The 72,089-nt window shown below is 38.0% G+C and overlaps 2 protein-coding genes and 1 long non-coding RNA gene across 8 annotated transcripts; 2 read left to right on the top strand and 1 right to left on the bottom strand.

Annotated features, from left to right (window-relative positions):
* The first annotated feature begins 22,931 nt into the window (after window positions 1-22,931).
* Window positions 22,932-26,064, top strand: LOC140875808 (uncharacterized). 3 transcript variants are annotated; one of them, XM_073279603.1, is made up of 6 exons: window positions 22,932-23,155; window positions 24,141-24,229; window positions 25,110-25,167; window positions 25,267-25,366; window positions 25,557-25,656; window positions 25,838-26,064. In XM_073279603.1, exons 1-4 carry the CDS (start codon window positions 23,062-23,064, stop codon window positions 25,362-25,364), a joined length of 339 nt encoding a protein of 112 aa, XP_073135704.1. In that variant the 5' UTR covers window positions 22,932-23,061; the 3' UTR covers window positions 25,365-25,366; window positions 25,557-25,656; window positions 25,838-26,064. The 3 variants fall into 3 exon arrangements, 2 of the variants coding, with proteins under 2 accessions (XP_073135704.1, XP_073135705.1); XM_073279604.1 differs by having other exon boundaries at window positions 25,762-26,064; XR_012148597.1 differs by lacking the exon at window positions 25,110-25,167.
* Window positions 26,065-36,027: 9,963 nt separating this feature from the next.
* LOC140875136 (uncharacterized) lies at window positions 36,028-39,386 on the bottom strand. 4 transcript variants are annotated; one of them, XR_012148354.1, is made up of 6 exons: window positions 39,133-39,386; window positions 37,943-38,042; window positions 37,551-37,817; window positions 36,804-36,903; window positions 36,516-36,615; window positions 36,028-36,345 (listed from the first exon to the last, which is right to left on the bottom strand). It is a non-coding gene; the product is annotated as an uncharacterized lncRNA (long non-coding RNA). The 4 variants fall into 4 exon arrangements; XR_012148356.1 differs by having other exon boundaries at window positions 36,028-36,334; XR_012148355.1 differs by having other exon boundaries at window positions 36,028-36,615; window positions 39,086-39,386.
* An 18,411-nt stretch (window positions 39,387-57,797) lies between these two features.
* On the top strand, window positions 57,798-58,993 carry LOC140876348 (zinc finger protein HD1-like). The gene is made up of 3 exons (XM_073280301.1): window positions 57,798-58,130; window positions 58,315-58,479; window positions 58,612-58,993. Exons 1-3 carry the CDS (start codon window positions 57,825-57,827, stop codon window positions 58,765-58,767), a joined length of 627 nt encoding a protein of 208 aa, XP_073136402.1. The 5' UTR covers window positions 57,798-57,824; the 3' UTR covers window positions 58,768-58,993.
* Window positions 58,994-72,089: the final 13,096 nt, after the last annotated feature.

Raw genomic sequence — 72,089 nt, 5'->3', positions numbered from 1 at the left:
GAAGAGAATACACGAATTTGATTCGTTATTCCTTACTGCGATTCAAAATCACAGACCGGAATTTTCTCGGGCAGAGCAGGAAGGGGACGGCCGAAAATTCTTTGAGAGAGAAGGGTTTCGATTTTTTTTTCTGTCTCAAAAATTATGACCTGTTGTGTGTAATTTCTGTACTGAAATAACTTATTTATAATGCAGGCCACTAACACCTTAGGGCCCATTAGTCATAAGCTGGGGCCCGACAAGCAAAGCCCGCTCGTTCAGAAATTAATATAAAATTCATCGTGACTCCGATTGATGAAACGATTTCACCAATGTGCACAGAAACCATTTCTGCACGTTTTAAAGTCAAAATAAATTTTCCTGAATCCGAATTCAGTGGTTTCCAAAAATGTCCATCCCTATGTCATTTTAGGAAATCCTACTCCCTTACTCTTATTTAAGAAGTCCAACTCCTTAGTTCATTAAATTTAACTCTTTAAATTTAACTATCTCAACGGGGATTAAAACTCCATTACACTGTGTGACCCTCAATGGTTCAGGGATACAGCTAGCCGTGGGCTCACAACTCCTTGTGACTCGGAACAACACTTTCCGACTTGCCCAACGAATCATGGTAAAGCGCCTAGCAACATCGCCCCATGATTCCCTAGGTATCACTGATAGTGCCTACAAGAACCAGTAGATTTTTGGTTAACGTACAGTACGGTCCCTTCATCCATATATCCCGATCGAATCAACAACCATTGGTATATCGAGAGTCGCTCAAGATTCGATAACTATGCAATGCATCTTGAAGATCAAATTAGTGACATCGCATGTGCTACTAAGAAACCATTTCTTAAATCACATCAAGTACTCTGGCCAGAGATTTGTCACACTAATATCTCCTCAGATCGCATAGGATATCCACACTCGCAAGTATGTGGTGAATCCTTGACAACAATGCATTGACTCCTATATGTGTCGTAACTGTACCCAATCTCGACACCTGATGACCCCCTCAGAGTCGGTAAACGAGTCAAAGCACAGTACTAGCATATAGAGTCTCCATGATGTTTCAAGTCGTAAGGACTAATGGTGTACAACCAAAACCGCGGACTTTATCCACTCGATAAGTGATAACCACTTGGAAAGTCCGGATAGGGTAGTTCGACTATTCATCCTATGAATATCCATTTGCATGCTTCGAACATCTCCATGTTCCCTACCAATGAAACGTGGTACTCCGCATCGCAAATGCTAGTCTCAAACTCGAGCGATCCTTATCCTTATTATCGGACGGCTCAATCGACTAGGAACGGTTTTAGAATATACAGTGACTATAAGATGTATTTCATGATAGACATCTCCATGTTCTACCACATCTTACATACACTATAGTATATTCAAGGTCTTTATCAAAACAACAATAGTATATCACAATATAACAATATGAAGTAATATAAAGTCATTGCCATAAAAGTGTAAATAATATTAAACAAAAGATTGTTTATACAAAGAGTCAACAAAGCCCATAGCCACACAGTTGGCTCACTGGGCACCCACTCTTACAATAGGAGCTTGTTGCTGAGGCTGAGCTGTCTGTCTCGAAAAACTTCCACTCCGAGCTTGCTCAAGGACACGCTGAGGACACACTCTGGCAAAGTGCCTCGCCTGGTTACAGATATAGCAGCTTCCAAAAATACCTCTACACTGGTCACTGGAGTGACGACCTCCGCAGTTGGCACAAGACAGGCCTGATTGATCCGAACTCTGTCCCGATCCAAATTGTCTCGAGCCACTAGAGCTCGAAGAACTGGTTCCATGCTTCTTAAACTGCTTCCTTTTCGGATGATAGTATTCCTTCTTATTACCTCCACTGCTACCACCTTCAGAACTCGGTGGTTGGTTCTGAAATTGAAAGGACTGGTTCTGGTAATACGATGGTTGGATGATAGTCAAGGGAATCGTACAACTGATCAACGTCATCCAACCAACCCTCACAGTAAACTGGATTTTCAATACCCATCAACAACGGCGGATTAAACGACTGAAACCTCTTCAGCAATGTTTCCATCGGCGTCGCTGTAGCATCCATCTGAACAGTTTCAGTACTAGCTTGCTCATTTGGTGGAGTAACTGGCGGTGGGTTCCTGTTAATAACTCATCGAGGACCCATTTGATAATCAAAGATTAGGACACAGGATATCTCAATCGTTGCAATCAGTGTCCTTGCAACCTCTCAGAATTCCGGATACAGGTGAAATACAGTTCATATCTCAAATAATTTATGTTTTACATTTCAAATCACAAAATAATGTAATTCAATTAATTCTCAACAATGAAGCATGCTCGCATGATATTTAAATAAATCAATTTAGATAACTCAAACACATGCAAAAATTCAATTCATGCGGACCCGATCTACCCCGCTCACTTCTATATTCAGTCCAAGATCTTATTGCTCTGATACCACTTAATGTGAGACCTCGATTCTAATCGGCTAATAACGAATAATCAATAATTAAACATCATTAATCAAAATCCAAAAGAAAAGAAAATAAATTTTTTTTTTTCGGATGAATAGTGCCGCGCTCGATCGCACGAGTTCGTGCGATCGAGCGCACCACAAAAGTGCTAAGTTCTGGTGAATAGTGCTGCGCTCGATCACACGTACTCGTGGGATTGAGCGCACCAAGTTTTGCGAAGTTGCTGCCTCAACAATAAATGGGCCGCGCTCGATCCGACGAACTCGCGCGATTGAGCGCGCCCTCTGCCCAGAAAACCTCAAAAACAGGGCAGGCTTTCAACAATTCAAACACCTATCAAATCTTCAATCTAAAACATTCATCAGCATAACCAACATGCATAATACATTAAAAGATAGATCTAAAGTTATACATCCAATCCAAACTAATAGAACATGCTTTCAATCTAAGTTTACAATCCAAAATATAACTCGAGTTCGAATACAATCTAAGTTTGATTACATATTCGACTTCTACAACAACAAGGCCTCACTCTATCAACTCGACCACCTAGCCATGCGATCTTTGACTCGGTCCTGCCCCACCTGTTGCCAAGCACACATACAAAGACAAGACAACAGCCGGATAATCCGTTGAGAATAATATTCCCAGTAAAAGAGACAAACATGATATATCATATAAGAATCTCAAAACGAAATACATCAACTTCCAGATATTCAAATATCAATCATGCAAATCCAAGAAAATTCAAAATGAAATGCATGTCTTTAAAATTCTGGGATTATCAAGTCCGGATAATCAAGGTAATTAGCTCTTCTCTACCTCTATTGGGATCCCGAGGATGAACTATCACACAAAATTGCACCGACCCTCCACTCGGGGTGGATAGTGTATAATTCAATCCTCTAGACTCTAAAGCAACTATATAGAGTTAAGTCGGTCATTGCAGTAAATCGCCTGTCAATGCCCCCTACCATAGTTTTCAGAACGTCTAACTCAAAATGAAATAAATCCATTGGCTCAATATGAATGCAATTCAAATCATAACTCATTCAAGTAAATCAAATAACATGCAAGTATGTGATTTTTCCGAAACACTCGAATCAAGTCGGATTCGATTCACTCGTTACATTCCAGTCTAAGTCATCTTATACCTTTTCTCAAACGTCGATGCTCCAAATCTGGAAACAACAACAATACTCAATCAAGATTCAATCAAACTTCCTCAATCGATAATAAGAAATCGATACTATATCGGCTACAATCTTCAGACGGCACAAAGCTGCAATCTAGAAATTCCATTGGCTTCAAATCAATCAAACAAAAGAAGCCATCAAGATCAATATCGACATTCAATCTCTCAATCAAAACAACTCAACGACATCCAAACTTCAAACTGACGGCATAACGGCTAAATTCTGATAAACCGGAAACGCAGACAGCATCGTAACAATGATATCAACTCAATACAATGCCCAAACAAACAACAAAAGCTCAAACTCAACAAATCTAAAATCCTCATTTTCGAAATAGGCTTCCAAAAATCATAACAAATCCAAACGACGCTCTATATCAAAACCGACAGAGAATAAACAATCAGAACTCTGCCAAGAACAACATACTAGCAACTCAATCGATTCTAACGACATCCCAAAACTAGAATGTATCTGATCGTAGAAAAACTTACGATAGAACGAAGCTCTCGCAGCCGTGATCGCTAATCTGCTTTCAGAAATGATTTCCAACGGACGGATCGAGCTCGGGAGGAAATCTAAAAGCTTGGAAAGTGTTTTGGGATTTCAACAATGGAGGGAGGCGTGAGGAGGAAGAAGATAACAAGGAAGAAAATTCAATCTCATGCTTAAATATCTAACAAATCCAATATTTGCATTTTAGTCCCTAAAAAATCCTAAATTTGCAAAAAGGACCCTGATCAAAATCAAGTCGGCTTCTTGAACTCTGGAATCTCCGATTATCTCAAATAAAGTCGATTAAGATAAAATCGGGGCGTTACACTTATGCTCGAAGTAACTTGTCACACAAATTACCTCTGATTGTCGCTCAGTGCTAAAACGCAATATCTTTGACAAACAGTCTGCATGGATGTGACTCACTGACTCGAAAGAACAAATTCGATCTGTCACGATCTTGCGAAATTTTCGATCCCAAAGGCAAACCTCGTTGGCTACTAAGTCGATCCTTGACTATCTCAATCACTTCAGAGATATCGCACATCACCCGCTGAAATATTAGTGACACAACCTGCTGGATCTCGAGAACTAGATCTCAGCTAATGTCACACCTCACGATCAGACAACTGATGTCCATACGAGTACAAAATCCTCGTTGGATCTCAAACCCAACAGTTTACTAAGACATCATCACAAGAACACTATCCAGTGAGCTACCAATTCCTTCGTTTGTCTCCACCGTCAAGTTATCACCTAACTTGTCCATACAAGTCCAATTGCAATCGTTCCCGATTACAGCCATCCCAAATTATTCATCTCCAGCAATTCTAGAGACTCTAAATCATCCATTTTTTTCCGAATGCTCTGAGATTGTACCAAGTACTCATATCCTAAGCACTAATAGAAAAATACTACCCCAAGTATTTCTTAATTGATACACCTCAATCATAGTTGATTGGCTCAACCAATCAAACTCGTCGATCTACTGATGCTCGCACACGTCTGATCAAACAACCACTGATCATTTAAACCTACGTGGCTCAATTAATAACCATGACTCAGCTGCCATGAAGAACTATTTCCAAACACTTGGAATACCCAGTTCGCTCTGGTTTCAACACACTCATACTTGATAACAAGAAAATAGCTATTAGTAGCCTATCGACACAATCTCGTGTCTTACTACTGACAGTTGCCTCGTACACTGAACTTAATCAACTTAACTCTGGCAGAGTTAGCCAATAGCCACTAGTAGTCATTAGCACAAATCCTGTGCCACCTTAGCACTACCAATCGTTGTTTTATTCACCCAAGGCAAACATCAAGACGAACTAAGCCCAAGATTTGCATCGCGATCTATCAACCTAGACCATTTCCATCCCATGGAAAAATCCTACGCTCAACATCTGAAAATATCAGACAGTACTTAGCGCTAACATTGGACTCACTGTCCTTGCCTCATTCATTCAAGATGAACATCACGATTCGTCAATTCCAAGAAGAATAACTAACGAATCCCAAAGATTTTCACAATCTTTGGACACTCTCCTGATCATATCCCTTGCTAAGATTATGCAACAATTCAAGACTAAGGTAGCTTACCATGATAACCCAACTGGACAACCACCAAGGTTTCACGGTCAAAGGCCATGCTTCCCTCTCATCTCAAATAGTCATGTACAATACTTAACATCTGATATAATCCATCACAGATGAAGCCAATCATCAAGGAGTAGTCCTCGTATTCGATTCTAAGTCTTAAAATAGCATCCCATCCAAGTTCTTGGATGACTCCTATCGCAGGAAAACCCTCAACACAACTCTGATGACAACCCCTTAGCCATCACTGGTAGAAATCCATCCACCTACTAGATCCACACGTCTAGCAGTAACTTAAAGGTTAAAACTTATCTGCTCAAAATACACACTCGACAAGGAAATCCCTCCCAGACTGGTTCCCATAGCAGAACACTCAAACTATAGCTCTGGCACACCAGACGATATCGAACCATCGATATCAAACCTGATATATAATCCAAGGTCATACCCTGTTGTGACTGTTACCAAATCCATAGACTGAGTAGCCTTCCCACCGCCAATCCTGAAGCACGAAGGCTCCCAGGTAACCTCTGAAGTACAAGGACTCCCAGAGTAACACTGGCATAGGGTCGCGCCCCATAACGTCTAGTCATGGTCATAGTCCACAACTCTCGGCATATACTAGACCTCGCATCTCGATGAAAACCCATCATCACAAGTCTCAACTTAACGAAGGTCAGACAGCCTACTGTTCTAAGGAAACAAACTAGAACAAAGCCCAATGTTCTAAACCGAACAATAATCTTATGCCACTAGATGAGTCCACTCATCGCTGACACTATCTTAGTCTTCTGACTAACTAGGTCAATCCTAGGAAAACACCTAGACTAACCACAAGTCAAACAGTCACAGTTGGCCCACTCAAATCCCATGAGCTACAATAGTTGAACACTAATCAACTATAACAAAGCCAACCTTTCGCACAATCATGCAATCATCCACTAATTGCTGGATAAATAAAACATGTATCATTGCTTCAAGTTATGTACAAGTCTCTTTATTACAATTCTATGTAATACAATTACAGTATTCAAAATACAATGAAATGTACAATCGAACTTGAAATGATACAACCAAAGTATGATGATTCATTATAACTGAAATACTGTTTACAACTACAACAATACAGTATTTAAATCATCGTACAAGTCTTCGTTTCTTGAGCATGAAGCTTCTAATCGACACACGCATCGATACAAGCATACTCCCGACCAATCCTCTCGGTATCTCGTCCTGCCAAGACTTTCGGAGAAATAACTTGAGCTCGCTAACCAGCTATGCTTTGCATCAGTGCCTGTCAGTCGACCTCTTCTGCTCACGATCTATCGTCAGCTTTCTTCTTGTAATCGTATCATGCTTTTGAACATGAATTTTCCCGTTTTCCTACCGAACGCATCGATACAAGCATACCGGCAAAACTATGTTCTGCATGAGTTTAATGGCCTTACGCTCGAAACCTGTCATGCCTTAGACACTCGAGGCATTCCCTGGTAAATGTCTATCTGACAAACTCTCCAACTACGACTAGAGAATCTTCAGAGTAGTGTCATCATGGTACGGACTGTACAGATGCAAAAATCAAGTGCGTCCCAACCAATCCTCTTCCACTGCCTCTGGCATCCGGTACTCGATCCAAAGCTAGGATCCACATGAGTAGGAAGTCTTGAAAACTCGGACACGATCTCTCGCTTCTGTCCGCAATTGCTGGAATCCCATAAGTCAAATCTTCAGAATTCCTGCCGATGATGATAGTCTTCGGGCAACCTAATCGCCGCATCATCACCTCTTCCAAGGTCTCATCAATCCTATAAGGATAACCCAAAGTTTTAATACTATATCCCAAGTCTCTTGCATGCATGCTCTGATACTAATAAATGTAGCGACCCTACCCGGATCCACTACCTAATCAGAGTTAAGAGCATAATTAAGCATGAATTAAATAAATCGATGCGGAAGGATTAAATAAAAATAGACCGGCAGAATACAACCGGTTAAACAAATTCGATTTATATAACCCAATAAATAAGCCTAAAGGGCAAAAACCTACAGCTAATCCTGTTGTCTTCACTGATCACTAGCTACTACAAGCTCCTGGTGCTCAATCCTGCACCTACACCTGCCCCGTCAAATGGGGTGTCCAGATACACAGAAAAGACTGAACGTGAGCTCTAAGCTCAATACGAAAGCACGGGTAAAACATACAAATATGATGCATGCAAATGACAGGGTATCCATATCTGGGATAACTGTATACAACTTCTCAGTAATGGCGCCTAGGACATGAGTGGTACAACCCGGGGAGAAAACCCTGCGTACACTTCTCATTCCTACTGGACGTAGACCGTGTCTTACAGATGCCAGTGCCGGCTAACCCGTCGATCACGGGGCGCTCGACATCAACCGTCCGAACAGGGCTGAGCGGCCCTACATGGCTCATCTCAAAAGATGGACAGACACAATATGATATGCACATGCACATGCTGAAATATAATATGACACACAATTGCAACATATAAGCATGCAAAACCCGCTGGCTATTTCAGTCAGTACTTACATACCTTTCTACAGGCAGTCCTAGCAGTTGTTGGAAAACGCGGCGATCAGATCAATTAGGATTGATACCCGGTGCAGCGGAAGTTTAAAATTTTTGTATGGAACGATTCCATAATAGGTATCAACCTTACGATTAAATTTTGTGTGTGTAAAAATTAAATAACTATTATAAAATTTTTACCTCAATCTCGAATCGAGATTTTGGACACCAACAGATTGCTCTACTCTTGTTGTATATCCCTGGAACTGATGGACGAACTGTTCTTCAATCAGGTCCACGAACGGATATTTAATCCCTCTGATAGATTGCACTAGAAAATCTATCAGAAGTTTCTACGAAGAGATTAACGAATTTGATCCGTTAAACCAGACTGTAATTCAAAATTCACAGGCTGGATTTTTTCGAGCAGAGGGAGGGAGGGGGCGGCCACTTATTAAAAATGCAGCTAGGGTTTTAAAAATATTTTGTGACCTGTTGTGTGTAATTTATGTACTGCAATAACTTATTTATAATGTAGGCCACTAACAGCTTAGGGCCCATTAGTCATAAGTTCAAGCCCGACAAGCAAAGCCCGCATGTTCAGAAATTAATATAAAATTCATCGTGACTCCGATCGATAAACCGATTTCACCAATGTGCACAGAAACCATTTCTGCACCTTTTAAAGTCAAGATAAATTTTTCTGAATCCGAATTCAGTGATTTCCAAAAATGGCCATCCCTATGTCATTTTAGGAAATCTTACTCCTCTACTCTTAAATAAGAAGTCCAACTTCTTCGTTCATTAAATTTAACTCTTTAAATTTAACTATCTCAACGGGGATTAAAAATCCATTACACTGTGTGACCCTCAATGGTTCAGGGATACAGCTAGCCGTGGGCTCACAACTCCTTGTGACTCGGAACAACAATTTCCGACTTGCCCATCGAATCATGGTAAGAGCGCCTAGCAACATCGCCCCATGATTCCCTAGGTATCACTGATAGTGCCTACAAGAACCAATAGATTTTGGTTAGCGTACAGTACGGTCCCTTCATCCATATATCCCGATCGAATCAACAACCATTGGTATATCGAGAGTCGTTCGAGATTCGATAACTATGCAATACATCTTGAAGATCAAATAGTGACATCGCATGTGCTACTAAGAAACCATTTCTTAAACCACATCATGTACTCTGGCCAGAGATTCGTCACACTAATATCTCCTCAGATCGCATAGGATATCCACACTCGCAAGTATGTGGTGAATCCTTGACAACAAAGCATCGACTCCTATATGTGTTGTAACTGTACCCAATCCCGACACCTGATGACTCCAATAGAGTCGGTAAACGAGTTAAAGCACAGTACTAGCATATAGAGTCTCAATGATGTTTCAAGTAGTAAGGACTAATGGTGTACAACCAAAATCGCGGACTATATCCACTCGATAAGTGATAACCACTTGGAAAGTCCGGATAGGGTAGTTCGATCATTCATCATATGAATATCCATTTGCATGCTTCGAACATCTCTATGTTCCTTACCAATGAAACGTGGTACTCCGCATCGCAAATGCTAGTCTCAAACTCGAGCGATCCTTATCCTTATTATCGGACGGCTCAATCGACTAGGAACAGTTTAGAATATACAGTGACTATAAGATGTGTTTCATGATAGACATCTCCATGTTCTACCACATCTTACATACACTATAGCATATTCAAGGTCTTTATCAAAACAACAATAGTATATCACAATATAACAATATGAAGAAAGATAAAGTCATTGCCATTAATAAAAGTGTAAATAATATTAAACAAAAGATTGTTTATACAAAGAGTCATCAAAGCCCTTAGCCACAAGTTGGCTCACCGGGCACCCACTCTTTCAATCTCCCACTTGCCCTATAGCCAACTAGTCATACTACGTAGACCCATTGTTTCGCGATGTTTGTCAAATAATGGTCCTGGCAAGGGCTTAGTAAGTGGATCAGCGATATTGTCTGCAGAGGCCACTCTTTCGACAGTGATGTCTCCTCTTTCCACAATCTCCCGGATGATGTGGTATTTCCTCAGTACGTGTTTGGATCTTTGATGAGACCTTGGTTCCTTTGCCTGAGCAACGGCACCCGTGTTGTCACAGTACACCGGGACTGGACCAACAACTTCAGGAATGACGCCCAACTCTTGGACGAAATTCCTCATCCAAACGGCCTCTTTAGCAGCAGCTGATGCTGCAATGTATTCTGCTTCAGTGGTGGAATCCGCTGTGGTGTCCTGCTTGGAACTCTTCCAAGAGACAGCACCGCCATTGAGCATGAACACAAATCCAGAGGTTGACTTCGAGTCATCCACGTCACTTTGGAAGCTAGAGTCGGTATAGCCTTCCAATTTTAGTTCTCTTCCTCCATATACCATGAACATATTCTTAGTCCTTCGTAAGTACTTAAGAATGTCCTTCACGGCTTTCCAATGCATTTGACCGGGATTAGCTTGATATCTGCTTGTGACACTCAGAGCAAATGCTACATCCGGTCTGGTAGATATCATCCCATACATGATACTACCTATGGCTGACGCATATGGTACATGTGTCATTTTCTCAATCTCTTCATATGTCTTGGGACACATAGACTTGGATAGAGAAACTCCATGACACATGGGTAGATGTCCTCTCTTGGACCCATCCATTGAAAACCGTTTCAATATGGTGTCGATGTAGGTTGACTGAGTGAGTCCTATCATTCTCTTAGATCTATCTCTATAGATCTGTATCCCTAGAATATAGGATGCCTTACCCAAATCCTTCATCGAGAATCTACCTGATAACCATATCTTGGTTGACTGCAACATCCCTACATCATTCCCAATGAGTAGGATGTCATCAACATAAAGTACTAAGAATGTCACAGCATCCTTAACTACTTTCTTGTACACGCATGGTTCCTCCGGATTCTTGATGAAACCAAAATCTTTTATTGTTTCATCAAATTTCTGGTTCCAACTTCTTGATGCTTGTTTTAGACCATAAATTGATCTCTGAAGCTTGCATACCTTATGCTCGCTTCCCATGGATGTGTACCCCTCAGGCTGCTTCATATAGATTTCTTCCTTAATGTCTCCATTAAGAAAAGCAGTCTTCACATCCATTTGCCATATCTCATAGTCATACCATGCAGCTATGGCAATAAGGATTCTTATGGACTTGAACATTGCAACTGGTGAAAAGGTTTCATCATAGTCAACTCCTTGTCTTTGAGTATAAACTTTTGCCACCAATCGCGCCTTGTAGGTCAATACCTTACCATCAGGCCCAAGCTTTCTCTTGTAGATCCATTTACACCCTATTGGAACAATTCCATCGGGAGGATCTACTAAAGACCAAACTTGGTTTGTATGCATCGAATCTATTTCCGACTGCATAGCTTCAAGCCATAAATTTGAATCCGCATCAGAAATTGCTTCCTTGAAGTTTCTTGGATCACATCCAACATCGGGTTCATCTTGATCCCCTTCAAGAAGAAGACCATATCGAATAGGAGGTCTAGAAGTCCTCTCGGATCTTCTAGGTACAGGCGTGTCTATCAATGGTTCCTGAGGTGTAGGATCGTTATTTTGTATTTCGGGTTCTTCTCGAATTTCTTCGAGTTCCATCATCTCGCCTTTCTTATCCAATAAGAACTCCTTCTCCAAGAAGGTGGCATTCCTTGAAACAAACACCTTTGTTTCAGCAGGATAATAGAAATAATATCCGATTGAATTCTTCGGATACCCTACCAAATAACATAAGCTGGATCGACTATCCAACTTATCTCCCACTGTCCGCTTCACGTAAGCAGGACATCCCCAAATCCTCAAGTACGAATACTTAGGAGCTTTGCCATTCCATAACTCGTATGGTGTTTTGTCCACTGCTTTAGTGTGGACGTTGTTCAACAACAATACCGCCGTTTCAAGCGCATAGCCCCAAAACGAAGGTGGAAGCTCAGTGAAGCTCATCATGGACCGAACCATGTCCAACAAAGTTCGATTACGACGCTTCGATACACCATTAAGCTGTGGTGTCATAGGAGGAGTCCACTGAGAGAGAATCCCATTCTCTTTCAGATAGTCCAAAAACTCGTTACTTAAGTATTCTCCACCTCGATCCGATCGAAGTGCTTTAATACTTTTACCTAGCTTGTTTTCTACTTCAGCCTTGAATTCTTTGAACTTTTCAAATGCTTCAGACTTATATTTCATTAAATATAAATACCCATACCTCGAATAATCATCAGTAAAGGTAATGAAGTAGGTGTGGCCATATTGAGTACCAATTCTAAATGGACCACAAACATCTGTATGGATCAAATCCAACAGATTTTGACTACGCTCAGGTTTCCCCTTAAAAGGAGATTTAGTCATTTTTCCTTTCAGGCAGGATTCACAAGTAGGTAGAGAGTTAATATCAGACATATCAAACATGTCCTCTCCCACTAGCTTGTTCATCCTCCTTGAGGAAATATGACCTAGCCTAGCGTGCCAAAGGTTTGCCGGGTTTTGGCTATCGATTTTCCTTTTGTTTGTTGTTGCCGGTTTATCAACATAATTTATTGGAACGTCTTTTAGTTTTAAGTTGTATAGATCGTTTTCAAGTTGTCCATTTCCAATTAAACATTCATTCTTGTAAATATTGCAAATCCCATTCACAAAATTGCAAGAATAACCATCTCTATCAAGCATAGAAACAGAAATAATGTTTTTAATCAAATCCGGAACAAATAAAACATCTCTTAAAAGTAACTTAAAACTGTTCTGCAAAATTAAATAAACATCTCCCACGGCTTTAGCTTCAACTCTGGAACCATTTCCGAGCCTCAGCTGGGTCTCACCCATTCTAAGCCTGCGACTTCTTGTCATCATCTGCAAATCATTGCAAATGTGAGATCCACATCCGGTATCCAATACCCAAGAAGTAGTATTAAGTGAAACATTTATTTCAATATAGAACATACCCTTCGCAGTTCGCAACTGCTCTAGATATTCCTTGCAGTTACGCTTCCAATGACCGGGCTTCTTGCAGTAATGGCAAACATCCTTGGATTTTTCCATGTTTGAAGCCTTTGTCTTGTACTTCTTCTCGGGTTCGATTTTCTTGGGTGGGGCAGAACGTTTCTTGCCATTTGTACTTGGCCCCTTCTTAGCAGAAGAAGAGGAGCCCACCAAGAAAGCCGATTTATCCTTCTTTAATGTGGATTCATATGTCACAAGCATATTGAGCATCTCTTCAAGGGAGGCCTCTATCTTGTTCATATTGAAATTCACCACAAATCCGTCAAACGAAGAAGGAAGAGACAGAAGTAGTAAGTCCACATTGAGTTCATGCTCCAACACCAAATCAAGGGTTACCAACTTCTGTATGAGCCAAATCACTCGTACCCCATGATCACGGACCGAAGTTCCTTCACGCATGCGACACGTCATTAGCTCCTTTACAGTAGCGAACCTTTCAGCCCTCGATTGAGCCCCAAAAAGTTCCTTGAGTTGAACGTGAATGTCAGCAGCATTCACGGTGTCCTCAAATCGCCTCTGGAGTTCATCAGACATCGAGGCTTGCATATAGCATTTGGTCTTGATATCATGGTCCCACCATGTATCAAGTTTGGCTAACTCTTCCGGACTTACGTCAGCTGGTGCTTCCTTCGGAGGAGATTTTTCTAACACGTAGAGCATCTTCTCCGAAGTCAAAACAATCTTCAACTTACGGAACCATTCCGTATAGTTTGCGCCAGTCAACTTATTTTGTTCGAGGATCGAGAAAAGTGGATTACGCGAATTCATCTTATGAAATACTGAAAAGAAACAGACAAATATCAGTGATTGTTTAAGCAATTTACTAAGACATAAAATAGGCGATATTTATTTTATGAATCTCACTCCCACTATTTTAACGATTTCACTACCCTCTAGTGAAAACGGGAAACTGTTTTCCTTAGTGAGAACATGGAGTCCAATTGACAATCTATGGTCCCGAATAATATCAGCCAACCATAATTTCAAAAGGTAGAGCCCAATTGCTTCCAAAGCAACCTCCATGTTTTTTACCTCATGTCCAATAAGGGCCCAATAATATGACGCCGTTTATTGTGACATGTCAAGATGGCCCATCAATATTAAGTTGTGATGGACGGTCGCCATGTGGATCCCCCAATAATATGAGCCGATCCCATGGGAGTTCCACCCAACTTACAACATGTGTCGATCCAATGTACAGCTTTCCGACGAACGGGCCCCCCCCAATAATATGAGCCGGACCGTATCCGCGGGTAGCATCTCATACATTAATCGTTGATGGAAGGTAGGAACATTTAAACAAATTTAAATTTTCTTTATTTATCTTGATATCAATTTTAAATCATATTTAAAATGAGGGATTTTTAATTATGAAAATTTGTCTCATCATTTTTAAAGTTTTGTATACTTGTCGGATTCACACAATTTTGTCTAAAACATGCATACAACTATAATATCACATATTATATAGGATGATCGATTCCATTTCTAATCGACCCGTGGTTGCCAATCACGAGTCTTAGTCCAATCCTAGGTAATATACAGTATGCAATGTAATCCTATTACATTGAGCTTCCAATTTACATTTCTTCTGTCTTTATTGTCTGCTGGGCCCACCTCCATCTTCAAATCTTGATCTCCCACTAAATCTAATGTATTTACAATAAATAACAATGATAAGTAGGGGATACATTTTTAAGGGGTGGGAACGGGCCATAAACCAAGCCCACTTTTATTACATATGACATTCATATTGGGCCATAAACCAGGCCCATTAATAAATCCAACAACAATAAAAATAAATGTAAATTTCTAACATACACCTACAAAATTGGTCATGGCAATCGATCATCCTTATCCAATAACATTTAATTCAAAATTAATTTATTGGATAACATGCAATGGCAATTTAAATTTAAAAGGATAAAATCATATTTCATACATAAAATCTTATTTTATATACAAAATCATATTTTATCTTTTTATCAAATAAAATCATATTTTATCTATAAAATCCAATTTTATACATAAAATCATATTTTACTCAATATATCTATAAGATCATATCTTATCATCAATTGTACCAAAAATAATTAATTTCAAAATTCAATTTAACGGATAAAATATTTAAATTTTCCAAAAATTCAAATTTATCCAAAAATCAATTTTAAAATTTTCGGACTCGAACAATTCGATCCGATGCCTCGTGGACCAATCAAAACAATTTTCGATCGGACCAAAAATAGAATTTTAACATAATAAAATTTAATTTAAAAATTAAAAATAATTTTTCCCTCGGGCCGCCCGGGACATTCCCGGGCTGCCCGCGCCCTAATGGGGTCGGGCCGGGCAGCCCGGCTGCCCCTAGGGCAGCGCCGAGCGCTGCCCAGCGCTGCGATGGGCAGCGCCGTGCGCCGCCCTGTGCAGCGCCCAGCGCTGCGCAGGGCAGCGATCCAATCGCTGCCCGGGTTTTTGCCCGAAAAAAAATAAATTTTATTTTTAAATATTTATTTTGTTTCAAAAAACCGAGGCTTAAAAAATTTTTGTACAATCGATTAATTTAATCGCTTGATCTGAGCAACCTGGCTTTGATACCACTGTTGGAAAACGCGGCGATCAGATCAATTAGGATTGATACCCGGTGCAGCGGAAGTTTAAAATTTTTGTATGGAACGATTCCATAATAGGTATCAACCTTACGATTAAATTTTGTGTGTGTAAAAATTAAATAACTATTATAAAATTTTTACCTCAATCTCGAATCGAGATTTTGGACACCAACAGATTGCTCTACTCTTGTTGTATATCCCTGGAACTGATGGACGAACTGTTCTTCAATCAGGTCCACGAACGGATATTTAATCCCTTTGATAGATTGCACTAGAAAATCTATCAGAAGTTTCTACGAAGAGATTAACGAATTTGATCCGTTAAACCAGACTGTAATTCAAAATTCACAGGCTGGATTTTTTCGAGCAGAGGGAGGGAGGGGGCGGCCACTTATTAAAAATGCAGCTAGGGTTTTAAAAATATTTTGTGACCTGTTGTGTGTAATTTCTGTACTGCAATGACTTATTTATAATGTAGGCCACTAACAGCTTAGGGCCCATTAGTCATAAGTTCAAGCCCGACAAGCAAAGCCCGCATGTTCAGAAATTAATATAAAATTCATCGTGACTCCGATCGATAAACCGATTTCACCAATGTGCACAGAAACCATTTATGCACCTTTTAAAGTCAAGATAAATTTTTCTGAATCCGAATTCAGTGATTTCCAAAAATGGTCATCCCTATGTCATTTTAGGAAATCTTACTCTTCTACTCTTAAATAAGAAGTCCAACTTCTTCGTTCATTAAATTTAACTCTTTAAATTTAACTATCTCAACGGGGATTAAAAATCCATTACACTGTGTGACCCTCAATGGTTCAGGGATACAGCTAGCCGTGGGCTCACAACTCCTTGTGACTCGGAACAACAATTTCCGACTTGCCCATCGAATCATGGTAAGAGCGCCTAGCAACATCGCCCCATGATTCCCTAGGTATCACTGATAGTGCCTACAAGAACCAATAGATTTTGGTTAGCGTACAGTACGGTCCCTTCATCCATATATCCCGATCGAATCAACAACCATTGGTATATCGAGAGTCGTTCAAGATTCGATAACTATGCAATACATTTTGAAGATCAAATAGTGACATCGCATGTTCTACTAAGAAACCATTTCTTAAACCACATCATGTACTCTGGCCAGAGATTCGTCACACTAATATCTCCTCAGATCGCATAGGATATCCACACTCGCAAGTATGTGGTGAATCCTTGACAACAAAGCATCGACTCCTATATGTGTTGTAACTGTACCCAATCCTGACACCTGATGACCCCAATAGAGTCGGTAAACGAGTCAAAGCACAGTACTAGCATATAGAGTCTCAATGATGTTTCAAGTAGTAAGGACTAATGGTGTACAACCAAAACCACGGACTATATCCACTCGATAAGTGATAACCACTTGGAAAGTCCGGATAGGGTAGTTCGATCATTCATCATATGAATATCCATTTGCATGCTTCGAACATCTCTATGTTCCTTACCAATGAAACGTAGTACTCCGCATCGCAAATGCTAGTCTCAAACTCGAGCGATCCTTATCCTTATTATTGGACGGCTCAATCGACTAGGAACAGTTTAGAATATACAGTGACTATAAGATGTGTTTCATGATAGACATCTCCATGTTCTACCACATCTTACATACACTATAGCATATTCAAGGTCTTTATCAAAACAACAATAGTATATCACAATATAACAATATGAAGAAAGATAAAGTCATTGCCATTAATAAAAGTGTAAATAATATTAAACAAAAGATTGTTTATACAAAGAGTCATCAAAGCCCTTAGCCACAAGTTGGCTCACCGGGCACCCACTCTTTCAGCAGTCTCACTCTAGGTTCCAAGCCTACATCAGCTCTACAATGAAAATACTCATGCATCATTAATTAAGCTCTAAAATTCTTAACTAAGCTATTGAATACTCCTAAATAATTTAAGGAGACCATAGCTATACATGCGTCCGTTGTCAGCCCACTGATGACAATTGCCTCAAACTAGGCCACAGCTCCGCTACGATGCTTGGATCGCTATGCCACTTCCGGATTCCCCATAGGATGCCTAGATCTCCCTAGATCTGAGTTAGAAGGCTAAGGAATCGAGAGAGAATAGAGGAAAGAGGTGTGAGAAATGAATTCTCGGACCCTCTATTTATAGACACGGAACGGAACGTCCGTTCCTCAACGTTGCGTCCGTTCTACCTGACGAACGTTGCTTCCGATCCTCATCGTTGCTTCCGATGTCCCATAAAGTGCGTAAGCAATGACGTAATATTTTTGACGTCATGGATGAAATCACTGCCAGAACGTTGCTTCCGTTCGTGAACGTTGTTCCGTTCTTGGTCACCCTTCGGGCCATTTTCGATCATTCTGAATCAATTTCTGAAGTCCGTTAATCCAACAGAAACTTCCTTAATCATGTATTAATAAATCTAAACAGGATCACACGATTAATTACTCATTAATCATTAATTCTGGATACGGGTTACTACAGGAACCTTTTGGAGAAGCTATTCCGGTTTCGTTTGCTGCTGAAAGAAAATCAGCAGGTGATTTTTTTTAGGATAGTGATGATTCCACAGAGTCAGAGACTCAATCTGTTGCTGCTGAAGAGAAAGATGCATCTGCATCTATTCCTGTTGTTGAGGAGACCTCCACCCCTGATCCTCTTGTTTTCTTCGATGATGAGGAAATTTCAATAGCTCAGTTCATGGCTAAGATGAAGAAGTCCAAAAGCGAGAAGCCTACAGTTGCTGCTCCTCCTCAAAATTCCAAGGATGAACCAAATGAGGAGATGCTGCAAGAATATGCTGATAACCGCCCTCGTCCTTCTGATAGTTCTAGCTCTGAATCAAGCGAAGACTCATATGCTGAACAAGAATTGGAAGAAGAGTCAGAATCTTATGACTCTGAGGAAGAAGAAGAAGATGTTGAGGAAGGTGTTGCCGACACTCTGGACAACACCTTGGGTGAAGACTATCGGGTAAATTCTTCCTATTCCTCAACTTTTTATTCCAATGAGATTGCTGATTGTTGGGATAAATATGTTGATAGAGAGTTCCTTGAGGAACATAACATTGATTTGGAAAGCTATAGAGCTCAGAACATGGTGAAGTTGTTTGAGGTAAGTAACATGTTGTCCACTGTTACCACTGCTGGTTCGTACTGCAGGGCACTTGTTCGTAAGTTTTATTGCAACCTCACTGAAGCCGTGAAGGATCCCAAAAATGTCAAGTATGGTAAAGTGTATGTGCGAGGACAAATTTTTTCTTTCAGTCTTGTTGTGATTAATGGTTTTTTGCAGACATTGACTGTTGATGATGCGGCTCTGCCTTCTATGGATGAGATTACCTCTGTCATAACAGGTGGTCAAGTCACTATTTTTCCCTCACACCCTAAGAAGTTGCAGGCTGCCAAGCTCACTTCTCTGTATTATGTTCTGCACAAAACGGCTGTGAAGACCTGGACTCCTTCCGGGAATTCTACTGTGGTTACCAAGCATCAAGCTTCAGTCCTATACGCTATTGGAACAGGAGCAACCTTCAACTATGACCGACTATTTTTTGATACAGTCATGGCCTTTGCTGACTGTGCACAACCAACTCTGAAGCCGCCATATCCTTCTCTTATCTATTCGATGCTGCTATCTTAATAAATTGAGAAGGATGGTGATGAGCTGCTCACGGAGCCTGGGGAAGTGTTGAAAATTTCACCTGCATTGCTGCGAGGAAACAGAAAGATAGACCTTCCTTGGTCTCAATTAGATTTTGCCGCAGGTGTTGTGGCAGGTGTTGCCAACACCCCCTCTGCCACTGAAATTTCTGTACCCCCCTCTGTTGCTCAGAACATTGATCCTACATTTTTTCAAGCTCAATTACTGCATGCTGAGCAGAAGATTTCACAGGCTAAGGTTGATCTTGCCTATTATGAAGGGTTGAAGGCTTACTACGAGTCACTGTTAAGTAGAACTGGCCTTTCTGAAGAAAAAAGGGGAGAAGAAAGTGAAGCTGGAGAAGAAGAAGAAGCTGAAGCGGATGACTCATCTGAAAGCAATCAATTCTAGATTTGCCTTAGTTGTTTTAGTTTATCTTTTATTATTGCTTTTGTTGCTTAGTTTTTTTGTTTTTGCTCTGCTCCTAATCAAATTTTTTTTTGATTTTAGCTCTGATATTTTTTTTGTTGTTTCCACTTGCACTTATGTTTTCTGATCTGGAGTGTTGTAGCTAGATGCTGCCAACATCTCGTGACAACACCTCTGCTTAAACTTAGGGGGAGAATTTTTTTTTTAGTATTCAGGGGGAGTTTTGATTAAGGAGGAGTTTTAGTTGATTTGTTTTTTAATTAAATGTGTTTTGTCCAGAAAGGCAAAAAGAGAGAGATTGAAAGATATATTTTATTTCTTAAATTTCATAATTCTAAAAAGATTTTATTTTAAAGTCTTTTGCCTCTCTTGGACATAAAGTATCTTTTGGATATATTGTTTAAATATTAGTTTCCCTGTTTAATAAGATTTGAGATATTATGATTAATTATCATATCATATTTAACTTATCACTTTCTTATGTTTTGCAGATTTGATATGATCAAATCTAGGAGAATCCTATGCATACATGGAAAGAAAGATATTTAGGATTCTAGTCTATATATAAGATAGGCGCATACGTGCAAAGAGAGACACTGACCGAGATATAGAGAGAGTCGACTGTGAGAACCTGAACACGTATATTGTGAGAAAGCTGAAGATTTCTCTGAAGCTTGTTTTGGTCGTGTTCTTACTTGTTGCCTTGAAAAATTGAATAACACTTGAAGATCAAAGATCAAAGAGTGTTTCGTTTCTATAAGTTTTGGCATCAAAATTTTTCTCCTTACTTTGTTTTCTTTATTCTATTTCATATAGAATTTTTAGGAGAAATTTTACTCTTTAATTTCTCATATGTTTTGAGAAATTGATTTTTACAATTATCACTAGTTTTAGGGTTTCTAAAACTCTTTGAATTATTTTCTAGTGAAGTTTTGCCCTGAGGCGCTGCAAGAGTATTTTATATTCTTGCTTAAATCATTTGAGTCTATTTATTTGGTTGCTTGTTTATTTTATTCACGTTTAAATTATATTCCGCTACAAATTACTCAAGGTATTATTGTAGGTGTTGTCAACACCTTGTGACATCACCTCAAAATGTTCATGTGCAACCCCATTCCCTTACAAAATAAATTCCAAACAACTTTTGATATTCAAATAAAAATCAAACACTGAAAATTTAAATCTTACAAATAAATAAATTCAAGGGTTTGTCTTTCTCAACCAAGTTCTAGAACTTAGCCACACATACTCATGAAATTCTAGAGAAATTCAAAAGAAAATAATAAATCTAAAAAAATTTAGAAGAAAAACTAGCCGCCAAAGAGTTCCTGCTATTCAATCCATTCATGTCTTATTACAAAATCTCAAAATTTGGAATATAAATATTAAATATAGACTAGAGTCCTCCAAATGCAAGTTTTCTTTTTCAGATATAATTTCCCAAAATCCGAATCGCGATCGATCGGTAGAAACTTGCAGATCGAGCGGACTATCTTCTGCCTCGCATTCACTTCCTTGCTCGCTCGATTAGTAGAATGTTGCGGATCGAGCGAGTTATGCTCTATCTCAACTTCATTGTTTAATCTCCACCTCGCTCAATCGGTAGCAAATGACGGATCGAGCGAGGTTCATTCTGATTCAATTTTCCAGCAAAATGCTATGTCCTACACAATAAACCCGGGAGCATGTAATGTAGACACGATGCATGAAATACAAACAAAAACTTAATTAAAACAAATAAATGCATGCAAAAATGCCTATAAAATGATATTAAAATATGCAACAAAAACACCACTATAATCAAGATTGGAAGATGGTGGGCGGGAAAAGGCTTGGAGCTTAAGCAGGACCTGTGAGGGTTTTTGGGGTTAGCTCACCCTTGCGGGAGCCACGCCCGGTGCCACGAAATGATTGAGAACTACGACGGGAGGTAATCTTTAACCCAATCTCTAATGAGTGTTCTTTCCCCTATCTCCAATAAGGAATGAATTATGAAAATCCGAGACATGTAAATATTGGAAGCATATGTAATTGTTGCATTTGCATCCTGTGCATTCCCTAGGATTGGACCTGCCAAACACGGGCCAAATAGTTTTGGGACGATTGATCATCCTTGTTATTTTGCCAAACACGGGCCAAATAGTTTTGGGACGATTGATCATCCTTGTTATTTTACTGTTTATAATATATGCATGATATATTATAAATAATGAGTATGTGTGCTATTATTTTATAATAACAAAATTGCATGAATTCAGTAATCATACAAACAAACATGGTGAGCTTTTAAAAATAATGATTAGACCATTTCAAAATTAAAAACCCTCATTTTGAATTAGATTCAAAATTTATATCAAGCCTGAAAAAGAGAATTATAAATTTGTTTATAATTTCCTTTACTTCAATCGACAATGGGTGCATGATGAACGCTACCCGTATTCAATGCTCGGCTCATATTATTGGGGGGGGGCTTGGATGTCGGAAAGCTATGGCATACATTGACATGATTATGTAAACTACGTGGAACTCACATGACTTTGGCTCATATTATTAGCACTATAAGAAATATAGCTTTTCGAAGCGCGACATCAACGACGCACAATTAAAGCACGTTGTTGATGTTATTATTGACAACACACACATTTGTAGGCGCTGCTAATACATTCATATTTTATATACATAGTAGTTTCAATGGCGTGCAACTAAAAGGACGACGTTAAAACTTTTATAATCAGCGTGCTGCTAATAGCGTGAAGAAATCAGTAGTTTCAATGACTTTCAAGGAGGTCTCTATCTCTTATCAACAGCGTGCAATTTGCGCACTGTGAATAATCTTAGTCTACAGTAAATTTTCACTACCCACTCTCTAAAGCAAGCGCCAAATCCCAAAATCTCATTCTATCCCCTAACATTTGATGCAATAAAACGACTTCCCCTTAAATCCGTAAACCACCCATTTTGATCCGCTTGGTTCCAAAACCATCAACTGTGAAATTTTCCTTCTCTCATATTGATGACGCTTTGGACCGGGTTTTCGATCTGCTCCGAGATTTCACCAAGGATATCGTTCGCCTTGTTAAAGCTATGCCACAAGCACAATCGCAAAGGTTCGATTTCTTTAGGAACTTTGAATCTTTGATCGCTATTTTTTTTGGTAATTGTGAGTGATTAGTGGTTTAATTGATTTGTGCGTGTAGAATTCCCAAAGGTAGCGACTCGTATGGCAATCGAGTTTATGGTTATGGGATTCGTAGGCTTTTTCATTAAATTGATCTTCATTCCTATCAACAACATCATCGTTAGTGCTTCTTAATGCTTCGATCGCATCGAATAGGTGCCTATTTTTCTAATCTACATGATGTCATTGTTTATTATATTTCTACCACAAAAGTTATTGGGTTTAAATCTGTGTGATTTTAGAGATCTGTTCCTTTGTTGATTTCGAAATTCCTTTATCAATTGAAAATTTTCATTTGCAAATTATGAGGGAGGCATCAACGGAGGAATAAACTAATAAAAGTTTCTGAAAGGAAAAATTAACCAAATTTGAAAAAGTAAGCTCTGCATTCTCTCTGATTTTGCTCAAAAATAGAATGTCACCCCGGTATTTGAACGCCTTCTTCAATTATGTGAATTCTAGTTGATTTACGGGATCTCTGTTTCTCAATCAACACCTGTGGCTCTCTGAGTCATCCTTAATTCTTGGAAACTTAGCGGAAAACTAATTGATGTTACTGAGGGAAAAACATACTAAATCATAATGAACAAGTTGGTCTACGCTCGTGTCTGTCTTCGGGATTCTAATGCCATTGAAACAAATATTTATCATATACGCTGGAGTAAATATAATATATTCATGGATTTTTCTTCTATGTGATTTTAAAATAACACTCGCAACTTGTGTTAAGCTCACTAATTAGGCTTACATCCTGCACTTGGTCCTTAGATCGTTTTGGGTTTATTGTAATTGGACTAAAAAAGTTGTTAACTGTATGAAGGGGGCTTTCCTTCTCATGTTTTGTTTATCTTCTATTTTGTTTCCTCAATTTCTTGACACTTTGGTGGTTCAATGACTTTTCATGTTTTTGATAGCAAGAAAATTCGATCTTGAAAAGGCAAAGCTCATGTGGGCTGATATGATTCAGTTGAGGAAAGAATTTGGTACAGACACACTTTTGGAGGTAAACTGGTTTAATAATTTTACTCATTTCAGTAAGCAAAATCATTTTATTTCTGGGTGTACTTTGGATCCCAGTTTTAATTGATTTTTAACTTGTTTTTTCAATCAAATTGTTTTTGTATTAGGATTTTGAATTTAAAGAATTGGACGAAGTTTTAATGTATTACCCTCACGGCTATCATGGAATTGATAAATAAGGCAGACCATCATATATTGAGAGACTTGGAAAAGTGGACCCCAAAAAACTCATGCAATTTACCACCATGGACCGCTACATAAAATATCATGTGTGAGAATTTGAGAGAAGCTTTGCCATTAAGTTTCCAGCTTGCACCATTGCCGTAAAATGGCATATTGATTCGAGTACAACGATTTTGGATGTTCACAGTGTGGTATGTTTCATGGTTTTTGTATTTTATGACTAATTATTATGATAGGCAATTCTGATATTATTTTGTTAGTTTGACAAACTACAAAATATTCTCCCCTTGCTCTATGTTCGAGATTGTTTCTTAGGGTCTTAAATTTTTTCACTAAGAATGCTCGAGACCTCATTACCCGGCTACAGAAGATTGATGGTGATAACTATCCTGAAGTTATATTCTAAACTTGTTTAATGTTTAGTTCATTATCTTATTTGTATTTATGAAGAAAAATAACTGGTATGCTTTTTAATTGCCGGCACTCCGTCAAATGTTTATCATGAATGCTGGTACAGGCTTTAGACTATTATGGAACATAGTAAAAAAATTTATAGATCCCAAGACCACCACTAAGATTCATGTGTGTTGCTTTTCAGATCATCAATAAGAAATGTTCTTTAACTGACTACAATATTCATCATAAATTGCATTTTCTGTTTTTTCTTGTATCTGTTGTAGGTGCTTGGAAAAAAATACCAGAACAAGTTGCTTGAAATCATAGATGCTTGGCTAAGTGGTGGAAATCATTGTTGTTGAATATGAAAAAATCTTCTTCTTGAAAAATCATTATTGAAGTTGCTAATGAAATTTTTGCTTATTTTATGCACTTGTGCAGCGAACTGCCTGAATTTTTTGGAGGGACGTGTACTTGTGCAGAACAACGGGCTTGTCTTCGCTCTGATAAAGGGCCATGGAAAAATCCAGAGATACTAAAGGTCCGAGGCTCCCAGATTCCCTAGACATTTTTATTGTGATTCTTGTTTTATTTATGTTAACGTGTGTGTGTTCATATAAATGTGCTGGCAGATGCATTTCTTTTCACATAAAACTTGTAGTTATTGTATTTTCTTCGATTTTCTCGTGGTTTTTGAAACCTGTATGTTTGTGTTTTATTTTAATATGCAGGTTTCTAGTGTTGGTGGTATCGGTCTTGGCCCTTGGGAATGATATTGGCCAAAAAAGTTGTAATTTCGATAATTTTAACCAAAATCAAGTTGCAACCCAGGTAACTATCTTCAACTTATGTTTTAAATATAAACCAAATTTTTTTATTAAAGTACACATGGTAGAACTAATACTTTATATCGTTTATATGCTGTAAAATTGGAAGAATGTTAATCATGGAGATATTCCTGAAAATACTAAATGTAAGTTGCTTCATTGGTGTGGTGACGGAGTTGTTGCAGATGGGTGAATAGCATCTACAGATCCAACAGTAAAAGTGCATCATGTTCCTCTCGATGGATCCTGTTGGAAAGTTTGGGTTGGTAGAGTCTTGTGGAGCAGGTAGACCTAATTCGACCGAATTTTGAAATGATTTTTCTTGATGATGGAGTACTAGTAGCATGGTTTTCGAAATTTATCATTTTGTGTGACTGATACAGATCTTATTGAACATTTTTTTAATTATTTTTATGTTATCTTATTATTTTGCTTTAAGTGTGGTGATAATAGTTGGATGAAGTGTGATGGTTTGTTTAAAATTTGATTTCAGTGTTTCAACGGTTAATAGGCTTAATTAATTGCAATGCACATTGGGAGCTAAAATTCTTTTCATACAAACACTGCAATAACAACAAAATTTTTATGCTGCAAAAAATTTTATCAGCAATGTACAATGCGCACTGAAAAAAATTAATATAAACACCTTAGCAACAACGTGCAATGCACACCGTTAATAATATCAACGACAGCGTGCGATGCAGCTCCGAATAGTGCTTCACTTTCGACGGCATGCGGTACATGCCGTTATTAAATTTAATAACGGCGTGCAGCGCACGCTGCGGTTATTACCTCGCTTTCGACGGCATGCGGTGCACGTTGTTATTAAATTTAATGAAGGTGTGCAGCGCACGCTGTAGATAGTGTTTTGCTTTCGACGACATGCGGTGCACGCCGCTAATAAAGTTAATGATGACGTGCACCTCACACCGCGGATAGTGCCTCACTTTTGGCGGCATGCGATGCACTCCGTTAATAAAGTTAACGGCGGCGTGCACTGCACACTGCAAAAAGTGCCTCACTTTCAACGGCTTGTAACTTCGCAGCGTGCACCGCAGCATGCCATGTGCGTCGTGGATAACAATCTGCGGCGCACATCGCACGCCGCAAAAAGTCCTTTTCTTGTAGTGTGGGGGAACTCACGACGACCATCCATTAAGGTTCAATATCGATGGGTAAGGCTTGATACGTAAAGATGAACGACATCATATTATTGGGTCCTAATCAACCGTGAGACAAAAGTTTACGTAAGAGTTTCATTGAGATGCAATTGGAAACTACCTTTTAGGAATTGTGATTAACTTATATTATTCGGGATCATGATTGGCTAATTGGAGTTTACGTACCTACTGAGAAAATGTGTTTCCCGTTTTTACTAGAGGGTATTGAAAATGTCAAAATAGTGGGAGCAAAAATTTATAAAGTTAAAGTTCATACTTTATATCTTATTAAATATTTTAAAATAGTCATTAACAGTTATCTGTTATTATTTTTCAGTACAAAATTTTTGACATGTCATTAATTCGCAATCCGTTATCTACAATACTCGACAAACATGTACTGACTGGTCCGAATTACCTCGATTGGCTAAGAAATATGAAAATTATCTTCAACTCGAAAAGGATTGCATATACACTTGATAAGTCGCCCCCTACTGAGGCTCCGACTGGATGTATCCTTGATGAGCTACAGACTTACAAGGATTGGTGTGACCGTGACTTAAAAGCCAAGTGTTATATGTTGGCTTCTATGTCTGATGAGCTGCAGAGGCATTTTGAGGATGCTAAGAATGATGCTGATATTCATCTGCATATCAAAGAGCTATTTTGTGAGCTAACACGCCCACTTAGGCATGGACATTGTAAGAGTAACTGCAAGAAATATCTTGATCAGAATGGTTCTGGAAAGGGTACGTTCTACATTAAAGTAAACATTTCAATTAACTCTTCTTCTTGGGTATTGGATACCGGTTGTGGCTCATATTTCTGTAATGATTTGCAGTTGATGGCAAGAAGTAAGAGACTCAGGGAAGGTGAGAACTTCTTGAGGATGGGAAATGGAGCAAGAGTTGCTGCTAAAGCTGTGGGAGATGTTTACTTATTGTTGAACAATGATTTTAAATTAATTTTGAGAGATATTTTGTTTGTACCAGATTTCGTGAAAAACATTGTTTCCATTTCTATTCTTGATAAAGATGGATATTCTTGTTTATTTGGCAAAGGTGTTTGCAATATTTACAAGAATGAATGTTTAATTTGTACAGACGAATTGGAAAAAGATCTCTATAATTTAAAATTAAAAGATATTCAAATGTATAATGTACAAGCAATATCAACAACACCCAAGCAAAAACAAGATACTCTGAATTCGGCACACTTGTGGCATGCTCGATTAGGTCATATTTCCCTAAGAAGGATGAACAAGCTAGTGGGAGAAGGCATGTTTGATATGTTTGATATTAATTCTCTTACTACTTGTGAACCATGTCTAAAAGTAAAGATGACCAAAATTCCCTTTAAGGGCCATGTGGAGCAAGCCAATGGAGTATTGGATTTGATCCATACAGATGTGTGTGGTCCACTTAGCATCACCACTAATCATGGACCGATGATTTATCAAGGTATGAGTATGTGTATTTGATGAAATACAAATCTGAATCTTTTGAAAAGTTCAAAGAATTCAGAAATGAAGTGGAGAAACGGTTGGGACAAAGCATAAAGGCACTTCGATCGGGTCGAGGTGGTGAGTACTTGAGTGCAGAATTCCAAGAGTATCTTAGGGAGAATGTGATTCTCTCGCAGTGGACTCCGCCAGCTACACCTCAGTTGAATGGTGTTTCAAAACGTTGTAACCGGACTTTGATGGACATGGCTCGGTCTATGATGGGGTTCACGGAGTTTGCGCCATCCTTTTGGGGATATGCGCTTGAAACAGCGGCACTGTTGTTGAACAATGTCCATTCAAAAGCAGTTGATAAGACACCATATGAGATATGGATGAGAAAACCTCCTAAGTATTCTTATCTTAAAATATGGGGGTGCCCTGATTATGTGAAGCAAACAGTGGAAGATAAATTGGATGGGAAAACCTCTTCACGATGGTATCAATGTCTCAGCCTAAAGGGTTCACATCTATCGAAAGTGAGCATAAGGTCAAACAGGCATCAAGAAGCTGGAACCTTAGATTTTATGGTACAATCAAAGAGTTTGGATTTACTAAGAATCTTGAGGAACCCTGTGTGTATAAGAAGGTCAGTGGAAGTGCTGTGACATTACTTGTACTTTATGTTGATGACATTCTACCAATTGAAAATTATGTAGGAATGTTGCAATCAACTAAAGTATGGTTGGCGAGTAAGTTCTCAATGAAGGACTTGGGTGAAGCATTTTTTGTATTGGAAATACAGATCTATCGGGATAGATAAAAAATATTGCTTGATCTCACCTAGTCTTCATACATTGATACCATCGTGAAGAGGTTCTCGATGAAAGAGTCCAAGAGAGGACATCTACCAATGTGTCATGGCGTGTCTCTATCCAAGTCCATGTCTCCCAAGAATGATGCAGAGATAAAAGCGATGACACACATTCCATATGCATCTGCTATTGGTATTATCATGTATGCGATGATATCTACACGTCCTGACGTGGAATTTGCACTGAATGTTGCAAGTAGATATCAATCGAACCCTGGTCTTACGCATTGGAAAGCTGTGAAAGACATCCTCAAGTATTTGAGAATGACTAAGAATATGCTCTTGGTCTATGGGGGTGGAGAACTAAAGTTGGAAGGCTATACCAACTCTAGCTTCTAAAGCGATATTGATGATTCGAAGTCAACTTCTACGTTTGTATTCATGCTCAATGGTGTTGTTGTCTTTTGGAAGAGTTTCATGCAAAACAGCACTGTGGATTCCACCACTGAGGCCGAATACATTGATGCATCCGATGCAGCAAAGGAACCGAGGTCTCATTACAAATACAAACATGTATTGAGAAAATACCACATCATCCGGAAAATTGTGGAAAGAGGAGAGGTGTCGTTAGACAGAGTCGTCTCCGCAAATAATGTTGTTGATCCACTAACTAAGCCTTTACCAGGACCATTGTCAAAAAGCATCGCGAATCAATGGGTTTGAAGCATATTGATAGTTGGCTCTAGTGCAAGTGGGAGATTGTTAGAGTAGGTGCCCGTCAAGCCAATGTGTTGGTCGAGGGTACTTGAGATGACTCTTGCATGACAATATTTATTTTAATAATATTTAAATTATTTTATTTGGCACATATTTATCTATATACTCATGCAAGCTGCATAGATAAAGCTCTTGAATATACAAATAGTAGAAAGAATATGAGATGATCATGGGATGACTATCATGAAACTCATATTTGGAATATTGTATATTCTAAAACGTTCCTAGTCGATTCAGCCACCACAAAGAAGGATAAAGGCCGCTCGAGCTTGAGACTAGTATTTGTGATGTGAGTACCACGTTTCATTGGTAGGGGACATGGTGATGTCCAAGCATGCAAATAGGTGCTCCTTGTAGAGTGCATTGAACAACCCTCCCTAAAAAACTTTCCAAGTGGTTTTCATTTATCGAGTGGAAATCTCCTAGTTTATGATTGTATACCATTAGTCCTTATGACTCGGTACAACATGGAAATTCTATATGCTAGAACTTCACTTTGACTTGTTTACCAACTCAACTTGCGTCATCAGGTGTCAAGGTTAGGTGTTGTGGCGAAACATATAGGAGTAAATGCATTGTAGTTGGGGATTCACCGCTTACCTTCGGGTATGGATATCCTATGTGATCTAATGGATATATAGCTTGAAATCTCTTATCACAGTAGGAGGTAATTAAGAAAGGGGTTTCTTGAATTACACCTTCAATGCAACTACGGCATGACACATAGTTATCGATTCATTGACAACTCTCGATAAACCAATGGTTGTCGAATCGGTCGGGATATATGAGTTGAAGGGACCGTACTCTACGCTAACCATAATTGATTGGTTCTTGCAGGCACTATCATTTGATACCTAGGGAGTCATGTAAGTGATGCTGCTAGACGTTTAACATGACTGGTTGGGTACCATCAGACTTGAGTTTTCTGACGTTCTTATTATCAAGAAGTTGATTAATAAGAATGGAGCTATACAATGTATGCTCATATAAAGGACTTGTTGATCCTGAATCACATGAAGATGTGAACCCACTGCTATTTGTATCAATGAACCATTGAAAGTCACACAAGTACTAGCTTTTAAGATCCCGTTGAGATTAAAAAATTTTCAATATGTTGAACAACTTATAAAAGAGTTTATAAGTAAAATAACTTAGAAGTATGACTTCTAATGGAGAATAAGAGGGAAAGTAACTTTTAATTTGTGAATGTGTTTCAATATTAAAAGTTGACTTGAATAAATAATTAGTTTTTTAAAAATGGTGATTTTCAAAATTATTATTATGAACTTAATTAAATTAATTCAAGGGTTAAATTAATTTAACACTAGTTGACTTTATATAGTCTAAATAATTAAATTAATTCAAGTGTTGGATTAATTAGACACAATTGGGTCTTGTAGAGCCCAAAATAAAAATAGTGTTGAATAATTATTTTACTAGTGCGCTTGAATGAGTTCAAATTAGATTTAATTAATTGATTAAACTTAAATGAGTTTGATTTTAATAATTAATTAAATATTAAGTTCAAGTGTTATGTATATATATTTGATATATATACATAATATATGTGAGAGGGAATATGAAAGATTAAAGGTTGGATGCAATTTTCCATGCATGGTTTAATTGCATATTTATCTTATCTTTGACCATGATTATGATAATTATCAATATCCCTTCTCCACAAAAATATTGCAAGGGGTCGTCCCCTACACAAAAAATTATTATCCAATATTTTGTCTTTCATTTTTGGGAGAAAAGGCAAGAAAAATCTCAATGAAAAATGCTCTAAATATTCTAGTGCATATTTAGAGTGGATCTAGTTCGACTATTCGTGGACCTAATTCGAAGAGGAGCTATTTTCGAACAAGGTGCATCCTTGAAGGGTTGGATCCATTTTTGAGCAAGGTGTTTTCTTGGAAGCTTGTAGATTGTGTCTACCATTTCAAGAGCTAAGTTGTTCACAACTTGATTGGAGCCATAAATCAATCTTTTGAGATTGATAGGTCAAATCTTCTTAAACACCCTATGGATGTTTGATGATTTTTGAATGCTACACAAGTGCACGGTGTTTATATTAAAAATTTTAAACTTCAGCTGCATTTCTGGGCATGAGGTAACCGATCCCCTACATGAGTGACATATTTTAGACCTCATTCAACATCCTTTGGTTAGCCTATCAACCTCCCTAATGAGCCTAAATATGATATTTTAATAAATACCTTTGAAGGCAATATGATGTGTTGTATTATATACATTGTAATTACTGTAGTCTATCTATTGTTGAGTTCATTATCAAGGAATTCAGTGCATAAAAAAAAAAGTGAAAGAAAGGAGTAATATCTACCTTGAAAAAAAGAAAGAAAAAATATGTCTTCCAATGGAACAAGAAAAAAATATGTCAAGGTATGAAAGAAAAAAAAAAAAAGAAAGGAAAAGAGAAGTTTGCATTGTTCATATTTTCGTACTCTCTTATTTGTTATATCATTACTTTTCTTTCATAAGCCAATACCAAGAATATTTAATTTGGGAATTTTGAAGTTTATATTTGAATTCTAATATTCTTAAATTATTTGGGATTGAAATTGAATTAAAAATATTGACCGAGTACTGAATTGCATTTAGTGAATATTTCACAGGCCAAATCGCAAATATTGAATTTTAGTGGGGGACACTTTCTTGATTATCTTATATGCGTGTATATTCATATAATTATCTTCAGAATTCAGATTGTTCAATAGCAACCATCGAGACTTTAGTTCCTAAGCCAAATTCTTCATCTTCAATTCATCATAACTCAAGATCCGTCCGACCTAATTCAATTTCGAGCATAGTTCCGCAATCCTTGCAAGAAGAGCTTTGAATTTGATGTAAGTATTCTGATGTTTCCAAAATATTTTGAAAATGAGATGTTGAAGAACTCAGAATTGTTTTATATATTTATGTTCTTGAATTGATATGTCTTATGATATCGAAATCGTATCGAAGATTGGATGTCGTATGAATTTGTTATGAAATTTCAGAATTGGTTCGAGTTCTTGCACTTTTGATTATGCTGGTTTGTTGATATCTTGCTGGTATGAGGTGTATTTGAGGTAGATATGATTGATAGATTTTATATATTTCAGTTTCGGTTACCGATTTTATTGTCGTTACGCCGCCGGTTCGAAAATGGCTAGACTTGTGATATCTTTATTGAGCTGGACATTGATTGAGTTCTTGTTAATGTTCTTAGATTATTTATGTCATATTTCCATATTGAACCAAGGTACATCGACTTCGAGAATTTTAGATTCGAACCAGGATAGTATAACTCAAGGTTTGATTGTAAATTAGCTTGCAAGATTGAGATGAGTTGAGAAGATTTTTGATTGAGCTTTTGTTGTGCAGCTTAGCAGATTTGAGGAACTTTGAAAACCAAGAAAAAGAAAGGTATAAGATGACATCGATCATAAGGGATTTGAAACTCGAGAATAATGATTCTTGAGTTATCCCGGAAAAATCACATACTTGTTTAGATATATGTTCTTGAACTTGAACTTGAATTGCTTAATCCATCTCAGGTAAATGGATATTTGATTTATAATTCACTTACCTTTGATGTCGTGCTGGATACGAATTACGAAGAACGAATATATCCAAGTCAAGATCAGATATGAATCTTGAATAGCAAGATCGGATATGAATCTTGATGTCGGGATCGGATACGAATCTTGATGATTGATTCAGTTTACAGATCTTGATTTGCTTTTACTTTAGATTCAGAATTGATATGCTATTTTTATCGCATGTTTGTCTCGCTTATACTGAGAAATATGTTTTCACCAGAGTTATCCGACTGTTGTCTTATTTTGTATGTTTGCATGGCAACAGATGGGGCAGGAGCTAGTCAGAGACGACATGGGTAACTCGAGAGAGAGTTTTAGCATGTGGAACTAGGGTTGTAGCAGAAGTTACTTATCATAAACCTTGTCAAGTATTTTAGAAGTCAAGAGACTTGTTACAAGTTAAAGAGTATGTTGAATAACTTTTTTAGTTTTTCTCTTTTCTGTACTTTAAGCTACTAGATCGATGTAATAAAGGCATGGGAATATGCTAGGAACTTGATATATATGTATGTGCATGTTTTAGACTTAAAAGAGCATGTATTAAAGGAGATAGAAGATCAGAAAATGAGTTGCAAAAACAGAGCAGAAATCTGCTCCAGGAAGTGCTCGAGCTGCATTTTCTTGCGCCCAAGGGCGGCCCCAACCCGAGAGTTGGGTGTTTTGTCCGTGATCGAGCGGCGAAAAGAGGTGCCAGAGCGCACCCCATTTTGAATAAAAAAAAATTCTTGGTTAATTAAACTTGAGTTAAGTTATCTTCAACTATTATTTGCCCTAAGATTTGATTAGCAACCCGAGCCCCCACAGAGGCCCCATTACAAGCTAAGGAAGTCCTACTTGATTTGTGTTTGCAAGTGGCTAAGATAATGGAGAAGTGTATACAAGTGAGTTTATGCGTATATTGGTGTGAAACTTGAGTTGTTGTAAGGTTTTGCATTGAATGGATCTGTTAAATGTGCATGACACTTGTCGATGACCATACACACACACACTCTTTCGTGGCTATAACTAATTGAAATATCTGGGTATTGAACTTGTTTCGTTGTTAGCATTTTAACGTCTTTCTTGATCATGCATTGAGTTAATTGCTGAGGTACAAGTGTATATCATGGTTGTCTTGCATTACGAAGTATGAGTTCGGAACTTATTTTTAATTTTGTGTTGCTCGAGAACGAGCAAGATTTAAGTATTGAGGAAACGGGTAGAGGTTCGCCTAAACCCCCGCCATATTTGGCGGCTTTGGGGAGAAAAAAAGTTTTAAGTATGAGAGAATTTGATGTGATGATATTTTTCTAAATTTACTTGAGTTAATTTGTAGGTGAATTTGTAGTGATTAAATTGATTTTATAGTTCCTAATCAGTTTTTGCGACTTGATATAGGAGAAAGGGAAGAAATTGAGCAAAAGAGGAGAAAAAGAGGAGAAAAATACAAGGAAACAGAAAAGTGTTGTGCTTGAGCCGTCAAATCTTGCACTCAAGCGTGCAAAGTGAAATATTTTGAAGTTGGACAGAAGTATCTTGCGCTCGAGCGTGCCTGGGTGGAAAAAATAGACTCGGGACAGAACTATAGCGCGCTCGAGCGGCCAAATGATGCGCCCGAGCATGTCTATGCGTAGGAAAATTTCTTGGACAGATGAGGGGCGCGCTCGAGCGCGCCGGCGATAAGGAAAATCTGTTTTTAAAAGGAAGGAAAGATTGGGATGACTCTAGGTATTTATTTATAGATAAAAATACACGAAATAATCAGTTTTGGATGCAGAGAACGTGTGGAACACATCTTGGCGGCTAGGTTTCTTTTTCTTTGTGCTTATATTCTTTTTGTTCTTCAATTTTTCTTGTTAGTTTTTCATGGCCCCGCGCGGTCCGATTAAGTTTGAATTCTTAGTTGAGAAAGAAGAATCATTGAAGTTTTATTTTTTTCGTGAGATTTTGGTAATTTTATTGTTTGATTTCGGTTTGAATATCAAGATCCACTACAAGAAAAGGACTTTTCACGGCGTGCGATGTGCGTCGTGGATAACAGTGCACGCTACGAAGTTACAAGTCGTTGAAAGTGAAGCACTTTACGCGGTGTGCAGTGCACGCCGCCGTTAACTTTATTAACTGCGTGCATCGCGTGCCGTCGAAAGTGAGGCACTATCTGCGGCGTGAGGTGCACGTCATCGTTAACTTTATTAACGGCGTGCACCGCATGTCGTCAAAAGCGAAGCACTATTTGCAGCGTGCGCTGCACACCTTCATTAAATTTAATAACGACGTACACCGCATGCCGTTGAAAGAAAGATAATATCTGTAGCGTGTGCTGCACGCCGTCGTTAAATTTAATAACGGCGTGTACCGCATGCCGTCAAAAGTGAGGCACTATTCGGAACCTGCACCACACGCTGTCGTTGATATTATTAATGGTGTGCATTACACATTGTTGCTAAGGTGTTTATATTAATGTTTTTCAGTGCGCATTGTACATTGCTGATAAGATTTTTTGCGGCATAAAAATTTTGTTGTTATTACAGTGTTTGTATGAAAAAAAATTTAGCTCCCAATGTGAATTGTAATTAATTAAGCCTATTAACCGCTGAAACACTGAAATCAAATTTTAAACAAATCATCACACTTCATCCAACCATTATCACCACTTAAAGAAAAATAATAAAATAACATAAAAATAATTCAAAAATGTTCAATACGATCTGTATCAGTCACACAAAATGATAAATTTAGAAAACCATGCTACTAGTACTCCATCATCAAGAAAAATCATTTCAGAATTCGGTCGAATTAGGTCTACCTGCTCCACAAGGCTCTACCAACCCAAACTTTCCAACAGGATCCACCGAGAGGAACAAGATGCACTTTTAATGTTGGATCTGTAGATGTTATTCACCCTTCTGCAACAACTCTGTCACCACACCAATGAAGCAACTTACATTTAGTATTTTTAGAAATATCTCCATTATTAACATTCTTCCAATTTGACAGCATAAAAACGATATAAAGTATTAATTCTACCGTGTGTACTTTAATAAAAAAATTTGGTTTATATTTAAAACATAATTTGAAGATAGTTACCTAGGTTGCAACTTGATTTTGGCTAAAACTATTGAAATTACTACTTTTTTGGCCAATATCATTCCCAAGGGCCAAGACCGATACCACCAACACTATAAACCTGCATATTAAAATAAAACAAACATACAAGTTTCAAAAACCAAGGAAAAATCGAAGAAAATACAATAACTACAAGTTTTATGGGAAAAGAAATGCATCTGCCAGCACATTTATATGAACACACACACGTTAACATAAATAAAACAAGAATCACAATAAAAATGTCTAGGGAATCTGGGAGCCTCGGACCTTTAGTATCTCTGGATTTTTCCATGGCCCTTTACCAGAGCAAAGACAAGGCCGTTGTTATGCACAAGAACACGTCCCTCCAAAAAATTCAGGCAGTTCGCTGCACAAGTGCATAAAATAAGCAAAAATTTCATTAGCAACTTCAATAATGATTTTTCAAGAAGAAGATTTTTTCATATTCAACAACAATGATTTCCACCACTTAGCCTAGCATCTATGATTTCAAGCAACTTGTTCTGGTATTTGTTTTCCAAGCAACTACAACAGATACAAGAAAAAACAGAAAATGCAATTTATGATGATTATTGTAGTCAGTTAAAGAACATTGCTTATTGATGATCTGAAAAGCAACACACATGAATCTTAGTGGTGGTCTTGGGATCTATAAAATTTTTTACTATGTTCCATAATAGTCTAAAGCTTGTACCAGCATTCATGATAAACATTTGACGGAGTGTCGGCAATTAAAAAGCATACCATTTATTTTTCTTCATAACTACAAATAAGATAATGAACTAAACATTAAACAAGTTAAGAATATTACTTCAGGATAGTTAATACCATCAATCTTCTGTAGCAGGGTAATGAGGTCTCGTGCATTCTTAATAAAAAATTTTAATACCCTAAGAAACAATCTCGAACATAGAGCAGAGGGAGAATATTTCGTAGTTTGCCAAACTAACAAAATAATATCAGAATTGCCTATCATAATAGTTAGTCATAAAAGACAAAAACCATAAAACATACCACACCGTGAACATCCAAAATCATTGTACTCGAATCAATATGCCATTTTGCGGCAATGGTGCAAGCTGGAAACTTAATGGCAAAGCTTCTCTCAAATTCTCGCACATGATATTTTATGTAACGGTCCATGGTGGTAACTTGCATGAGTTTGTTGGGGTCCACTTTTCCAAGTCTCTCAATATATGATGGTCTGCCTTATTTATCAACTCCATGATAGCCGTGAGGGTAATACATTAAAACTTTGTCAAATTCTTTAAATTCAAAATCCTAATGCAAAAACAATTTGATTGAAAAAACAAGTTAAAAATCAAATTAAAACTGGGATCCAAAGTACACCCATAAATAAAATGATTTTGCTTACTGAAATGAGTAAAACTATTAAACCAGTTTACCTCCAAAAGAGTGTCTGTACCAAATTCTTTCCTCAACTGAATCATATCAGCCCACATGAGCTTTGCCTTTTCAAGATCGAATTTTCTTGCTTTCAAAAACCTGAAAAGTCATTGAACCACCAAAGTGTCAAGAAATTGAGGAAATAAAATAGAAGATAAACAAAACATGAGAAGAAAAGCCCCCTTCATACAGTTAACAACTTTTATAGTCCAGTTACAATAAACCCAAAACGATCTAAGGACCAAGTTCAGGATGTAAGCCTAATTAGTGAGCTTAACATGAGAAGAAAAGCCCCCTTCATACAGTTAACAACTTTTATAGTCCAGTTACAATAAACCCAAAACGATCTAAGGACCAAGTTCAGGATGTAAGCCTAATTAGTGAGCTTAACCCAAGTTGCGAGTGTTATTTTAAAATCACATAGAAGAAAAATCCATGAATATATTATATTTACTCCAGCGTTTATGATAAATATTTGTTTCAATGGCATTATAATCCCGAAGACAGACACGAGCGTAGACCAACTTGTTCATTATGATTTAGTATGTTTTTCCCTCAGTAACATCAATTAGTTTTCCGCTAAGTTTCCAAGAATTAAGGATGACTCAGAGAGCCACAGGTGTTGATTGAGAAACAGAGATCCCGTAAATCAACTAGAATTCACATACATTGAAGAAGGTGTTCAAATACCGGGGTGACATTCTATTTTTGAGCAAAATCAGAGAGAATGCAGAGCTTACTTTTTTCAAATTTGGTTAATTTTTTCCTTTCAGAAACTTTTATTAGTTTATTCCTCGGTTGATGCCTCCCTCATAATTTGCAAATGAAAATTTTCAATTGATAAAGGAATTTCGAAATCAACGAAGGAACAGATCTCTAAAATCACACAGATTTAAACCCAATAACTTTTGTGGTAGAAATATAATAAACAATGACATCACGTAGATCAGAAAAATAGGCACATATTCGATGCGATCGAAGCATTAAAAAGCACTAACGATGATGTTGTTGATAGGAATGAAGATCAATTTAATGAAAAAGCCTACGAATCCCATAACCATAAACCCAATCGCCGTACGAGTCGCTACCTTTGGGAATTCTACACGCACAAATCAATTAAACCACTAATCACTCACAATTACCAAAAAAAATAGCGATCAAAGATTCAAAGTTCCTAAAGAAATCGAACTTTTGCGAACGTGCTTGTGGCATAGCTTAACAAGGCGAACGATATCCTTGGTGAAATCTCGGAGCGTATCGAAAACCTGGTCCAAAGCGTCATCAATATGCGAGAAGGAAAATCTCACAGTTGAAGGTCGGGAGATGGAGATACTCGTGAAGGGGTTTTGGAACCAAGCGGATCAAAATGGGGGGTTTATGGATTTAAGGGGAATCGTTTTATCGGGGAGAGACTACGCTACACACCGGACCTAAGCCCTTGGATCATGAGACCCTACATGAAAACATGTGGAAGAACTCCAGGTACAATATAGTCTCATTCGTTTTATTTCTCTTCCATTTCACATTAGTCAAAAGCTTATTGGCTCATGCGAGGTTAAATCGAGGGATATACACGAGTAGACAGGGACGAGAGGGAACAACATGGTCCAACCCCCAGAGCATACCTCAAATATTGCAATGAGGAATATGCTCCACACGAGGATCGAACCCGCAACGCTGGAAAATTTCTTCCCACATCATCTCAGGCCTTACCAACTCGCCTATGCCCCTGTGGGCAGTCTCACCCGTTTTATTGCATCAAATGTTAGGGGATAGAATGATATTTTGGGATTTGGCGCTTGCTTTAGAACGTGGCCAGTGAAAATTTACTGTAGACTAAAACTATTCACAGTGCGCAAATTGCACGCTGTTTGATAAGAGATTTAAAAGAGACCTTTTTGCAAGCCATTGAAACTAGGAGTGGAATCGGGTCGGGACTCGTCCCGTAACCCCCTTACCCGATTTTCGTCCCGATAGAAATTGGGATATTTTTTTTCTCCCGATCCCGCACCCGAGAAGTGTCGGGACCCGAATGTTCTCGAACATTCGGGTCCCGACACTTCTCGGGTGCGGGATCGGGAGAAAAAAAATCGGGATCCCGAACATTCGGGATCCCATCGGGTCCGGAGAGGGTAATCATGTTCGGGATCCCATCGGGTCCGGAGAGGGTAATCCCGAATAACATTTTTTTAAAAAAAAAATCTATATAAATATTTTTTAAAAAAAATTTATGAAAAAATCAAACAATTTCTTAATACATTACAAATAAATTAAAATTTCTTTATATATAATCATTAAAAAACTAAAACATTTTTTTAATACATTACAAATAAACTAAAACAACTACTTGATTAATAAAAAAATATATAATTATTCATAATAATAAAAAAAACAAAATAAAAATTTATAACTCAATGTTAATATTAAAAAAGATAAATGTAAAAAAATTATATGGTATATAATTATAAAACATTAATATTAAAACATAAAATTAAAAAAATTTATTTTTTTTAATTAAAAAATATTATTTTTATATTCAGGTCGGGTCGGAAAGAGTTGTCTATCCCGATCCCAATCCCGAAATTGATCGGGTCGAAAAAAATCCCGACCACTCGGGTCGGAAAAAGTTCGGGACAGAAACGGGTCGGAAATCGGGACGAGTCGAGATTTATATAAAATTTATCACCCCTAATTGAAACTACTGTTTTCTTCACAATATTAGCAGCACACTGATTATAAAAGTTTTAACGGCGTGCAACTATTAAGCACGCCGTTAAAACTACTATGTATATAAGATATGAATGTATTAACAGCGCCCACAAATGTGTGTGTTGTCAATAATAACATCAACAACGTGCTTTAATTGTGCGCCGTTAATGTCGCGCTGCGAAAAGCTATATTTCTTGTAGTGAGTGCTGTTTGAATTTGATTATCATGCTTGTGTGTTTGAATATTGGCTTGATCACCTAGATATTTTCTCATACAATCTAAAGCAAAATTAGATATCGAATCCGTAATTGTTTGATCCCTCTAATTTATGAAGCAACTGCGATTGATAATTTCTTCTTTTGAATTTATTAATTCGTAGGAATATCTCTTGACTAGATTAAATACACCGCTTGTGTTTGTGTTGTTTGGCTTCATCAATCTCACTATTTTTAATGTTACCTTAAGTTTAAACCTTAATCACTTGTATTTTGGTTGATTCATTGGTAAGGGTTAACAATAGAACGCTTGCTTCTGTTTAAATTAAAATTAAGGTGAGATATAAATTAATATTTCAATGGTGAATATTCAAATATGAATTGATTATTTTTAGAGAATCGATGATCGAGTAAATAAACTTCAAGATCTTAGTCGACCGATATCAAGACTTGTGTTAATTGATTGCTAGTAAACTTAATTTTAATCTTGCATGCTAGTTAGTTTGAATTTTAGATTTAGTATTTATTTATTTCATGAATTTTTAAAAGTTAATTTGAAAAACTAAAACCCCTTTTTATTTGTTTTTAGTATTTTTTATTAATAGCACAATAAATTTCAATCCTTCTTGTGAGAACGATATCTACTCTCGCTAATACATATTTATTTATTTGATTTGAATGGGTTAATTTGAGCGTGACACGACTATGCTACCATTTTCATAAGACATTGGAAGAGCATTAAGCAAACTCAGTGTCTTGTCTTCCTTCTCTAATTTGACTTCGATATTCTCTAGATTATCCAAGATCTTGATGGATTCATCGATTTGGTCTATTAGATTTTTGTCCTCTCGAATGAATATAGACGTTTCATTTTGAAACGATTCGGCAAAAACTTGGCCATATATATATTTTCAAGTTTAAGCCACATGGCTGTTGCTTTTTCTTTTTTTTCTTTTTTTTTTTTCCTTTGATACTTCTCAGTGGTTTATCTCCGAGGTATAGTATAATTCCACTTTGTGTTTTCTCCATAATATCAGCCTGCACTTAATTTCTCTTTTTCTGTCCCTGATGATCCGTCTTCCATCTTCGCACCACAAGATCTATCATCTTTGCTCTCAGATTGATTCTCCAGAATCCAAAATCAATATCCTATTTCATTGATCCCATCTCATAGCTCGATTCCCATGGTGGATCCAATTGTAAATTTTTGTATGGTTGATCAATTAAATCTATGATCCTGATCAAACTCGAAAGTTGAGTAATTCTATAACACTTTTGTTGAACTTTCACTCACCAATACAGATGATAACTGTAACAAGAATTCTCTCAAACAATTTGACAAAAAAGTTAAAAGACATTCAAAAAGAGAAACTATTTACGTCGTTTGGCTATGAAAGCCTACATCTACGGGAAGGCAACAAAACTTTTATTTAAATGAAACGAGTACAATAATGGAGTTTCAACACAGACTTCTTCACTCAATCTATCGATATTCCTCTATTCTCTCTCGAGACTTTTCTCTCGTTATATTAATCTTTTGTTGGGATAATTGTAATTTTAGTCCAATAAATTGGTATGTTTTTTGTTGCAGTCTTATAATTTTTCGAAGATTGGGCTTAGTCCAATAAGTTTGGATTTTTTTTTTTTGATTTTAATCATTTTTTTCATCTCAAGTCACTAAATCAATCAAATACTATTTATTTGGCGTTGATATCGAAATAAAAATATACCTAATCAAAATAAAACAAAACGACAAGTTTTTTTCTCTGATATGTGAATATTGAGTATCGTTATTTATTTATTTTTTTCAATTATTTTTGCATAATGGATTTTAATTTCTGCAACATATGATTATTTTTTGCCAAATAAGCCATATAAGAGAACACCGATGCTAAAAAAATAATATTCAATCAATTTATTGACTTTCAAGAAAAAAAACCAAAACCCAAAACAAATATTGAAGTTAGTCGACTAAGACCAAACTTTAGAAAAATTATAAGATTAAAATTAAAAAACAGACCAACTCACGTGACTAAAAATTGCAATTTTTCGGATTTTTCTCATTGCATTTTTGTTTCTTCTCTCTTCTCTTCGTACAACCGCTCCTTTTACATTTTCCTGACGTAAACTTGGTTACACTTGTTTTAAAATCATGAGTTATTTATTTCTTCAATTTAGTTCTTGTTACGAACTTTTCAACAGCATGCACGCAGCAACAGAGACGATAGCGGGCCAAGAGTTTGACTCTCTATCTTTAAAACAAATTTGCCCGCCTAGGTGCTTACGGGTTGATCAAAGTGTCTTCCAAGATAGAACGCTATCTCCAACTTTGATTAGTAGCACTACAAAACCGAAGCACTTCGAACACTTCAAAGTATTTTAGAACTCAGACTCTAAACTCAGAAGTATGAGTATGCAAGAGGAAAGAAGAGAATCAAAAATGAGTGAGTTGGAATTAATGGGGAGAGGTCTATTTATAGATGTTGGAAGGTTGTCTCGATGGGTTGCATCACTTCAGACGCACTGGTTCAGTCGAAGTGGTGCACTGGTTCAGGCGAAGAGACGCACTGATTCAGGCCGAAGAGATGCACATGTTCAGCTGAAAGGACGCACTTGTTAGGACCCAAAAGTCGCATCCGTTCACAAGAAAAGTTGCACTGATTCGGCTGAATGGTTGCACTGATTCGAAAGCAAAAATAAAATATTTAATTGATTTTTGTCCAAAAAAGTTATATTCATGTCAAAGCCAGCCCATGCCCACGCCCGTGCTGAGCCAAGCCGGCCGGTCGGACGGCGGCGGTGGTGGCGCGCGCGTGTGGCTAATGGTTCGGACCTAGCCTAGACTAGGTCCGCTCCCCTTAACAAACATGGGTACCCCTTGGGGCCCCAATCCATTGTCTAAACTTTGACATTATATAGTGTCATTCATTCCCACATTTTATCAATGTGGGATAATGAGCATAAAGCATCATTCACCATCTCATTTACCATCCATTTTTCCAACATTTGTCCAAACAAATTTTCCAACAATCCCCCACATGAATGTGATTTATGCGAATATGTATGCATATTCTAAAACAGAGTTTCTTGCAAAAAAATTATTGTATGGGGAGAGGTAACTTGCGGCTTTGAACCTTCCTTAGTGAAATACTATCGGATTTACTAGGCTGCCTAGTGAACGTGATGTCTTGAACTATTCAGCCATTGATGTAAACCAAGACAACAGTATTCACACAATAATTTTTCTCACACTTTATTTGTTCTCATGGTTTTGTCCTTTTTGGCCCTGGGCAACATCTTGGATTCTTAAGTGTTTCATTGAAGCGGCCCGTCTTCACACTTAAATAGGTGACCTCCTATTATATGAGTATCCTGTCATACCCTATTTCTTAAAGAAATTTAGGAATCATTAAAAGTTTGTTAAAACTTAACCTCACTACTTGCACAAGTTGCACTTTTATCCTAGGAATGAGAATAGAACGAAGTTCTAAGTGCACCCGAACATTCATAACTTTATTTTCTCATTGAACCAAGATCTTGGGATCTTCAATCTACAAGGTTGGGTTTCCGCTATGAATATTTTTTAATTTAGTAGGTTTTAATCTCATTCCTCTTGATAAGCAGTTTACTTGATCTCTCCCTAAACCTTTTGTCAACGGATCCGCTAAGTTATCTTTTGATTTTACATAATCAATTGCGATAACCCCATTTGAGATCAACTGCCTAATGGTATTATGTCTTCGACGTATGTATCTTGACTTACCATTATACATACTACTTTGTGCCCTACCTATAGCCGACTGACTATCGCAATGTATCATTATTGCTGGCACTGGTTTTGTCCAACACGAAATATCTTCTAGGAAATTACGAAGCCATTCCGCTTTTTCTCCCGCTTTGTCTAAAGCTAAGAATTCCGATTCCATTGTTGAACGAGCTATACACGTTTGTTTAGAGAATTTCCACGGCACAGCTCCTCCATCGATGGTGAACACATATCCACTTGTGGACTTCGAGTCTTTTGTGTCTGAAATCCAATTTGCATCACAATATCCTTCAAGTACAGAAGGATATGATGCATAATGTAATCCATAGTCCATTGAATACTTTAAGTATTTAAATACTCTTTCCAATGCTTTCCAATGATCATGACTAGGATTACTTGTGAATCTACTCAATTTATTTATTGAGTAAGCAATATCAGGACGAGTACAATTTGTAATATACATTAAACTTCCAATAATCCTTGCATATTGCTGTTGAGATATGGGTTCACCACGATTTTTAGATAAATGTAAATTTAAATCCACGGGTGATCTTACCGGCGTAACATCATACGCATTGAATTTTCTAAGTACTTTCTCAATATAATGAGATTGTGTTAGGGTAATTCCTTCAGACGTTTTTTCAATCTTAATTCCTAAGATAACGTCTGCATTTCCCATATCTTTCATGTCAAAATGTTTTGTCAACATTTTCTTAGTATTTAGATGACATCATGAATACTTCCCATAATGAGCATGTCGTTTACATATAGACAAACAATTACAAATGAGTTAGGTGTTCCCTTTATATAAACACATTTATCACACTCGTTAATCTTGAATCCATTTGACATCATTGTTTTGTCAAACTTTTCATGTCATTGTTTAGGAGCTTGTTTTAGCCCATACAAAGATTTAACGAGTTTGCACACTTTCTTTTCTTGACCAGGAGCTATAAAATCTTCAAGTTGTTCCATATATATTTCTTCTTCCAACTCACCATTTAAAAATGCCTTCTTTACATCCATTTGATGAATTTCGAGATTATTTAAAGCAGCAATTGCTATAAGTGCTCGAATAGACATTATTCTTGTAACAGGTGAATATGTATCGAATACATTCAACCCTTCTTTTTGTCTAAATCCTTTAGCCACTAACCTTGCTTTGTATTTTTCAACAGATCCATCAGCTTTGTATTTTCTTTTTAGGATCCATTTGCATCCTAAAGGTTTTCTTTCTGGTGGGAGATCTACTAATTCCCAAGTATGATTTTGCATGATGGAATCTATTTCGCTGTTTATGGCCTCTTTCCAAAGCGGGGCGTCAAGACTAGATAATGCTTTGCTTAAGATCCTTGGATATTTTCTATTGCATAACTAAGAAAATCAGGACCAATAGTTTTATCTATCTTAGCTCTCTTACTACGCCTTGGTTCTTTACTTTCATGAGTTTCCTCATTAGTGGATTCATGAACTCTTTTGGAAGAGCTCTTTTCTTTTCCTTCTTTACAAGGAAAGACGTTCTCAAAAAATGCAGCATTCCTTGATTCAATAATGGTATTTTCATGTATATCAGGAATCACTGACTTGTGCACTAGGAATCTATATGCACTACTGTTGTTTGCATATCCAATGAAGATGCAATCTACAGTCTTAGGTCCAATCTTCACTTGTTTTGGCTTTGGTATTTCTACTTTCGCCAAAAACCCCCACACTTTCAAGTATTTGTATGAGGGCTTATGTCCTTTCCAATATTCGTAAGGAGTTTCATTCTTCTTTTTATGTGGAATTTTGTTAAGAATATGATTTGCCGAAAGGATTGCTTCTCCCCACAAGTTTTGGTGTAATCCAGAACTTATTAGCATGACATTCATCACCTCTTTAAGAGTACGGTTTTTTCTTTTCGCAACACCATTAGATTGTGGTGAATAAGGAGCAGTTGTTTGATGAATAATGCCAGATCATTGCAAAATTCTTCAAACGGAGAAACATATTCACCTCCTCTATCACTGCAAATTTTCTTGATTCGTTTTCCAAGTTGATTTTCAACTTTATTTTTATAAGTTTTAAAAACTTCTAGAGCTTCATCTTTGCTTCTCAACAGAAACACATAACAGAATCTAGTGCAATTATCAATGAATGTAATAAAGTACTTTTTTCTACCTCTAGTTTGTACAAACTTTAAATCACAAATGTCAGTGTGAATTAGTTCTAGAGGTATCGTACTTCTTTCCACTTTGTGAAAAGGTACTTTAGTTAATTTAGCTTCAACACATAATTCACATTTATAGTTTGAATCAATCTTAGTCTTTGGAATAAGATTTAATTTTCCGAGTTTTCTCAAAGTGTTGAAGTTTACATGTCCTAATCTAGTATGCCATAAATTAAAACATTCAACCAAATAATTCAAAGCTTTAACTTTATTATTTTCAAACTCGCGAAGTACAGTCATTACATTCATCTTGAACAATCCCTTTTCTATATATCCTTTTCCTAGGAACTGTCCATTTTTTATGATTGCAACTTTGCCGGCTTCAAACACTATTCTAAATCCGGCCTTAACCAGTCTAGAGCCTGACACAAGATTATTTCGTATGTCCGGAACAAGAAGGACATCAATGAGAGTAAGCTCCTTTCCCGAAGTCATCTTGATCACCACTTTTCCTAAGCCAATGATGTTGGAAGTCGCATTGTTACCCATATAGAGTTGTCTTCCACTTATAGGAGTATACTTCGAGAATAACTCCTTGTCAGCACATACATGTCGTGTAGCTCCAGTGTCGATAAACCACTCTTTAGGATGATCAACCATGTTAGCCTCGAAGATTACTGCTGATAGATCTAATTCAGACAAGTCAACAGACACAGATTTATGTTGGACAATATTTGCCCGATACTGATTATCCTTCTTCGGTAAGAGACAATCCTTGGCCTTGTGGTTCGTCTTCCCACAGTTCCAACATGTTCCTTTCCATTTCTTGTTCTTCCCTTGCTTCACATCTTTCCCAAACTGTTTCCTTTTTTTCGTAGCGTTCGGCTCCACCAAGTTTGCCTTTGCTTCCATCGGCATCTTACCAGTTTTGATCTCCGCTTTGCGATTGTCTTCCTCAATTCGCAGCCTAACGATCAAGTCCTCGAACCCCATTTCCTTGCGTTTGTGCTTCAAATAATTCTTGAACTCCTTCCATAAAGGTGGCAGTTTCTCGATTAATGCAGCCACTTGGAAGGACTCACTGATTATCATCCCTTCAGCCATTATATCATGGAAGATGATTTGGAACTCTTGCACTTGGCTAATCACCGTCTTGGTATAAACCATCTTGAATTCGAGAAACTTTCCAACTACAAATTTCTTTGTGCCAGCATCCTCGGTCTTATACTTTTTCTCCAAGGATTCCCACAGTTCCATAGCAGTCTTGGTTGCAGAGTATACGCTGTACAGCGTATTATCCAACCCATTCAGTATATAGTTCCGGCACAAGAAGTTGCTGTGAGACCATGCATCGAAAGCAGATCTTGCTTGTGTGTCAGCATTTGGTGCTGGAACAGCAACCACTTCCTTCAAAAACCTCTCAAGATGAAGTGTAGTGAGGTAAAACAACATCTTTTGCTGCCATGTCTTGAAGTCAGCACCGGAGAACTTCTCAGGTCTCTCGGCATGTGCATTAAAAGCAGCAGGGGCCATGACAACCGGTGCAACAGATGGTGGCAGCGTAACAGGGGGCGGTGGTGGGGGCGTAACAGGGTGCGGCATGACACTGGCAGATGGATCAGTAGCAATCATACAAAATTTGTCTTAAACTTGTTACGAACTTTTCAACAGCATGCACGCAGCAAAAGAGACGATAAATGTAGTAACTCGGACTTTATTTTAAGATAATGATATGTTAAACATGATTAAGGGTTGGTAATTAACCAATTCCAGGGCTTAATCAGACTTCAAAATTACCAGATGGATCGCTACATATAAAGGTAGTAGCCAAGTTCCACTTTCCGTGCTATGATATGTCATATAATTTTAAAAGTGGCAAAACATGATTAAGGAGTCCTTATTTGGTAAAAATAAGTGGAAAATCAGCTCCGGAACGTCCAAAAATGATAGGAAGGGTCCCGGGGGTCTCGGACAGTTCGGAGGCACCGAAAAGAGTTTGGACCATCCGAACTCAAAGACCAAGTTCGGACCATCCGAACCCAGCACTTAGGAGGCTCCGAACTCAGCCAGTTCGGAGGCTCCGAACTCCCCCAGACAGCAATGCTAGATGACTAATCCGCGATTTTTTACAAGTGTCGGGCATGCAGGTTTGGAGGGCCCAAACCCTAGTTCGGAGGCTCCGAACTCCGGCATATTTTGCCTATAAATAGGGCCATTCGGACGAGAAATTAGATATAAATCAAGTATTCCGAGTGTTCAGTTATATAGTGTGAGTTATACACTTGAGGGCCCTATCGGTTATAATAGAGATTCTGGAATAACCAAGGAGTGGTTATAGTCATCCGGGACTAGCGACTCCAAAGGGCTATCTACAGACGAAGGTATGGTCCGGGAATCTATTTAAGGTTTGGGAGTACTTATTAGCTTAGTTAAGGCTTATAGAATTTATGTAGTGATACGGTGAACTTTTGAATATAGGCTTGGAACCTAGGATCCTACTATACTTGAACTAGCCTAGAGGTACGTACACATTGACTGAGATTTCCAGCGAGTATACATGTTTATATGTTGCATTTATTTTGTGACGCCCAGGGCTGAAGAGGCAGGGAGTGATCGCCAGTGCCAAGAGGTTGCACGGACAATGAGCGGCTCCTGGTAGGATTCTAGGCGGAGGGAGACATGAATGAACCGATCCCGTGCTGGAATGAAAGGGATTCTGAGACTGTGTAGGTATGGGACTACATGGTTGAGGAGGGCTTAAAAAAGATTTCATATGTGCTACTCATATCAAGAAGGTGCATCTTCTTTTCGAAAGCTCATCACATAAGAACTCCAAAGTTAAGCGTGTTTGACTTGGTGCAATTATAGGATGGGTGACCCCCTGGGAAGTTTCTCAGGGTGCGTGCGAGTGAGGACATAAGCACGCTGAAAAGACCCGTCTTGATACAGTGGGTCGTTACAAATGGTATCAGAGCCGACCTCTCTTAGTACGGTATGGTTCGGGGATGAACCAAGCGGAAGCTGATGGGCATGTGACGCACGGGGCTGAAGAGGCAGGGAGTGATCGCCGGTGCCAAGAGGTTGCACGGACAATGAGCGGCTCCTGGTAAGCTTTTAGGCGGAGGGAGACATGAATGAACCGATCCCGTGCCAGAATGAGAGGGATTCTGAGACTGTGTAGGTATGGGACTACATGGTTGAGGAGGGCTTAAAAACGATTTCATATGTGCTACTCATATCAAGAAGGTGCATCTTTTTTTCGGAAGCTCATCACATAAGAACTCCAAAGTTAAGCGTGCTTGACTTAGGGCAATTATAGGATGGGTCGTTACATATTTGACATTATTATATGGCATGATATATTATTTACTGCTTTCTATATTCATATGTCATATGCATATACACGTTGAGCCTATACCTTGTTATACCTGACTATAGAGCTGCTCAGCTCTATACTCGATAGTCTGTCACTGAGAGTACCGCGACGGCGGGGGCATTTATGTCTATCTACTCTGGTGTACTAGACGAGTGTGGTTGCACCTAGATGTTGATCCGTGCGGTGGCAGCACTCATGTGGCGCCGGTTCTGAGCATGACTTTTCAGATGACCCTTTACCAGTCATCATGTTGCATGCATTATATACATATGTTTACTCATGTCTATGTACTGGGTATTAGCGCTCACGTTCTAGTTGTTATCTTGGTCACCCTATTCCATGAGGCAGGTCGCAGGATGGACGGAGCCGGTAGTTCGAGGCAGGACTAGGGAGCCGGAGCTTTTCAGGGGAATATATACAGCAGGATATGTTTTAGCTGTATAATGTTTACTTTTAAGTTCTTCGATTTGGTTGTATCACTAGAGATTTAAGCCTGGATTATGTTATTAAGCTGATATATAAATTATGGATTATGTTTCCGCACGTTTTTACTCTGTTAAGTATTTTGCTGTATTAAGTTTAATGCATGCTATTAGTTGCCAGTTAGTAGGTGATTTCATGCAGGGTCACTACATTTTTGGTATCAGAGCATGCTTAGATTTTGGGATTAGTACTTGGGATTTAGAATTAGTTTTGAGTAATTCTTGCGCATTTGGGATTTTAATGTGCAATTCTTTTCAGGATATGGCTGACGAGAGTCACGGTAGTGTTGGCCAGAGAGGTGGTCATCATCATCACCGCCATCATGATGATCAACATCGTCATCATGAGGGTAGACGTTGCTACTCTATTAATAAATTCATGCAAGTAGGACCGAAACCTTTGGTGGGAGGCGAGAATCCTGAACAAGCAAGAAGTTGGATGTCTAAACTCGAGAGTACTTTTCGTGCTTTCGATTGTACTGAGGATCAGAAATTGGAAGTTCTAGAATTTGTTCTAGAGGATCGAGCACGTTTTTGGTGGGATGCCAAAGCTGCTCAGGCACGTACTGAGAGAGGACAGGTGACTTGGGGAGATTTCTGTCAGCAGTTCCAGAAACTGTATTTTCCTCCGGCTGTTCGCCAAGCACGATCGATGGAGTTGCTTACTCTGAGGCAAGGATCAATTACTATTGATCAATATCAGCAACGATTTCTTGATCTGCTACCTTTCAGTCCTCATATTAATAAGAGTGATGCATCGAAGTATGATCTTTTTCTACAAGGCCTGAACCAAGATATCTACTCACAGGTTGTTGTCTGTGATGACCCAGTATCTTATGAGACTTTGGTGAACCGTTGCCGTCTTGTGGAGACTAGCAACAGGCGTGCACAATTGTTGATGCCAGCATAGCTTAGTGGATCATTTGAGCCTAGAGCTCAATCTGTTGTGCAATCTGGACCTACGTCTTCTTCTACTCCTACTACTTCATCTGGATCTCATGGTTCACGAGGTATGTTCCGTTTTGGAAAGAAGAAGAAGAAGGAGGAGTTTTGTAGTCACTTTGGAGGAAAGCATCCTGCAGCTTCATGTCGAAGAGCTACTGGTGCTTGTTATATTTGCGGTCAGCAGGGACATCTGCGGAGAGATTGTACTCAGCGCATGGGTTCTGCTAGTGGATCGGGATCACAGGTTGGATCTAAGGCTTCTACTTTTCCACGACAACAGCCAGCACCACAGAGTTCTTCTGGTTACCGTCCCCAGACTCAAGGGCAGGTATTTGCTCTGTCTCAAGAACAGGCTACTGAGGGAAGCGATCGCATGTTGGCTGGTACCTTTCTGTTATGTGGTATTCCTGCACTTGTTTTAATTGATACTGGAGCATCGCATTCCTTTATTTCTAGTCTCTTTGTTAAGAGACATAGATTACCTTATGTATCATTAGATATGGATTTAGTTGTATCTACTCCGCTGGAGCAGGAGATAGTAACTAAGCGTCTAGTGATGGGTTGCCTTCTAGAGTTTGAGGGTAATGTATTATTAGCTAATCTGATGATATTAGCGATGGCAGATTTTGATTGTATTTTGGGAATAGATATACTGACTTTGTATCACGCTACTGTGGATTGTTATCAGCATCTGGTACAGTTTCATCCTGCTAAGGGTGATAGCTGGTATTTTTATGGTGAGGGTGCGCGACCTCCGATGCCACTTGTTTTGGCTCTGAAGGCATGTCATGTCTTGGAGTCAGGTGGGGAGGGCTACCTTATCTATGCAGTTGATATGTCCATGAGTAGTACGGGTATTGATCAGTTACCGGTAGTCAGTGAGTTTCCTGATGTATTCCCTGATGAGATTCCTGGTTTTCCTCCGGTGCGAGAGGTTGAATTTGGTATTGATTTAGTACCAGGAACTACGCCTATATCCCGAGCGCCTTATCGTCTAGCACCATCAGAGATGAGGGAATTGAAACAGCAGTTACAGAATCTGCTTGATAAGGGATATATTCGTCCGAGTGTTTCTCCGTGGGGAGCACCTGTTTTGTTCGTCAAGAAGAAAGATGGATCGATGCGATTGTGTATTGATTACAGGCAGTTGAATCGTGTCACCATCAAGAATAAGTATCCTTTGCCGCGGATTGATGATTTGTTCGATCAACTACAGGGTACTTCTGTTTACTCCAAGATAGATCTGAGATCTGGATACCACCAGATGCGGGTACGAGACTCAGATATATCTACGACTGCTTTCAGGACCAGATACGGGCATTATAAATTTCTGGTGATGCCATTCGGTTTGACGAATGTACCGGCAGTCTTTATGAATCTGATGAATCAGGTATTTCGAGAATATCTGGATAGATTTTTCATCGTCTTCATTGATGATATTCTTCTCTATTCTCATGACAAGGATGAGCATGCACAACATTTGAGGATTGTTTTACAGACGTTACGAGATAAGCAGCTGTATGAAAATTGAGCAAGTGTGAATTCTGTCTTGATCGGATAGTGTTTCTCGGTCATGTGATTTCTAATGAAGGGATATTTGTTGATCCTAGTAAGATAGAGGCAGTGCTGAACTGGTCTCGTCCGACGACGGTTGCTGAGATTCGTAGTTTCTTGGGTCTAGCTGGATATTATCGTCGGTTCATCGAGAATTTTGCACAGTTGGCCAGACCTTTGACATAGCTTACACGGAAAGATGTTGTCTTCATATGGTCCTCGGATTGTGAGAAGTCATTTCACGAGCTGCATGGACGTCTTACTACTGCACCTGTGCTAGCTCTACCTTCTGGATCAGGAGGTTTTGTTGTCTATACTGATGCCTCTGGTCAGGGTTTAGGATGTGTTCTGACACAGCATGGACATGTTATTGCCTATGCTTCTCGACAGTTGAAGACGCATGAGAGTAATTATCCAGTACATGATCTCGAGTTAGCCGCCATTGTATTTGCACTCAAGATCTGGAGGCATTATCTTTATGGCGAGAAATTTGAGATATTCACGGATCACAAGAGTTTGAAATATTTATTCACTCAGGCGGAGTTGAATATGCGACAGAGACGCTGGATGGATCTTCTGAAGGATTATGATTGTGAAATCAAATATCATCCAGGTTCTGTTAATCTTACTGATGATTCCTTGAGTCGGCAGGTGAGACTTTCTGCACTTCAGACTAGTGAAGTATCTCATATGATTCAAGAGTGCTGTTCATTGAGTTTTACGCTTAAGCACAAGAAAGAGAGAAATGGGATTCAGTTGTATACTATTTTGTCTGAGCCAGCATTGTATTCTCGGATCAGAGATGCTCAGATATCTGATGTTAAGACTCAGTGTTTGGCACGTTTAGCCAATGGAGTTAATAAATCTGGATTTCATTTTCAGGCAGATGGGTTATTGTGCTTATCTAATCGAGTGGTTGTACCTAATATTGCGGAGCTCAGGAACGATATTCTATCTCAAGCTCACAGGAGTCGATTATCAGTTCATCCTGGAAGCATGAAAATGTATAAAGACTTGCGAACTAGATTCTGGTGGAAAGGGATGAAGCGGAGTGTGTATCAATTTGTTTCAAGATGTTTGGTTTGCCAACAGGTCAAGGCTGAACATCGACGATCAGGTGGATTATTGCAGAATCTTGAGATTCCCGAATGGAAGTGGGAGCACGTGACTATGGATTTTATTACCCACTTACCTATGACTTCACGTCAGTGTGATGCTATCTGGGTCATTGTTGACCGTTTGACAAAATCAGCACACTTTATTCCTTACAACCGAGAGTATTCTTATGATCGCATGGTACACTTATATGTCTAGGAGATAGTGCGATTACATGGGATTCCAGTAAGCATAGTCAGTGATAGAGACCCGCGATTTACCTCACATTTTTGGGGTAGTTTTCAGGAGGCGTTGGGTACCACTCTGAGTTTGAGCACTGCATATCATCCGGAGACTGACGGACAGTCAAAGCGGACGATTCGTACTTTGGAGGATATGGTACGTTCTTCTGTCATTGATTTTGGCTTATCTTGGCAGGATCAATTACCTTTGATCGAATTTGCCTACAATAACAGTTATCATCGTAGTATTGATATGGCACCTTTCGAGGTATTGTACGGTCGACGGTGTCGTACTCCGTTATTCTGGGATGAAGTCGGGGAACGACAAGTCGAGGGTCCTGAATTGGTGCAGCAGATTATAGACAAGGTAGATTTGATCAAGCATAGGATCAAAGTTGCTCAAGATAGACAAGCCAGTTCTGCTAATATTCGTCGTATGCCACTTCAGTTTGAGCCTGGTGAATATGTGTTTCTACGAGTATCACCTTTCAGGAAGGTGATGAGATTCGGCGTGAAAGGCAAGTTGTCTCCTCGTTTTATTGGACCTTTCCAGATACTAGAGAAGATCGGAGATGTTGCATATTGTTTGGCTTTACCGCCAAATCTATCCAGTATACATAATATTTTTCATGTGTCGTTACTTTGACAGTATATAGCTGATGAATCTAATGTGATTCAGTCTACTGATATTCAGCTAGAGCCAGATCTGTCTTTTGTTGAACAACCAATCCGTATCTTAGACAGAAAGGAGAAAGTTATTCGGAACAAGACTATACCACTTGTAATGGTACAGTGGCAGCGCCGAGGTATTGAAGAAGCAACTTGGGAAACTGAGAGTCGTATGCAAGCAGAATATACTTAGTTGTTTGCTTTGTATTTTTTATTACCATGTAGTTGTAATTACAGTTGTTGTATAAAACATGGTTTTCTGTTTCATATTGTTATCTTAATTTGTTTTCAGATTTTATTTCGCGGACGAAATATCTAAAGGTGGGGAGAATGTAGTAACTCGGACTTTATTTTAAGATAATGATATGTTAAACATGATTAAGGGTTGGTAATTAACCAATTCCAGGGCTTAATCAGACTTCAAAATTACCAGATGGATCGCTACATATAAAGGTAGTAGCCAAGTTCCACTTTCCATGCTATGATATGTCATATAATTTTAAAAGTGGCAAAACATGATTAAAGAGTCCTTATTTGGTAAAAATAAGTGAAAAATCAGCTCCGAAACGTCCGAAAATGGTAGAAAGGGTCCCGGGGGTCTCGGACAGTTCGGAGGCACCGAAATGAGTTCGGACCATCCGAACTCAAAGACCAAGTTCGGACCATCCGAACCTGGGTTCGGAGGATCCGAACCCAGCACTTAGGAGGCTCCGAACTCCCCCAGACAGCAATACTAGATGACTAATCCGCGATTTTTGACAAGTTTCGGGCATGCAGGTTCGGAGGGCCCGAACCCCAGTTCAGAGGCTCCGAACTCCGGCATATTTTGCCTATAAATAGAGCCATTCGGACGAGAAATTAGATATAAATCAAGTATTCCGAGTGTTCAGTTATATAGTATGAGTTATACACTTGAGGGCCCTATCGGTTATAATAGAGGTTCTGGAATAACCAAGGAGTGGTTATAGTCATCCGGGACTAGCGACTCCAAAGGGCTATATACGGACGAAGGTATGGCTCGGGAATCTATTTAAGTTTTGGGAGTACTTATTAGCTTAGTTAAGACTTATAGAATTTATGTAGTGATACGGTGAACTTTTGAATATAGTGTTGGAACCTAGGATCCTACTATACTTGAACTAGCCTAGAGGTACGTACACATTGACTGAGATTGCTAGCGAGTATACATGTTTATATGTTGCATTTATTTGGCATTATCATATGGCATGATATATGATTTACCGCTTTTTATATTCATATGTCATGTGCATATACACGTTGAGCCTATACCTTGTTATACCTAACTATAGAGCCGCTCAGCTCTATACTTGATAGTCTGTCACTGAGAGTACCGCGACGGCGGGGGCATTTATGTCTGTCTACTCTGGTGTACTAGACGAGTGTGGTTGCACCCAGAGGTTGATCCGTGCGGTGGCAGCACTCATGTGGCGCCGGTTCTGAGCATGACTTTTCAGATGACCCTTTACCAGTCATCATGTTGCATGCATTATATACATATGTTTACTCATGTCTATGTACTGGGCGTTAGCGCTCACGTCCTAGTTGTTATCTTGGACACCCTATTCTATGGGGCAGGTCGCAGGATGGACGGAGCCGATAGTTCGAGGCAGGACTAAGGAGCCGGAGCTTTTCAAGGGAATTTGTACATCAGGATATGTTTTAGCGGTATAATGTTTACTTTTAAGTTCTTCGATTTGGTTGTATCACTACAGATTTAAGCCTGGATTATGTTACTAAGCTGATATGTAAATTATGGATTATGTTTCCGCACGTTTTTACTCTGTTAAGTATTTTGCTGTATTAAGTTTAATGCATGCTATTAGTTGCCAGTTAGTAGGTGATTCCATGCAGGGTCACTACAATAGCGGGCCGAGAGTTTGACTCTCTATCTTAAAGACAAATTTGTCTGTCTAGGTGCTTATAGGTTGATCAAAGTGTCTCACAAGATAGAACGCTATCTCCAACTTTGATTAGTAGCACTACAAAATTGAAGCACTTCGAACACTTCAAAGTGTTTTAGAAACTCAGAATCTAAACTCAAAAGTATGAGTATGGAAGAGAAAAGAAGAGAATCAGAAATGAGCGAGTTGGAATGAATGAGGAGAGGTCTATTTATAGATGTTGGAAGGCTGCCTCGATGGGTTGCATCACTTCAGACGCACTGGTTCAGTCGAAGTGGTGCACTGGTTCAGGCGAAGAGACGCACTGATTCTGGCCGAAGAGATGCATACGTTCAGCTAAAAGGACGCACTTGTTAGGACCCAAAAGCCGCATCCGTTCACAAGAAAAGTTGCACTAATTTGGAAGCAAAAATAAAATATTTAATTGATTTTTGTCCAAAAAAATTATATTCATGTCAAAGCCAGCCCAACCCAAGCCGCGGACGTCGACGGCGCGCGTGGCTAATGGTTCGAACCACTAGGTCCGCTCCAAAATATGAAAGTAAGGTGTTGGTGGCAAGGCAACACCGCATGTTGGCCATTTACAGCATGACAGGAAAAGCTATCAATCAAGTCAACGACCCTCAGAAGCGATGACGTCATCGTCCAGCATATGTAATTTAATTCAATTCAACCCCTAGCTATAAGTAGACCGCACATTCTTGAAATCGAATCAAATCCATCCCCACGCACTCAAATTAACCTCACCAAGTCAAACATGTTCACCGGAGACCCACTTCATGATCATGATTATTCTTTCGCCACCGCCCCCATATTCCTCCCCTCTCTCACAATTCCGGCCGGCAATGACCACGACTTTATATCAGCACTGAAGCCCGAGTTCGGGTACACTAGCAGCGGCTGCAGCAGCTATGGCGGCGGTTCACCTACTTCACCCGCTAGCCAGTCTCTGCATATGAACCAGCAGCTTGAAGCCTACTCTTTCATGAATTCTTCCCATGCCTACTTTGAATCCGAGGCCGCTGGTTCTTTCAGGAAAGCGTTGAGCACCGGTGATCTGCAGGTACGTACAGCACCTTCATGCATGTGTTTAATTAACCACTAAATTTTGCACCAAAAACTCCACTTCACAGATTAATTAGTGGCTTGTGAATTAATGAAACCATTACGAAAACGTTTACGTACACTTATCGACCACAAGATCATCACTTGTGTACGTACGTGTGTCTGTGCATGTACCGTAACAGGGCGTAAACTTGACACCACGAAGCTGCTGCCTGCAATATTCAAGCGAAAGCAGTATAATAGAAAGCATGAATAGAGCGAGCCCGTACGGTCCAGAGGAGAAAAAAGAAAGAATTGAGAGATACAGAAGCAAGAAGAATCTCAGGAATTTCAACAAGAAAATTAAGGTTAATTAATTTCTGTTTATCCAAAACGCATATTAATTTTTTTATACGTCTCAATTTTGTTAAATCCCATAGATGAATATATAAGTTCAAAATTTAAGTTCACTGATTTAAACTACACATTGGATTGATCAGTACGAATGTAGGAAGACTTTAGCAGACAGTCGGCCACGCATCCGGGGACGATTCGCGAGGAACGATGAATTAGAGAAGACCACACAGGAAGATGATCACGTGGAAGATGACGATGATAATAATTGGATCCATTTTCTTGAAAATCTAATTCCTTGATTGTTGTAGGCCTCAAGATGTGATGGAAACGTGCCCCTTTTCTAGTTTTTGTTTATGTTGAGTTTACACTAAATCTAAACAAGGCATACATTGTATTTAGCTAGCAGTGTTCTTAAAAGCTCTCTCAAATATTATTTTAGACAGATGATCAACCCTGATAACCTAGGCTGATCTTCGGTAATGTTTTTTTTCCGGTTGATCATTTAGAGAAAATATGATTTCGAGATTCTAATGAGGTTTTCTTATTTTTATGTCTAATAGTTTTATTTTGTTATGTCAATTTTAACTTTCAATTTTTGGAAATGTATTTCTAATCAGAAAAATCATATGTTACAAATTGTTATAACATTATATTACATCAATAATCTCTTCTTACATTGTGTTTGATGGATCCGAGTTGAGAAAGAGACAAATGACAAGAAGATATTATGCAATACACAATTTTACGCTAATTTGCATATGTGGATTTTTTTTTTGGAAAAATTATTTTTTTGGTCCCGTATGTTTGTCACTTTGCGATTTCAGTTCTTTATATTTTCAGATTTTAGTTTTAGTCCGCTATTTTTTATTTTTTTGTCAATTTTAGTTATGTTTCTGACGTGGCACCAAGTCAGTGCTGATGTGGAGCTGACGTGTACAGTGTCACGTAAGCATTTTCAAATAAAAAGGACCGAAATTGCAAAAAATTTAAAAATGCAGGACTAAAACTGAAATATACCAAAATCGTAAAGTGACAAACATACAAGACTAAATTTACAGTTTTTTTTTTTTTTATAACGTGAGAACCTGTCGCCGCTACTTTTCGGTGCGCATTGGGTAAACCACAGACTAACGCAATAATCTGTAAACTATGCTAGTCAGATAAACCATACTAGGTAAATTTTGTGTTATAAACTAGTACAAGAAAATATTGATAAGGATAATTGAACTCAAGACTAAAGCAATTGGGTATGAGGATTTTTTTCTCTTTCTAATCATATCAATTGTGTTATCGTTTCGTACATATTGATGTAGTTTTGATTTAAAAAGATCTAAAAAACAACGGAATTTAAATGGCCTTATTAGATGTTTTTTTCACTTATTTTGTGTGAATCAACATATCAATCGGTTATTTTACACTTCCATCGCATCAACTTACCTCGAAAGTGAATTTTTTTAAAAATCTTAGGACTCTTTAACTGTATCTATTACTTTGAAGAAAGGCAATATTGTTTAATTAATTTATTTTGGTCCTTTTATGTTTACTTCTCTGTGATTAATCCTCTATTTGTGAAATTCAAGTTTTAATTAATTTGCAAGATTTGTTTTTTTTTTTTTAACAATTTAGTCATTTTTCAATTTGACGTTGACATGAAACCAGTACACAAATTTAAAATGACTAAAATTGTTAAAACTAAAAATTAGTTCTTTCAATTATTTAGTGATGCGTATTCAAGGAGGACTCGTGAAAAGTACAAATAGCTAGGCAAAACATTTTGTTTATTAATATCCTATGTGGAGTAAAAAGAATAGGAATACAAGTACATGGATATTATCAAGTAATTTTAAGAAACCAGAGTACAATGCAACTTACGCCCAACACATCCACTCTCCACCGTCGACGGCCACCGCTCGCCGCACACCATTGCTTCCGGCTAAATTCATCCTTACGCACCACACCTCGCCACTCTCCGCCGCTAGCATACCCATCGGAAACCCCTGCTCAGATCCATCCCCTACGCTCTGTCATCCAACACTGTCAACCGTCGCATCGGGGTCCACAATTACAAGAGAATTTATGAAAATTTCTTTTAAATATATATATATATACATGGTTATTATGGACGACTAAAGAAACACGACAGTGTGTTTCACATTACCGGATTCTGTAACATCCCACGGAATTATGGGTGTCAATTCCGATGGGTAGAGTTGACACAATATATTCATTGCAGATTTATCAACTCGAACCTGATATGAACCCAATCAACCCGAAAATAGTCAACCTAAATCCAAACCTATCTACCCGATAAACCCGAAGCAACCCAATTTTTAAAAAATTATTTATCAAAATAATTAACTAAAAATTCAAGTCACCGATATTAATAGTTGTAATATGTAATTTAAATACAAAATAAAAAAATATAAGTGTATATATAATTTAAATTTGAAATTCTAATTTTACAAAATTTAATTTATATTTACTAAAAAAATAAAAAATTATTTTATAAAAATAATAATAATAAAAAATTTCGGGTCATCTCGAGTAAATCTTGTTTGACTCGAACTCGATTAATTTTCGAGTTCGTTTTCGAGTCCTACCTGATTCAACACGAATCAAAAAAATTTCAACTCTAACTCGATTTTTTGGATCGATTCATATCAAGTTGATGGAATGAATTCATTTTTGACTCCCCTCATAAAAACTCTGCTTCTTAGGTGGGGGATGAGAAAAAATCAATAAATTATATATATATATATATTTTTGCTATCATTGTGACAAATTGAGCCCACGAAAGCCACGAAGTAGTACAGTGGTACTTAGTCTACTTCTTTGTGGGCACCGATCTAGACCCTTATAATGGAAGTTTTACTGACAAGTTGTTACTGGATGTCACATGTCAACATGGACAGTGCCTTCACCACGATACATCACTTCAGACTGAAGACCATATTCATGGAGTCATACAATAAATTAAATATAAAAATTAGTTTTATAATATTTGTCATTCCCCAGTTTTTATATTTTATTTGGTTGAATCTCTCAGTATTAATATTCTTTGTCTTTGAATTCGTCTTTCTTTCTTTTCTTTTCTTTTTCTTTTTTTTTTTTCCAAGGTTGTGATCTTAAAAAGGGGTTGACCCCGAAAGAGACCTTATTTCACATGAGTCAGAGGTCCATTGGCTCATGTAGAGTTTAAATCGAAGGATGTGCACGAGCGACAGAGACCTGAAAGAGGGAGCAACATGGCCAACCCCCATAGTTATGCCCACAATATTTGAGCAAAAAATATGCTCCACACGAGGATCGAATCCGCAACACTGAGAAATCTCTTTCCACGTCACCTCAGGCCTTACAAATCATCTATGTCTCTGTGGGCTTCAAGATTATAATCATATTCTCGTTTTGCGCAATGTAATTTGAAAATTTTATTAATCACATAAATTAATTAGGAACATGTGTATGGATCATAATATTCTAAAATACACATGTATATGATGTTTTAGAAGTTATAACTTTAGGAAGTGTTTAGTAGTCTGGATTACATAAGGATAAGCTTGCTATCTCACGTTTGGTTGCATTTTTAACGGAATTTGCTTATACAAAGGGCCCGGTGCTAAGTGACTGTTTATGCTGGAAAAGATGGTACTGCTGTCTGGGCCTTGGATGTGGTATTATTAAGCCCAAATGTGTACATTATCTTGGATTAAGGATTTTTTTACCTTGCTGCCCTTTGCCCTAGTATTTTTTTGCACAGCCGCTTGTTCTTGTCTTTTATATTTTCCCGTTTCGAAGGTAAGAAGATTCTTCGCGCGCTATGTATTCTTCTCTGTTTACGATCTTCAACTCTCGGAGTAGTTTTTTAGCATATTTACGAGATGTATATAGGTTAACGTAGTAATTGTTGACGATGTTCAACTCTCCAACTGGTCTTGGCGAGTATCTGTTGGGTTAAGCAACTATTCCACATGTTTGAGCTGTTTATTGCCGGCAGTACTCGCTCCATAAGAGTTATTTTGTTGATTCATCGTTCTCGATTTGGAGACTTCCAAGTTCTTCTGTTGCTTACTAATTCATTTTATTAATCATCTCCATTCTTATCACTGCGGCATTGACAAATACGAATGAATGTGTTACTGTGTGCTCTTTACTCGTCGTTTTCAATTTCGAAACTTCCAAGTTCTTCGTTTGCTTACTATTTTGTTTTGTTAATCAGATACTTCTTATTATGGATGTATAAGTACAAATGAATGTGTTATTTTGTGCTCCTTCTGTTTTTTGTTCTGTTATTCAGTTTAATTGATTTCAATGAATCTATGTATTTACTTGAAATATTTTTGGGTTTATTGAGATTTGTCGCACGATGGAGAGAAAACGTAGGAAACTTCTACTATTTCTGGTCGTACACCAACTGCTTTGTTAGAATATGTTGTTGTTATGCCTTCTAATACGCCAACGTTCGAGAATGCTCAAAAAAGATGTCGTGGAATTCGAAGAGAATCTCTATCTTACACTATGATCCATAGGATCCCTGGTCAAATAAGTCATTTGCGTAGGATTATTGACGTTGGAGATGTTCAATGTGTAGTAAACTTAAGAATGAACCGCAACGTATTTGAAAGGCTTTGTTACCTTGTAAGTAACATAGGGGGAGTAAATGATTCGAGATATGTGACAGTCGAGGAAAAAATAGCGAGGTTCTTTTCCATTTTGGCGCACCATAAAAAACCGTGTTGCGGGGCACGATTATATACGTAGTGGTCAAACCATCAGCGCTTATTTCCATGAAATTCTTCACTCCGTTCTGAATTTACATCTTCTTATTCTTATGAAGCCAAGTGCGGTTGGTGAAAACTGCACAAACGATAATTGAAAATGGTTCAAGGTAGTACTTCATTCTGAGTTAAATTTTTTAACAGAAAGCATGTTAATCCATATTTTTGTTTTCTGCATTATGGTATTACTTCTTCCAATTTTAGGGGTGTCTTGGTGCATTAGATGGAACACATATTCCTGTTCATGTCCCTACACAAGAGAAAGCAAAGTATAAGACTAGAAAAAGAATATTAGTAGTGAGCGTCCTTAGAGTATGCGATCACAATATGAACTTAATTTATGCTTTGAATGGATGGGAGGGCTCCGTAGCAGATGCTCGAGTTCTTTGAAATGCATTGACGCGAGATATTGATTCGTTTAAGGTTCCAGTAAGTAATATAGCTAGTTTTTAATTTTACAAGCTTTTTACTTTCTTTTAGAAACTTAAATATATATGCTGACAACTCTTGGGAGATAAAGTAAAATAAGTTGTTTTCGATGATGATGTATGTTGTTACTACCTTTGCGATAATGGATATGCAAACGTCGAGGGATTCTTAACTCCGTATAGATGAGTGAGGTATCACAAGGACGCTTGGGGTCATCATGCTTGTGGACCAAAAAATTACAAGGAGTTATTTAACTGGAGGCACTCCCAAGATCAGAATGTAATCGAAAGAGCTTTTGGTTTGTTGAAGAAAAGATGGGCCATCCTATGAAGTCCCTCTTTCTATCCTTTGACCGTGCAAAACCAGATCATTCTTGCTTGTATTTTGTTACATAATTTTATCTGATCTCAAATGCCAGATGAACCAGTTGATGAAGAATTTGGATGGGTGGCTGAAGAACCCCAAATCGGTTTCATCACTACAGTGCAATCTTCTGAGCTGTGGGATGATTGGAGAGAGAAACTCGCATTTTCAATGTGGAACACCAATAATTAAGATTTTCTTGTAGATTTGATTGTTGTCGTTACTTTGTGTGATGTTTTGTAACGCCCCAAAATTATATTAATTGAATTTATTTTAGATAATCAGAGATTATAGATTCGAGGATCGACTTGTATTTGATCAGGGACTATTTTGCAATTTTTGGAATTTTCAGGGACTAAAATGCAAAAATTGGATTTGTTATATTATTTGGTCTTGGAATTCATTTGACAAAGTCTCCTTAGCCTTCTTCATCTCCTCCATCACGTTTCTCCCCATTGAAGCTTGGGAAACGTTTCTTCAAGTTTTCATATTTGAGTTTTCGGTCGATCCGTCCGTTGGAATTTAATTCTGAAGGCAGATTAGCGATCACTGCATCGAGTGCTCCGTTTGGAAGTAAGTTTCTCTTATTTCTAAGAGGTTTGAATTTTTGGATGTCTTTAGAATTGATTGATATTCGGAGAGGATGATTATGAGTTAGCAGTGATCGTATATCTAAGACGGTTCGAAGATCTAACGACGATCAGATTTGTTATGATTTTTCTTATTATTTTTGAAAACCTTGTTTTTGTGATGTGTTGGGATTGTATTGGAATTGAGGTTTGAGGTTGATTATGAGTTTATTGGATTGTTGAATTGCTGTTTGCGTTTCCGATTTGATCAGTTTATAGCCGTTATGCCGTCAGTTTGAGTTTTGGATATCGTTTCTATATTTTGATCGTATCGAGTTTGAGTGAGCTTTTGATGTCGATATTGATCCTTATGACTCCTTCTGATAGATTGAATTGAAGTCAGCAGAGTTGCGAGATAGCAGCTTTGGACAGTTTGGAAGATTGAAGTCGGTACAGTATCGATTTTCTTATTTATCGATCGAAGAAGTTTGATTGAGTTTTGAATGAATTTGATTGGATATTGATTATTATCCTTATTATTGATTTTTCATATTGAAGTACCTTCGAAGCGAATAAGGTATAAGATGAATTTGAAATGGAATAGGACGATTAACTCGAATTCGGATTCATTCGAGTGTCCTAGAAGAAATCACATACTTGCATGTTTATATGCTTATATGAATTTATGATTGAATTTATATTTGAATGCATGAGATTACATATGCATTCATATTGAGACGATTGATTATTCATTTTGAATTAGACGATCTGGAGATTATAGCTGAGTGGCCTTGGTAGGCGATTTACTACAAGTGTCGATTAACTCACTATAATGCCCTAGAGTCTAGAGGATTAAAATATACCTCGTCCACCTCGAAAGGGGAGTTTGGTGTGATCGTTGGATATTTTAACCTCGGGATCCCAAACCGAAGAAAGAAAGAAAGAAAAATTCCATTTGATTATCTGAGTCTGATAATCCAGAAGTTTTAAAGTCATGCATATCATTTTAATTCCGCAATTGAATGAATTACTTGAGGAATATGTGGAATTTGATTTGATATCATGTTTTGATATATTTACATGTTATTATATGCTAGTCTCTTTTACTGAGAATATTATTCTCACCGGATTATCCGGCTGTTGTCTTGTCTTTGTATGTGTGCTTGGCAACAGGTGGGGCAGGACCGAGTCAGAGATCGCCTGGCTAGAGGGTCGAGTTGATAGAGTGAGGCCTTGGTGTTTTAGAAGTCGATTATGTAATCGAACTTGTTATGTTTTGTATTCGGATTGTAATAGCTAGAACCGATGCATGTTCTATCCTTTTGAGCATTGATCAACTCTAGAACTTCATGTCTTATTTGGAGAGATTGTGATTTAATGCATGATTATGTTTTGATGAAAATTTGGGAGTTGTATTGCTTGATTTCGGCTCTGTAATTGCTGAAGTTTTTCTGGTGTAGTAGAGCACGGACCCCGTGCCTCTTTTGTATAAGGGTCCGTGCCTCCTCGCATTTCAGAATCTTGGTTTTTTTGTGCATGCACGGACCCTGTGCCCTTCATGTGTAAGGGTCCGTGTAGGCTGACAGAGAATTGGATATTTTTGATGTTTTGCACGGACACCCTTCCGGACTTGACCCAGGGTCCGTGTGTTCTTGAAATTGTAGGCACGGACCCATGCACGGGGTCCGTGCATGTGTTGCAAAAAAAAAAAATTCATTTACTTGTAATATTGAATGCTTTATTATTGTTTATCCCGAGATTAAATGATTAGAATCGAGGTCTCACATTAAGAAATATTAGAATCGAGGTCTCACATTAAGTGGTATCAAAGCGATAAGATCTTGAACCAAATTTAGAAGCGAGCGGGATAGATCGAGTTCACATGAATTGAATTCTCGCATGTGATTGATTAATTCTATGGTTGAAAAATATGCGAGCATGCTTTATGATTGAGAATTATTTGAATTACTTGGATATGTGATTTAATTTTTAAAGCATGAATTAATTGAGATACGAACTATTTTGGGTTACTGGTTTCATTGAATACTCTAGAGATCGAATGAGTATGTCGAGTTGAGGTTGTTGGACACCAGATAGATGTAATTGAGATGTTGTGTCCTAATCCTCTTGAATCAGATTTTCTATTCGGCAAGTTTTGAACAGGATTCAATTAGTAGCGAACTCGATTGTACAGAATTGTTCTGTGACTGAACTGATGGATGTCACTCCGACACTGAGGGAATCATTATTGATGAGATTTCAGTCTTTTAGCCCTCCAAATTTGAGTAGTTCTGAGAATGAGTTTGGGTGTGAAAGTTGATTAGAAGAGATCAATCAGTTGTTTGATTTTTTTAGATTACACAGACAAACGACAGATTCGGTTAGTTGGGTACCAACTGCAAGGCATTTCGAAAAGATTGGTGGTTATCGAATAAGAAAGCCTTAGAGAAACAAGGTTTGGTCGTTTCGTAGAGTTTTTTTAAATCCTAATTTTTGCGACAGGCTGTGGTACTTGCTCTTATCGAGGATTCACAGACTCTAACTGCTCCTGACGATGATGAAGCAGGTAACTGTTCAATTTTGGTCTTTCGACTCTTATACTGTTAGATATTGATGCAACTTTTTCTTCTTATTGAGAAGTTAGATTAATGCTTTCTCTACTTTTGAGTCTCTGAATTAGTTGCGGTGAGTTTAGTTCGAATTTTTGAACTTTGTTTCGAAGGGAGTTGATTGTACAGAACAGTACTATACTTCAGTTATCAAATTTTGATTATATTATCGATGTAGTGCATTAACCGAGTACAGAGCAACCAAGGTTTATTTCAGATTGTTGCCAGATTCGGATTTGAGATGACAGACGAGTGGATTTACCTCCGATGATGTCTTCAATCAGCCGTGTTGGTTGATTTTAAAAGTTGTTGAATTTGCTGATATTGTTCTTGTTGAGATTCCAGATTTGCCTCCGCGTCGAGAGGAAGAGTTCAACATTGAATTTAGATCAGACATCATCGACTGATAATCTGAAGGGAAGAGGTTTCAGAGATCGAATTCAGAATGTAGTACGACCAACTTGAATTTTAGCATACAGATTGAATTGGAATTGCATCTGCAATGTTTTGAGTCCTTTGAACCGATTCTTTCAGAGATTTTTAGATGAGTTCTTGAGTATTCTTATCGATGAATCTCTTATCCTTCGAAGAGCCGTATTTATCTTTCAGATTCTTTAAGAATTGTTCGCAGATTTTCATGCCGATCAATTATGCTATTCTTTTGACGTCTGAATCTTGTTGAGACCGAGTTGTCTTTTCCTCGATCTTTTCTCTAGGAAGATGGAATTTTATAGAACACCTCAAGAATGGAGCTGTTATGAATTGATCTGGATTGACGTCCTTATCTGAAATTTGAAGATTCTAGGATTTAGCGTGTTCTATCGCAAATCCTTTGAGGAATTCTTATTGTTGAGAAGACGATTACTCAGCAGATTATGTTCTTCTGTTGGTGTGTATCTTTGAGACCAGTTCCTATTGAATTGAAGGAGAGATTGAATAGCACCTCAGTATTATTGATTTCTTCGGTATTGATGACCTTTCGGTGCTTTGCACTCCTTCTTATTGAGAGTTGAGACTTATTCCTATTCAGAAGAACTCCTTGTTAACTTGAGCATCGATGAAGTTGAAGATGCTCGAGACGCAATGTTAGTTTCCGATTTGAGTCTCACAGAGATCTTATTGCTCGAAAGATCTAGCATCATTTTCTTGCTTGGAAGATTTCCGTAATCTATTCTGATCTTGGAAGATAGAAGTTGATCGTCGCAGTCCGAACTGATTATGAGTTGGGAGAGAGAGTTTTAGAGGACGATTAATCTGACTGCGAATTCTATTGTTATCCGGAGAATTGATTGTAACAACTAAGAATTTAAGCTGAATGTTTTGTTCTTATTTTATCTAATACAGTTGTCCTCTTTGACAGATGATTGCTGCACTTTTGTTAGAGTCGGGAACAGATGGAACATTTATCTTGACTCCTTCATTCGATTTCGAACCAGAGTTGATTGAGAAGATTGAGAACGCTTTGGAATCAGATTCGACCTTTCAGAATCCGATGAAGATAGATCATATCTGGGTATAATCTGAGTTTCAGGTTTATATTGATGCCTTCTTAGCGAATAACTTTTGTTGTGCCAGATGTTCCGGTTTGAGACAGAGTATAAGGAGATTGGAACTTGGAAGTTCATTTAGTGTTCTTCCAGATGATCGGAAGATGTTTGATGAATTGAGGAATCAGATCGAATAGAGGACGAGGAAGCATGAGGTTTGAGGTATGGCTTCTGATGTTATGAACTGTCAACAGTCAGAGAGAGAACGATCCGATTTTCTGTTGTGCAGTCTATTCTGATTCAGAATGGAATTGGGGTCACAATTCGATGATTTTCGTTGCAAGGCTACTTTTTTGAGTCTGAGATGAGATGTCATCGGAGTATCGTTGTACGAGTGATGGAATCCTCCGTTAAGAATTCTCGATTCTAAGAATTCTTGATTTATTCTGTTGAATGACTATTGTTACAGAATAGTATGAACGAACTCCCGAAGCTTTACAGTTGATGTATTGGATTGTAACTGGTTGATGTGCCAGTGGTTATTGAACGACTGAAGTTGTTCAGAATGAACTTCTAGATTGGTCCCGATTGTCAGAACGAGTTCGACACTGAAGGGCGATCCGAAATTTATCTACAGGAGGTTTGTAAAGAGAGAACTTTCTCAGAATCGTTTCCGGGTTTAAGTTGGCCGTTTTGAACTTTGGATAGGCCGTTTGATTTGACGAATACTCCTGCATTGTTGAAGAATTTTCTGTTGACCGAATCTTTCTGAAGTATTAGTTGAAATTAGGAATTCTTATTGATGAATTTCTTGTTTTCTGGTTATGAGAATTGTACTGATCGTACAGAGATTTCGAGAATCTTTTCAGAATTGTACGCCGAACAGTTGTATGTTAACTCGATGTTTGAATTTCGGTTTGGACAGAATGAATTTCTTCGATCCTCTGGTTTTGGAATTTCTGATTATCCGCTTTCATGTATCCTGATTTTTAGTGCTGATGATCTTTCAGTGCTGAGATTTCTTCTTATTGAGATTTTAGAATTATTCTTATTTTATCTACTGTCTATTTCTGATTGATTGATTGATGGAATCCGCTACAGTTTTTTGTACAGAATGATTTTGATGAAGAATGGAGAATTGATATCTTGTCAGAGGTTTTTAGATGTCATGAATTGCCGAAGTCTGTCAGTCTCGACAGAGATCCTTGATGTTATTGTTCTCTCGGCATATACTTTGAAGAGAATTTTTGTTGTTGATTTCAACTAGTTTCGATTCGTTACCCTCAGAACGACGTACAACCAGATCAGATGAGTCAAACTTTAGAGGAATTGCCATGAGTTGCAGTGCTCGACTTAGCACTAGTTGGCAGAATTCTTGATTTTTGTGGAGACTTCGTACAACGGCAACGATCTAATGATATATGGAAAACACCTCTCTAGAAGTTGTACGAGGAGAGATGAAGATCTCCTTCATTTTCGAGGTGAACTTTCTGTGTCTCATGAGTTAAAACGGTAGATGATTCGAAATGTGACTGAATTGTAAGGATGTTTTGACGAGGATGAGACGACTTTTGATAGACGGACGAAATGTTGATGAATTAATCGACTAGAGTTTCTGACTTTCTCCTGTTGTTGAGATGTCGAACTGATTGAGATGAATGATTCAGAGTTAGATTGGAAGCAGATTTTGGACTTAGTTCCGAGATGTAAATTCTTATTGCAGTCCTGTGATTCTATCCTCGACCTTGTGATAGAACTGTAATTGATTTCGAGGACGAAATCGATTCTTAGAGGGGGAGAATTGTAACGCCCCGAAATTATCTTAATTGAATTTATTTTAGATAATCAGAGATTACAGATTCGAGGATCGACTTGTATTTGATCAAGGACTATTTTGCAGTTTTTGGAATTTTCAGGGACTAAAACACAAAAATTGGATTTGTTATATTATTTGGTCTTGGAATTCATTTGACCAAGTCTCCTTAGCCTTCTTCATCTCCTCCATCACGTTTCTCCCCATTGAAGCTTGGGAAACGTTTCTTCAAGCTTTCATATTTGAATTTCCGGTCGATCCATCCGTTAGAATTTAATTGTGAAGGCAGATTAGCGATCACAACATCGAGTGCTCCGTTTGGAAGTAAGTTTCTATTATTTCTAAGAGGTTTGAATTTTTGGATGTCTTTAGAATTGATTGATATTCGGAGAGGATGATTATGAGTTAGCAGTGATCGTATATCTAAGACGGTTCGATGATTGAACGACGATCGGATTTGTTATGATTTTTCTTATTATTTTTGAAAACCTTGTTTTTGTGATGTTTTGGGATTGTATTGGAATTGAGGTTTGAGGTTGATTATGAGTTTATTGGATTGTTGAATTGCTGTTTGCGTTTCCGATTTGATCAGTTTATAGCCGTTATGCCGTCAGTTTGAGTTTTGGATATCGTTTCTATATTTTGATCGTATCGAGTTTGAGTGAGCTTTTGATGTCGATATTGATCCTTATGACTCCTTCTGATAGATTGAATTGAAGTCAGCAGAGTTGCGAGATAGCAGCTTTGGACAGTTTGGAAGATTGAAGTCGGTACAGTATCGATTTTCTTATTTATCGATCGAAGAAGTTTGATTGAGTTTTGAATGAATTTGATTGGATATTGATTATTATCCTTATTATTGATTTTTCAGATTGAAGTACTTTCGAAGCGAATAAGGTATAAGATGACTTTGAAATGGAATAGGACGATTAACTCGAATCCGGATTCATTTGAGTGTTCTAGAAGAAATCACATACTTGCATGTTTATATGCTTATATGAATTTATGATTGAATTTATATTTGAATGCATGAGATTACATATGCATTCATATTGAGACGATTGATTATTCATTTTGAATTAGACGATCTGGAGATTATAGCTGAGTGGCCTTGGTAGTCGATTTACTACAAGTGTCGATTAACTCACTATAATGCCCTAGAGTCTAGAGGATTAAAATATACCTCGTCCACCTCGAAAGGGGAGTTCGGTGTGACCGTTGGATATTTTAACCTCGGGATCCCAAACCGAAGAAAGAAAGAAAGAAGAATTCTATTTGATTATCTGAGTCTGATAATCCAGAAGTTTTAAAGTCATGCATATCATTTTAATTCCGCAATTGAATGAATTACTTGAGAAATATATGGAATTTGATTTGATATCATGTTTTGATATATTTACATGTTATTATATGTTAGTCTCTTTTATTGGGAATATTATTCTCACCGGATTATCCGGCTGTTTTCTTGTCTTTGTATGTGTGCTTGGCAACAGGTGGGGCAGGACCGAGTCAGAGATCGCATGGCTAGAGGGTCGAGTTGATAGAGTGAGGCCTTGGTGTTTTAGAAGTCGATTAT

The sequence above is a fragment of the Henckelia pumila genome, chromosome 1 (assembly GCF_033568475.1).
Source record: "Henckelia pumila isolate YLH828 chromosome 1, ASM3356847v2, whole genome shotgun sequence".
NCBI lineage: Eukaryota > Viridiplantae > Streptophyta > Magnoliopsida > Lamiales > Gesneriaceae > Henckelia > Henckelia pumila.
The sequence above is the reverse complement of the archived record's forward strand: the minus strand, read 5'-3'. Positions and strand labels throughout refer to the sequence as shown.

Excerpts from the sequence above, each read along its gene's own strand:
- LOC140875808 (XM_073279603.1), top strand. The coding sequence starts at position 23,062 with ATGACGCTTTGGACCGGGTTTTCGATCTGCTCCGAGATTTCACCAAGG. Across the intron at positions 23,156-24,140 it reads CCACAAGCACAATCGCAAAG|CAAGAAAATTCGATCTTGAA; the intron begins GTTCGATTTCTT and ends TGTTTTTGATAG. Across the intron at positions 25,168-25,266 it reads CATAGATGCTTGGCTAAGTG|CGAACTGCCTGAATTTTTTG; the intron begins GTGGAAATCATT and ends GCACTTGTGCAG.
- LOC140876348 (XM_073280301.1), top strand. The coding sequence starts at position 57,825 with ATGTTCACCGGAGACCCACTTCATGATCATGATTATTCTTTCGCCACC. Across the intron at positions 58,131-58,314 it reads TGAGCACCGGTGATCTGCAG|GGCGTAAACTTGACACCACG; the intron begins GTACGTACAGCA and ends GTACCGTAACAG. Across the intron at positions 58,480-58,611 it reads ATTTCAACAAGAAAATTAAG|TACGAATGTAGGAAGACTTT; the intron begins GTTAATTAATTT and ends TGGATTGATCAG.